General features: G+C 39.1%; 7 protein-coding genes across 8 annotated transcripts; 5 read left to right on the forward strand and 2 right to left on the reverse strand.

Moving 5' to 3' along the window:
* Positions 1–3,448: 3,448 nt before the first annotated feature.
* Positions 3,449–6,263, forward strand: ush1ga (Usher syndrome 1Ga (autosomal recessive); the record flags this gene model as incomplete). 2 transcript variants are annotated; one of them, XM_036148194.1, is given in 3 exon segments in its annotated part: positions 3,449–3,898; positions 4,014–4,801; positions 5,989–6,263. In XM_036148194.1, coding segments are annotated over 3 exon segments (1,242 nt in total), but the record flags the coding sequence as incomplete, so codon positions are not given.
* Positions 6,264–10,976: 4,713 nt separating this feature from the next.
* Positions 10,977–17,194, forward strand: LOC105936183 (tripartite motif-containing protein 16). Its single transcript, XM_012876872.3, has 6 exons — positions 10,977–12,026; positions 12,138–12,233; positions 12,326–12,559; positions 14,623–14,794; positions 16,189–16,266; positions 16,358–17,194. Exons 1-6 carry the CDS (start codon positions 11,604–11,606, stop codon positions 16,891–16,893), a joined length of 1,539 nt encoding a protein of 512 aa, XP_012732326.2. The 5' UTR covers positions 10,977–11,603; the 3' UTR covers positions 16,894–17,194.
* Positions 17,195–17,296: 102 nt separating this feature from the next.
* amn (amnion associated transmembrane protein) lies at positions 17,297–19,480 on the reverse strand. Its single transcript, XM_012876876.3, has one exon. The coding sequence runs from the start codon at positions 18,753–18,755 to the stop codon at positions 17,331–17,333; it is 1,425 nt and encodes a 474-aa protein (XP_012732330.2). The 5' UTR covers positions 18,756–19,480; the 3' UTR covers positions 17,297–17,330.
* Positions 19,481–21,488: 2,008 nt separating this feature from the next.
* Positions 21,489–24,070, forward strand: LOC118566501 (proton channel OTOP2-like). Its single transcript, XM_036148780.1, has 3 exons — positions 21,489–21,552; positions 23,497–23,817; positions 23,892–24,070. Exons 2-3 carry the CDS (start codon positions 23,505–23,507, stop codon positions 24,068–24,070), a joined length of 492 nt encoding a protein of 163 aa, XP_036004673.1. The 5' UTR covers positions 21,489–21,552; positions 23,497–23,504.
* A 66-nt stretch (positions 24,071–24,136) lies between these two features.
* On the forward strand, positions 24,137–25,732 carry LOC105936168 (proton channel OTOP2; the record flags this gene model as incomplete). Its single annotated transcript, XM_012876853.3, has 4 exons — positions 24,137–24,201; positions 24,278–24,402; positions 24,504–25,309; positions 25,391–25,732. Coding segments are annotated over 4 exons (1,167 nt in total), but the record flags the coding sequence as incomplete, so codon positions are not given.
* A 1,694-nt stretch (positions 25,733–27,426) lies between these two features.
* Positions 27,427–40,789, reverse strand: hid1a (HID1 domain containing a). Its single transcript, XM_036148294.1, has 19 exons — positions 40,631–40,789; positions 39,890–40,039; positions 39,120–39,290; positions 36,747–36,863; positions 36,043–36,149; positions 35,836–35,952; positions 33,658–33,865; positions 33,494–33,550; positions 33,255–33,395; positions 33,075–33,165; positions 31,560–31,711; positions 31,400–31,478; positions 31,100–31,264; positions 30,765–30,992; positions 29,951–30,102; positions 29,781–29,867; positions 29,603–29,694; positions 29,348–29,506; positions 27,427–28,097 (listed from the first exon to the last, which is right to left on the reverse strand). The coding sequence occupies exons 1-19, from the start codon at positions 40,694–40,696 to the stop codon at positions 28,034–28,036; spliced, it is 2,403 nt and encodes an 800-aa protein (XP_036004187.1). The 5' UTR covers positions 40,697–40,789; the 3' UTR covers positions 27,427–28,033.
* Positions 40,790–44,197: 3,408 nt separating this feature from the next.
* Positions 44,198–47,777, forward strand: LOC118566392 (protein FAM104A). Its single transcript, XM_036148347.1, has 3 exons — positions 44,198–44,765; positions 46,414–46,531; positions 46,658–47,777. The coding sequence occupies exons 1-3, from the start codon at positions 44,749–44,751 to the stop codon at positions 46,871–46,873; spliced, it is 351 nt and encodes a 116-aa protein (XP_036004240.1). The 5' UTR covers positions 44,198–44,748; the 3' UTR covers positions 46,874–47,777.
* The last annotated feature ends 23,263 nt before the right edge of the window (positions 47,778–71,040 follow it).

Consider the following 71,040-nt stretch of genomic DNA (forward strand, 5'->3'; position numbering starts at 1 on the left):
AAGGGTTGTCTCTAAAAAATAGATATATTTAAACACACAATAATTTGACAAAAGATACAAGAAAATAAATAGAATTTGATACAGTTGCTCAATAGGTTTATCTCGGGACAAAACAACTCAGATATTCATTTAGAAGCTTGGAAACTAATCTTTGCCCAGCATATAGTCCAGCAAGCTTTCGTGTTGCTTGATCTAGAATGAGTAGTTCAGCTGGACATCACCAGTCAGGCAAAACTGTGTCAGATACAATTTATGTGGGCTCCCTTGAAACAGGAGACAGGTAGTAGATGCTGGCAAGGCAGCGGTCATATTACAGACCTGAGGCAACAGTGCCACACACATCGAGGTAACCCGTGGGTCGCGGGCGGTCAGGAAATGGGAGGACAGAAGTGTTGCACACAAGGACATTGATTGATTGTGGACATTTATGAAAAAGGAAACCACATTCAAAATTGCTTATAATTTCATTATTTTCCTATAAAAAGTTATTTTTTGTTTAACTTTTGACTTATTGAGTAACAACTTGCAGACAATGTTGAAAATGGTCAGAAGAGGCTTACACATGAGTGAAGCATATAAGAAAGAAACTTGAGAGCGGTGTACTTTGTTTTGCATAGCTTAATACACACCACAAAGATGAGGGCTGGACAAGCATTGCTGTTGAATTGTTTTTTTTACCCTCTTTTAATTTCTTCTGTTTTTGATTATTTTGTCACTTCTAAATGTATCATATGAGCAAATAAATTGTATTATCATGACAAAGAGTATCTGGGTAAGTACAAAATCCCATTTTCAAACAACTGCCAACTGATCTTTTATGTCGCTTTGGATGAATTTTGACACAATCTTCTTTGGAGAATATTTTTAATTGTGCTTCATTGGATGGTTTTCAAGCATGAATGACCTCTTTAAAGGGGACATAGTGTCCTGTGTCCTACTTGGGCCAATCCAAAGCCTGGATAAAGGCAGAGGGTTAGATCAGGAAGGGCATCCATCCTAAAACTTTTGCCAAATTTACCATGCAAGTCAACAACATGACCTTGATACCGGGTCTGTTGAGGCCCAGGTTATTGAGATGGAAATGTTCTGACAGGTGCAACAAGTGTGATAGGAAAATAGCAGGTTTACTTTGAAGAGCTGATGACAGAGGAAAATATGAGAGAACAAAGAACAGAAGAAGTGAACATTGTGGATCAGGAAGAAGCAAAAATGAATAAGGATGAAGTTAGGCATTGCACAGAATGAAAAGTGGAAAGGCATTTAGTCCAGTTTATATACCTGTGTAGGTAGGAAATGTCTAGGAGAGACAGCAATAGAATCTTTGACTAGGCTGTTCAATTAGATTTTAAAGAGTCCCGAGGAATGGAGTAAAACAAGGGGGTTAAGGGAAATACAGGGTAAAGGCCCATTCATACCCTACGTTTGGCCTACACGTCCGTATTTCTGTCCGTACGTTCTATCCGTTAACTCCTTCATACCTCCGTCCGTTGAGGTGCGCAATAACCAATATTTCCTCTAGGTGGCAGTGCTGGGCGCCAATGATTCGTCACTGATCAAACATGGCGACGGTCCAAGAAGTGATTTTGTTGTATTTGCTCCGTAAGTAAACTTTTTGTTTGTCCCTGTGCCCCGGACACGACACATCATATGTGTGGGTAGTTGCGGACAAGCTCCGCAAGTCGTTCCTCGAATCTCGCCATTGTTTAAAGCCCAGAATTACAACCTTCTTTGTGATTTTGTTGACATTTTGTACTACAAACTCAATAACGCCCCACCGTTTCCGGTAGTATTGCTCCGTATTGATCCATTTCGTCCGTAATCGTAAGCTCACAATTTTCGTGTCAAAGTACGGACGAAATCGACGGTTAGAACATATGAAACACTCCACACGTATCCATATCCGTCTTTTACGTGAGGTATGAATGGGCCTTAAGAAGGTCTGGAGTAGCAGAGAGGTATGACAGGACATCTATGAGAGCAGGTGTGCTGTACGTGTGACAGAGGAGTTCAAGGCGGAAGTGGGACTGCATCAAAGTTCAGCTCAGAACCCCTTCCAGTTTGCTGTGGTGATGGACAGGTTGATAATGAGGTTAGACAGGAATCTCCATGAACTATAATGTCTGCAGATGACATTGCAATCTGCAGTGAGAGCAGGGAACAGGTAGAGGAAAATCTAGAGAGATGGAGGTTGGAGCAAAACAAAGGTTAGCCGTAGCTAGACTGAATCAATGTGTGTGAATAAGAGGGACACAAATTAAGCTATGAGGTTTCATGGAGCAGAGACAAGAACGTGGAGGATTTTAAGTACTTATGATCAACAGTCCAGAGCAATGGCGAGTGTTAAAAAAGATTTGAAGAAACATGCCCCAGCCTGTTGGGATGGGTGGAGAAAAGTGTTACATGTGTTGTGTGATATAAGAGTATCAGCAAGAATAAAAGGAAAGGTGTCCAAGTCGGTAGTGAGACCAGCAATGTTGTCTGGTTCAGAGAGAGTAGCACTGAGAAAGAGACTGGAGGCAGAGCTGGAGGTAGCAGAGATGAATATTTTGAGGTTCTCTTTGGGAGTGACGAGGATGGATTGGACCAGACATGAGTGCATCAGGGGGATGTACTCATTCCTAGATGTTTTGGAAAGAAAGCCAGAGAGGCCAGACTGAGATGGTTTGGTCATGTACAGAGGAGAGACAGTGAGTATATCAGTAGAGGGATGTTGAGGCTGGAACTGCCAGGCAGGAGGCCTGGAGGAAGACCAAAGATGAGACGTATTGATCGAGTTAAAGAGGACATGGAGGTAGTTGGTGTGAGAGTAGAAGTTGCAGAAGATGGGGTTAGATGGAGACAGATGATTCGATGTGGTGACCCCTGAAAGAGAAAAGGTGAAAAAGTGGAAGTATTTTTTTCACTTAGCGCCAACTTGGTTTGGTTTGGACAGTTTGGCAGTTGGTAGCACTGTGGCCTTGCAACAAGAAGGTTCTGGGTCCAAAGCCTGGAGTCTTTCCGCATGGAGTTTGCATGTTCTAACTGTGCATACCTAAGTTATGTCCAGATACTATGGCTTCCTCCCACAGTCCAAAAACAGGACTGTTAAGTTAATATGTCTCTCCAAATTGCCCTTTGGTGTGTTCTTGGTTGTTTGTCCTGTGTATCTCTGTCTTGCTGTGTAATGGTCTGGCAACTTGTCCAGGGGGTACCCTGCTTCTCAATGACTGATGAAGATTGGCACAAGCCACCCCACGACACTGCGTGGTTAAGTGGGTCTAGACAATGGATCTATGGATGAAAACTAGTATGGTAGTAGTAGAATTTTTTACATGATCTAAAACATTGATGTATGACAAAAAAAAACAAAAAAAAACAAAAGCTAAATAATCTGGAAAAAGGTGACACTGTATGTATTCAGTAGAATTTTAGTAAATTGTATAACATCTGTTTTTTGGCCTACAGAGGTAACCCAGACAAGTGTGACATATGGGGAAATACGCCACTCCACTTGGCAGCTGCCAATGGTCACCTCGACTGCCTTTTCTTCCTGGTGTCTTTCGGTGCCAACATATGGTGCCTGGACAATGATTACCACACACCCCTGGACATGGCTGCCACAAAGAGCCACATGGACTGTGTTCGCTACCTGGATTCCATTGCTGCCAAACAGACAAGCCTTAATCCCAAACTGGTCGGTAAACTGAAAGACCGGGCATTTCGTGAAGCTGAGCGACGGATCAAGGAGTGTGTAAAGATGCAGAGGAAGCACCGAAAGCACATGGAGCGAAAGTATCATAAAGAAGCTTCTGAGGCTTCTGCTTCAGATGTCATGAGCTTTTCCAGTTACACTGGTAGCTCTGTTAGCCACAAGCTACGCAACTTCAGCACAGCTACAGTCAGTGTGCCATATTCTCAGGTTGGAACTTTATTTGTTGTTCAAGCTTTCATACACTGATTGACACATTTAAGTGTACTTAGAATATTTCTAATTTTTTGATTGCTTCATTGCGGCATTGTTTCTGTCCTGTTAGGCAACTCTCCATGCCACAAACCGAGGGAAGACAAAGATTCAAAAGAAACTAGAGAAGAGGAAGCAAGGAGAAGGGACTTTTAAAATCTACGAAGATGGAAGAAAGAGTGTACGCTCGCTCTCTGGACTTCAATTGGGTAATGATGTCATGTTTGTCAAACAGGGGACCTACATCAACCCAAAAGACAGAGGGCGACGGAATGTCCGAGATATGTTCCCTAGAGATAACGATGATGCCATTTCTCGTGCCATCAGTGAGCCAGATCTTCATGGACCAGATGTGGACCACTCTGAGATCAGTACAGACTCTGGACATGATTCCCTATTCAATAGACCAGGTCTCGGCACCATGGTCTTTAGAAGGAATTACGTAAGTGGAGGAATGTTCAACCTCAGTGCTCAAGACACAGCAAGTTCAGTTAGCAATGTCCGTTTACGCAGTCGATTGCAGCACTACCCAAGTATAGACGAAGACAGCATTGGAAGTGCACGCAGCCTGCAGGAAAGAAACATGGAAGAGTTGCCGTGGGAAGAAGTGGAATTAGGGCTAGATGATGACGATGAGCCTGACAGAAGCCCTCTTGAGGTCTTCCTTGCCACACTAAGCATGAGCGAGTTTTACTCCATCTTCAAAAGAGAGAAGATTGACTTAGAAGCTCTCCTGCTTTGTTCTGATCACGACCTTAAGAGCATTCATATCCCCTTAGGGCCAAGAAAAAAGATCTTGGAAGCCTGTCAGAGACGACTGGAGACCATAGAGGACCCAGACTCCATTGAAGACACAGAATTGTGAGTATTTGTATTTTACTCTTTCAAAGATCTGAGCAATCAATTATTTCTTTGGTATTTTATCTTCTCATGCAGATAAAATGTAGAACAAGGGTTTTGGAAACATCTTCAGCTACCATTGAAAGATTTGTTTCAATTTCAACCATTTGGAAAAAAAAATGTGTATCACATTCATGGTATGAGGAATTGCAAATAGATTTTGACCAAACTCCAGTGAATCCATAGCTGAAAACAACTCCAAGATGCACCTTCACTGTTAATTAGCAAATTTATTTGTCGGGAGTGTTGTGTACTCTATTTGCGTGCTCTATTGTAATTTTAGGATTCTGTTTATTTATTGTGTTACTTGGACAGAGAATATTAAATGTTTGTGCGAGGTCACATCACAATGTAAGCTGATGTAACATGTGTCATGCAACACCTCTGGAAGTTTAAATCCCCAAAGATCTTGTTGCAAGGGTGCATTCTTCTGACAGTTGTTCTGTTTATGGCGCCTCAAAACTAGACAAAACCCTATTGGTATACCCATATACTGAGGGGACAGTAAATGCTAAACAACATTTACTAAAAAAAACACAATGTAACAAGTGTTTACCTGAGTTTTTCTATGAAAACTCAGATAAGAAACTGGAGCTTTGAAAATTAGGAAATAGCTGCGGGAAAACTACTGCTGTAAGCATTAAAGACACAACCATTTTGATAACAAATTACTTGTTTTGTTTGTTCCAGAAAGGGGAAAAACTGTATACAATTTAAACCCACTACAAGTTGCCCTTTCAGAGTTGTATGTATTTTTACAATGTAGTTGAATTATTGGAGAGATTCGTCTATGGCTGTGGGAAGGTTCCCTGTTTCGAGTATGTAACACTGAGCCAGGTTTAATGCTTTTAAAAGCCCAAACAAGAAAGATTTTGTTTCCCGGAACTTTTTACATGGTTAGAGTATATTGAAAATTCTAATTATTAAATTATTAAACAAAAATAAGAAAATAGACTCAGAGTTCAGAAAAATTAAATAAGATTGTTGTCACTCACTACCTTTTCATAAAGAATCTGAACTCCATTTGGCATTTTGTTTTTTACCTGCAAAATTCAATCAAGCCCCGAGGTTAAATTAACCAACCATCTTTAATCTTGAATCTTAAATTAAAAACATGGCCATTAATGTGTTTTTGGTTTATTCTACAGGTAACGAAAGCTGTGGATGTTAACTCTGCTCCAATGTGGGACATCATGGAGGAAATGTTTAGCAATAAGTAGGAGGGACTCTACAGTTTTTACCGGTGAAAAAGCAGACGCATTACTGTCATGGTGAATATATCAAGCGAAAGGAAACTGGTGAGATGAATTCCTAACATCATTCTTTGTTGTTGTTAAAAGATTACCGTACATAAATTATTTCTCCTCGTTGGATAGTCAAATGGAGCTGTCTTCACGGGGTAGTTTCACAAACTAAAAGACAGTTTTCACCTTTTAGCCTTGGACACCTTTTAGCCATGTCATTCTATACCATGCTGTATAAGCTGAGTTATGGAGTCTAGTGATTAGTCCAACTACTTTATGTGCCTGCATTGTTTGTGCCTGTCCTTTTGCTTAAAAGGGGCAACTTTAATATATTTAGAAATACATAGACACAAATTTAAATGGAAGATTTTTTTACACTAACCACTATTTTAAGCAATGTTTTTGTTCATCTTGATTTATTTTGAACACTATATGTTTACACACAGAATGCCATGTTTGTCTAAATATGCTTTATAAGCAATGAAGATACAATTGTTTGTTGCGATTACTGCTGTAATTTACTGTAGTGTACTGTGGTACAAAGACTTTTTCAAGTCTTTCCATTGTTTTTACCTCAACATTTTTCATAATTTACCTCTGAACAGTAACATATGTCAGTGCTTACTATCGCAACAAAGACTGTATTTCAGTGTAAATAAAAATACTAGCTTTTCCACGGTCCAGCCTTAAAAATTTGGTGGTCTTTTTTTCTTTTCTTTTTTTGTACCTTTGATGATTTTATTCCTGAAGTCACCTTAAGACAGGCATGTCCAAAGTGCAGCCCGGGGGCCATTTGTGGCCCCTGTACTGATTCTGTGTGGCCCCCCAACTGCATTTCAAGAAATATTTGTTCCACCAGCACAGGTGGCTGATGCAGATGGAAGATTTTAGTTTTTAATTAGGCCAAAATTATTGCAGAAAAGTTAAAATCCTACAATTGAAAATGTTAAGTATAACCCAAAGTATTCGTCCTTTAATAAACATACATTTCACATTCTCTTTAATTTCATAGTAACATCTATCCAATGATATTTAATTACTCAAATTTACACTTTGGTGCATTAAAATCTGTGTTGGATTCAATTATTAAAATTGGCTAATTACAGCAAATGTTTTCAAAGAACAACTGACCCAAATACTGTTCTTATATTACTAGACCAAAAAGAGTTCAGTTTGTTATTGTTAAATAGTCAAATTAAATTATTCAAAATAATTTCCAAACTGGATGAATACAACAAATGAGTAAAACCCTTTTTAAATTTTGGATCTACAATAATTTACACATTCATTTCCTACAAAAGACTGACTAATTTATTTATTTAAAATGAGCATATTGTGTAGAGCAGGTAAAAAATTAATATGATTGCTTTGGTTTAAAAAAAATTTTTTGGCCCTCGAGTTCCTTTTGAATTGAAAATTTTGGCCCATGTACCGAAAAGTTTGGACACCCCTGCCTTAAGAGGTTTCTCCACCTCAGCTACAAATATTTGCGTTGCAAGTAAGATGATTATTTTAGAGGGGTGGCTTCAGCCAAACATGACATCTTGCAGAATTATTTGATCTGTGGAAACCATAGCAAGTGCAGTCAGAAGGGATCATGCACCCAGATTACATTCAAAATTGCTAAGTATGACACCCACAATCATGGGTGTCAGCTCTTCACCAACACCCACAAGCATGACCGCATCACTCCTGTTCTTTACTCTCTCCATTGGCTCCTGGTTCGGTTCAAAATTCAGTTCAAAATCATACTGTTTGTTCTCAGTTCAATCCACTGCCTTGCACCATCTTGTCTCAGTGACATTCTGACCCTTCACCAGCTCAGTAGAGTCTTGCACTCTTCTGAACATCTGGTGGTCCAACAGTCAAGGTATAAACAGTGGGGGAATTGTGTTTTTTTCCACTGCAAAGTCACAATTGCCCCCCTTTGGAACACTCTTCCCCTGGAATAACACAATATCACACCCCTTTCCAAGACTGGGCTAAAGACCTATTTGTTCCATTTGGTCTTTGATACATGAGAGTTATGGCCTCTTTTAAAAATGTGAACTGAATTATATGTATATGTATTGTTTATTTTATTGTATTATTATTTATATTTGTGTTTTTATTCTGTACAGCACTTTGATCAATCTGTTGTTGTTCCAAAGCGCATTGGAAATAAAATTTGATTGATTCGATTGAACTAGTGCCCGAAAAACTCACAGTTTCCGTTTCCGTCTGACCAATTGTTCTATGTACAATTTGGAGTTGTAAGAGCTCTGTCTTTTCAGAAGCCTACGGAATACCAATTTTTTACTTGAACGGGTCTTTGTGTCTGTTGTGGATGCAATGTGGTTGGGGCATTTGCATGAAGCAAGCATGGCCAGTCCTGCTACGACAAAACCACACTAATACACGAGGAGGCCATGTTAAGTTGCATATTTGGATCTTGCCAGACTCAAGATCTAAATATGCAGCCACTGAAAAAATGAACCACCTTGATCTCACCAGGGAAATGTATACATGCTTAAAACAGTCGGAGAACTGTAATGCTCCATTACACCTAATGAATAAGTCCAGGGTGCACCATGTCCTTGATGCGCACCAGAACCCCAGGAGTCCATTAGAAATCTGGTCAAGTACAGGTGTGACCTTAATTTGATGTGCAAGGGGTCTAGTTAGAGCATCTTTGGTTAAGATGTGGTTGCAAATGTCCCATCAATCACCCTGTTTAATAAAAAAATTGGGAATTTAACAAACCTTAATATTTTTTTCTATTCTCTCACAGATCAAACATTTACCATTAGCACTGTTTGCAGATGATAAGCTTCCATTGTAAGTTTGCATGTGTTGCAAAAAGTAAAGGAAGACTTAATAACTAGTGTTCATAACAGAAGTATAGTTAAAAAGGCCTAAAGAGCTTTAATGAGGAAACTCATATCTTTTATTACCAGCATGTCTTTCAAAACTCACTTCTGCTCTAGGTTGGTATGTGAACTTAACACTCTCGTTAAAGCTGTTGAACAAAAAAGTACTGGAGTTTGTTTTGCAGATAGCTTGTGTGAGCAAACAAATGTCACACAAACTGTTTAAACCAGATATTCATCACGCAAACAATTTCCAAACGACAAAAGTGTTTTTTATGGAGCTTTGTCTGAATCTCTGACCAGTCACATAATGTCACAAAGTTATAAATACTGCTAGTCTTTCAAAGTACTCGCACAAAAAGTGTATGGGGGAAGTTAACAAGGAAAATTCCTCTTATCAAGGAAAACAAAAAGTCCCATAAGGTATGTTTAAAGAGAGCGGTTCTCAGTCAATAAAAAAGATGGTTGGGGCCTTGTTCAGAGAGTCATTATCTTTTTCTACGTGCCTAAAAACATCTTTGTATAACTGCAGATCTGTGTGCGGTGTATTAATCTTCCCTGTTTCCATCAAAGACATCAACTCATCAAAAAAAATAGTTACAGTCCTTGACAAATATGGTCTCCAGAAAAGGTTAAAAAAAATAACTTAATGAGAGTGGGACTGATTCTGTTCTCTTAAACAAAGATTTAAAGACTCTAAAACAGGTTGTTGGGGTATACCTGTATACAGACCTTGAAAATGAAAAGTACACAAAACAATATTATCTGACAAATTACTAGGGTCTGATATGTTTTCAACGTAATCCATAGAATCTGGAAGGGAACGAGAAGTGCTGGAGTAAAGCGATTCATTTAGACATCAACTAAATCTGTTAGTCTTTGTCACAAAGGATGTGATTCATCAAGATCTAATCTTACTTTTTACCTTCGTTAAGATAAGAATATACGTTTTGTGGAAAGGCACAAAGTGATTCGCCAAATGCATCACATTATATCATTTCAGGAGTATCCTCTCCTGGTCAATGCCGTTCTCACAAATAGCTCCTCTGTCATCAAGGGATTTCATGACAAAATCTAGATTAGTCCTTGAGTTAGATAAGGACGTTCTTTGTTTCATGACAATGAAAAGAATCTGCACAATAAATGCAGCAGCTAAATCTTTTGGCAGGAAATATAAACATAGAAAGGTTGGAAAAATATTAATTAATGTTCAGCTGAGAAGCTGGATCTGCTTCTCTCTTTGTTTCTTGCCTTGCTTGTTCTTAATGCATTGTTAAAAAAAAGTTCAAGCCACATTGGTCTTAAAAGTACTGATAAAGTCAACCAGGTTTTTTTTTTTAAAATGGTGCATTGTCAGATGAATCTCAATTTAAATAGTAACATTCAGACAGAAGTGTCCAAGTTTGATGTAAATAACATGAAACAGATCCATCCTGCCATGGTTCAGAATGGTAGGTGGTTAGTGGTGTAACGGTGTAGGAGATAATTTCTTGGCACATTTTAGACCCTTTAGTACTAGTTGGTACTTATAGTTAGCAACACAGCCTACCTGAGTATTGTTCTTGTCATGTTCTTGAACATAACAATGGGTTCACGTCACACCACTGGCCTCCATAGTGCGCAGATCTCAGGCTATTTTTAAGAGATTCACATCATCAGTGTGCAGTAAGCAAATCAGCAGAAATCGAGCGATGCTTACTTGTCTCAGAGGAATGTTTCCGGCACCTCCTCGATTGTACGCCATGAAGATTTAAGAACGTTAAGAAAGTAAAACAGGATCCAACATGGTACTAGCAAAGTGTACCCAATGAAGTTATACAAAAGTATCTGGCACAACTTCATTGACTCCCAACATGCATGGAGAGAAACAAAGATCTGGTGATGTGATGACTCCACTACTTGAACTTAGAGTACTTGTAATGTTGTTTCCAGGTATCTCCAGTGTTGCTTGAATCTCCACTTCACTGCACTTAATGAAGTAGCTATGGTGTGTAAGTGAATGTGTGATAAAATGCAGTCATTGGTTAGAAGCTGAAAGTCTACTGGGGATATTTGGCCTTTGTGTTATTAAGTCTATTCTTTAATAATGCTCTTTTGTCAGTAAATTCTTCACATTGACTTCTTGAACACATAGTGCAACTCCTATGCCCTCTCACTGGATGTCCACAGACATCAGTGTTGCCTCTGTGCTGCATGATATGAAAGGAAGGAAGCTACTCTGCAGATAAGCACTACAGCCAGGAAGCTGATATAAGTCTGTAATCAAAGGGAGGGCCGGGGGGGTGGTGGACTATACTGTTGTCCTTAGCAGCACCAAACTTTCCTGTGAAAGTGGAAAATTTAGTCGTAGCTTGAAAAAGACCATACTGTATAAAGTGGAAGCAGATGGATGGGCTTTTTAGTAACATTTATGTGTAATGGCTTAATAGAATTATTTAACAGTGATGACGAGTGAAAGATTGGTTTATTCTTCCTCCTTGGAAGCATATTTCCTCTCATCCTGTGTTTATTCTAAACGTAGCAAGAAGTGGAACATGGGTGGGGTGGAAAACAGAGACGGTCAGAGTTGAATACTATAGGCGTGGTTCATAATTCTTTTCTCATGCACTCCAGGGTCTTTGCGTCTTCAATTGTCTTTTCTTTCCTCGTGGAAGTTACAAAGTAGACCTCATGCGAGCAGCTTTGGGTTTAAGGCAACAAGAGGAGCGCTGCAACATGGCGACGAACAGCACTGATACGGAGGAGCACCTGAGGGCAAACGTGGAGGATCAGCCACCAAACGCACGACTGCTTCAAGATGTGCTGTGTGATTCCTGCATGGACACCCCCAGCAGAGCGCTCAAATCCTGCCTGACTTGTCTGGTCTCCTACTGCGAAGCCCACCTCCGACCGCATCTGGAGAAAGCCAAATTTCAGAACCATCATTTGGTGGATCCCCTCCATGACATCGACCGCCAGACTTGTGAGATTCATCAACTTCCCCTCAAGAGCTTCTGCTTTCAGGACAGCTGCTGTGTCTGTGGAGACTGTGAGGACCAGGAGCACGATGGGCACGAAACAATGTCCTTGGAGGAGGCTCGAGGACACGTTGAGGTCCTCCAAAACAAGAATACAAACACAGATATTGTTTTGTACTGATTTCTAATCTGCTCTTGTGTGTAGAACCGACGCAGCATGTGTTGTTTTCTTTGAAACCGTTTGTAGACTGCACTTCTGCAGAAACACAAGGAGATCAAGCAGCACGTCTCAGATGTAGAGAAAGTAGTTGGAAAATTGCAGAGCAACAGTGCTTTCCTTAAGGTAACATTAAAATAAGTTAAAACCTTTATTTTAGACAATATGTTTTAATCTAAGTATAGAGAACTGATTTTATAATTTTTTGATGTCCTCAGTCTTCTGTGCAGGAGGTTTGTGTTGTTGTTGAACAGCAGTTCACCAGGCTGCAGAACGCTGTGAAGGAGGCCAGAACGAAGGTGGAGACACTGCTGGAAGGAGAGCAGAAGCGAGCTCTGAGACAAGCGGAGGGCATCCAGGCACATCTGGAGCAGAGGAAGGTGGAGCTGATGAAAACTGCAGCCAAGATGAATAGGCTGTCCAAGATCAAATCTGATGTTGATTTTCTAAAGGTACAACATCTCTCAGAAGTAGACACACCTCTGTTAAACAATAATAATAATAATAATAATAATAATAATAAAATAATTCTGCATTCAGTATGGTGTATATCCTGCATAATTTAACTGAGAAGCAAACAAATGTATTTGTGGAAAGATGTGATACATTTCCAAAAAGCTGCAAAAGCCTAATACAAGTCTACACAACCTTGATACTATCTTTCTAGCACCTTTTCATTCAAAAAAAGTGTTTAGTCTTATTCTGTAACTTTATCAACATCCCACATCTGGACTTATCAATACTCAACCGGTTTATTTTCAAAAGTTCCACAAATGAAGCAGATTCCAAGGACAAAGTACGTCCACAGCCCTCTTCAGGAGACCCCACAGATATAGTTTTGGATGTTGGCTAAGCCATCCCAAACCTTATTTGCCTCACATGAAGTCATACTTTTGTTGATTTGGATCTGTGCTTGGTCTCACTGTGAGGCTCAGTAAGGAAATTACTCCTCAATTCCAGTTTTCAAGCTGATACTAAACGTTAGATCAAAACTGACAGGTATTTGGAACAAGTAACTATTTAATTTACCTTAAATTACCGTTACCTTAATTCCACCTGGGGAAAATAAACCCCAGATAATGATGCTACTTCCTTAGTGTTACATTGTTGGTATGGTGTTATTTTGAAATGTGCAGGGCTGTGTTTGTGAAAATGTTCCCCAAACATTTGGGGAACATTTCCCCCAAGGCCACTAACCTTGCAACCCGGATTGTTAATGTGTAGCACTCTTGATTTAGTTTCACATTAACAATCTGGGTCTGCTACCATCAAATCCATTCAGGAAAAGGAGGGATATTCAGCAGAACTTTTCGAGCTGATTGGGCGAAGTGACCCCTAGTTCCCACCAAACAAAGTTTATTGTTACTGAAATTCAGCTGCAGTGATATTGGACTCTCTGATATAAGACATTAAGAAATACAGTATGAAGGTTGAGTTTTTCCCCCCTTTTAATTGAAATAATCTGTAATCATTCATCACACAGTTCAATAGTGGATGTCCAAGTTCCGAATATGAAGCTGCTTTCAATCTGTGAAATTATTGCATGTGTGTATAATACCTTGAACCTGCAGAAGAAAATCCTAACAAAACAATATGAGAGCAGAGAAAAGACTTTTGGTAAAGTAAAGAAGTAGGTAAAAAAGTAGGTAAAGAATCTGTAAAACTCTCTGGTGTCACAAAACAAGAACTTTGTTTTTTCACTAAACTTGGGCTCTATTTAGTTCATTGGCTCTATGATGTCACATGGCGCCACTTCTATAAGACTGGACCTCAGAACAAAGTCTCCATCTAAGGAAGAAATCAGACCCGACAAAGTCAACAGGACCAGGCTGCTTATTACAGCTTCACTTGACTTGAATGTTTTAATGTTCTGTCATTTTTCGTTTTAGATTTTTTTTTTTTTGTAAAATCCCATCAAACAACGTTAGCTCTCTGGCCATGTGGATTTGCAGTCAGTAGGCAAGAGGCGGGTAACGCCCTGGACATATCGCCTCTCGACTGGTCTGATCTTAATAACCAATGAGATTAAATGATTGATGGGCCTTAATGTAGCTGAGACTTAGCATGATCATTCATTTTACAACAGTAGTTTAAATCTTTCATTTTATATTTAGTTTTTTATACAGGTGGTAATGCATGAGACTAAACTAATTTAATGATTACACTGACCTCTAGTAGCTTTTTTTGTACCCTCTGGTTCAGATACGCTGGTAGTGCAGAGTTGGTGAAAACAAGCTCTCCATAAACAGGATTGAGCTGAGGAGGGAAGATTACAGAGTCTAATGCCTGTTTGGGGTCAAAGGTGTCATGTCATGTTGAATTAGACCAACATATTCTCCGAGTAAGGGTTTATTTTGAATACAGGCCTGTTGACGGTGTACATAAAGGTTCTCTGTGACTCCATAGAAAAATAAATGAGTTCTAGTTCAGAGAAAAAAAAAATTCTTTTTCTTTTTGTCTGTTTTGTAACCTCGTGACCCTGATTCATTACACTCATGTTGTGTTCACATTGTAGGATTACACAGAGTGGAACAAAGGATCGACAGACGTATGCGTGCCCGCAGTGCACATCAGTCGACCGGATCATCTGCAGCAGTGCGTCCAAGCAGTGACTGATGTTACTCAGGAGTTGTGCGACCTGATTTTGGACTCCTATGGTGAACAAATGAGGCTGATCTGCAGATGTGGTGAGCTAGTTTTAGTAACATAACAATGGAGGTATCAGTGGAGAGGAAGCTGCCTCAGACATGTTTACTTCAACAAATATTTTGATGTTCTATCCAGCCATCAATGACCCTTTGATGTACAGACATTATCCTATTGCTTTGACTCAGACTGATATGACAAATGATCTAAATGGATCACCAACAAACTTCTTCACCGTTTAAAGCCCAGTAACTATAAAGGTCTATATAAATCTCTAACTAAGCCATAAATGTACCAGTGAAGCTCTGACATACACCAAACATGACTTGATAGGTTCTTGTTATTATACATACAGTTTTTTTTTCTCTGTCCAAAATCTATGTATATCTATTTTGTTTTAAACCCCTTGCTGTTTCTTGTCAATTGTTTTACAAAGTTAAATGTGTTTAGAGCATGCCAAGGTTAAAAATGTGTACAAAAAAACTTAAAAAATATTTATTTTATTGGAGTACCATAATCATAGACTTAACATTTTTTGAAAACTGCTTTTAATTTGAGTACATTTATTTTTAGAGAGAAAATCAAATGTTAGAAAATGATCGTTATATACAAAATCTCTAACGACACCTTTATTGTCAGTATGTTGTGCAGTGCCCTTTTGCCAAGGCAGAAGCATGCAGTCTCCTCCTGTGACGTTTCACAAGTTTGGCGCATACAACTTAAGCCATCCCTTTTTTCACGATCCCTATAAATCACCCCGGATCCCGAGTCCTCTCTTACCATCACTTTCCTTGAGCTCTCTCCAGAGATTTTCTCTAGGATTTCAATCCGGCACTGAGCTAGCCATTGAAGAAGGTGTTGGTCTGATGATTTTGTCAAAGGTTTCCATTTCTTATCCTGCTGAAAGGGGCTATAATGTTCTATTGTCAGGTTTCTTGTGGAGTTCTTCAGATTTTTACTAAATATTTTGTGGCATTATGAGGAATTCTCAATGTCAAATAGCCTCACAAGGACCTCATGGTCTTTGTAGGAGAAACACGTCATCACACATCCTCCACCACACTTAAAAGGAGGCATGATGTGCTTTACTGCATTTGACTCCATGATGCCACTATTTACTGCGGTTCTCTAAGAGCTTTGGGCATTTTTTTTTTACCTTACCGTCTCTCATGCTCACAGTTAAGTAGTGACAAGACAAACTTGGATCCTCGTCTAACCTACTGCTGCGCTACCACAACATGGGCCTCTGTGCCATGGCATGTCAATTCTATCAACCAAAGAAAAGCACAGCATCCTCCTCTGAATGCAAATTATCATTTGAGTGGTTGGAGTTGTACCAGGTTCTGCTGCTGCAATAAAAGATGAATTTAGTAGGTGTCAGAAAATGTGGCAAGATTTAACAATCTGTGATTAACCTTTCTGCCAAATCATAAAGCAGATGATAGACGCTTGGTGCCAGAATCTCAGCCATCTTCTCTGCCTGATCCTGAGACCCAGGAAGACTTTTTGACATGTAAACACATTTGAAGACTTTATATCTTGTATTTTCTGCCATAGCTATAAAGCCAAACAGTTTCCCATAAAACTGCAATTTCCGTTTTCAGACGCAACGAGGTTGTCCTTCGACCCCGACACCGCTCATCGTTTCCTACGTCTGACGGTAGACAACAGAAGGTTAACCAACACCAGCCCCTGGCAGCACAGCTACCCGCACCACCCCAGCCGCTTTGACTACTGGCGTCAGGCCATGACATCGGAGAGCCTCTACTTGGGACGGCATTACATTGAAGCAGAGCTGAGTGGGGAGGGCGCACACGTCGGGGTCACTTACAAGAGCATAGATCGTAAGGGAGAAGAAGGCGGCAGCTGCATCACCGGGAATGACTTTTCCTGGTGCGTTGGAAGAAACAGCAAAGGTTTCTCTGCCTGGCATGCTGGGGAGGAGACGCCTCTGGACGTCTCTGACGTCACCAGGGTCGGCATATATCTCGACTTTCAGTGCGGCTCTGTGTCTTTCTATGACATAACAGGCCCTATGACGCCGCTCCACACGTACACCGCTGACTTTATAGAGCCCTTATATGTAACAGCCTGGCTATCAAAGAAAGACAACGCTGTAACTCTGGTTAATGCAAAATGATGCCAACAAATTTTCTGCTGAGTTATAAATGTCCATGGAGGTTTCACGACAGGGGCAAAAAAAATGTGTAATGTACAAATGGCCGATATTTCACATGCATGTCAATGAATGAGAAATTTACTACCATCTAGTGGTAGCTGTGCAACTTACTGTAAACACAGGCTTCGTCTGCATCAGTGGGCGTCAGGAATCTTCTGCAGATTTATTGGTGTTTTACTGCCACTCAATGTAATGTGCATGAGAAAGAGCGGACGACAATAACTCACACTGCCACTTATTCTCTTGATTTGTCTTGCAAGTTTATTTGGTTATTAATCTACTCATTGTCCAACACCATTATATCATCACTTTGATAATATGTAGCTGTTATGACTCTATAATCATCCTGTTTTTTTATGTATCCTAACTATCAGGAAAACTGTGCGTAAAAGTTAACTTTAAACTGTAAAATCAATTTCGTTCTCATCATAAGCTGGATTTACGAAATGCACGCCTGTCTGAGTCATGGAGATGGAATCGGTGCCGTACAGATTAGGCATGTCGGGCAGCATATCAGGCTTGTCAAAGATCGGATTGTCAAATCCGTGGTCAGTTGCTCCGTTGAGGTCACTGACGTTGGTGTTTCTCCTAAAGAGACTCAGAGATGGCATCGAAGGCAGCGAAGGCATCGAAGGCATCGGAGGCATTGGAGGCATCTGTACAACTCCCTTACGGATTAGGGCAACCACAATCACAATAAGCGTAATCACGAGTAAAGCTCCAAAAACAGCTCCAACTACTGTCCCTACACTGCTTTCAGGCTCACTGGCAGTTTGAATGTCTGCTCCCGTTATCCCCAGTTTGGAGCCATGAGATTTAATGTCCTTTAGCATGTCCTGGGCCAGAGCCTGTGACAGTTTCCCTGTCTCTCCATCCAGAATAACTACCTGGATCTCAGGTGATGATCCAAAAGGGATTATTCCCATTAACCGCTGTGGCTTTAGGACTTTGGACATGCCCAGCTGAATGGACTCGTATTGAGGCAATGAAAGAAAAAGGTGACGTATTCGTTCCCTGAAATTCTGCAGCTTGAAGCCATCAGTATAATGAACGGTGACAATGGCACCGCACACCTCGCAGCAGTGTCCGACAGGACGCAGAGGCTTTTTACAGCTCGAGGAGCCGCAGGTTATTGCACTGCAGATGTGTTCGTGGTGGACAGAGTTCCCACAGACGCAGCCAGTAGGATCCGGACAACCTGGGTTTCCAACGGTGACAGCCGATGAGCCGTGAAACTGAAACTGGCCTGAACCTGAGCCGAGATACTCGGAGAACTCGGATCTGCTATCAAATACCTTCCCCAGCACTGACACAGATTTGACGGGGATGGTGGTCTGACTGGAGCTGGTGTCCACACGGAAGGAGGAGAGGACTTTGAAAATGACATCATCCTGCTGACAGGGGACGCTCTCCTCATGCACCGAGAAGAGGAAATGTCCGTCCTGCAGGTCGTTCAGAGTGGCAGCTGCCTGCCACAGAGCCGGATTAAACCAACGCAGGGACTCGGAGTCTTTGAACTTGGTCCTCACTCCTGCGCCACAGCCGGGGTCTTGTCCGCTGAGCACGTAAAACCCGGCTCCCGAATTCAGAATCATCTCTCCATCCATAGGTAGCGTCATCTCTTGCACGGCGTGAGAGGTCTCCACGAAGACGGACACTTTCCTCTGAGATGAAAAGTGAACTCTGTCGTTGCCGCAGGGAACATCTCCTTTATCCCAGTTGGTTTTATTCTCATAGTTGGTATCAGGGATCCACTGCTTGTAAAGGGCATCTGTCGCCCCAGCAAGGCAGAAGATGAGGAGCACTTGTGACATTTTCAGCATCTTGAATGTTTGTGCCAGGGAAAGGCAAAAATGATTTGACCTTTGATTCCAACCTTGTGACAGTCATGAGAGCAGCACCGCTTGCTGCTAAAGTTCATGAGCTCATCCCGTTCATGAGCAGGTGACCTGTAAATATTTAGACCATGCGCTTGGACACTCGTGTAGTAGGAAGACAAGTCAAAACTGTCCTCCCCCTTAAGTTTCTGGGGTTAAAACAACAACTTTTCAGCAGGTTGGAATAATATGGAACACAGGTTAAATTAGATTTTTAGACTCAGCATATTATTTACTTTTTTGCTATGTGGAGAGATAAATACTAGTAGTCAGCCTTAGTGAGGTGAAAGAATATTTCTTAATTGGGGAATTCAGTTTTAACCGTTTTATAAAATATAGGTAGCTGTTGAAGGACGTTTGCATCTGTGGAAAGAACATGACCTTTCATGGATACACGCACCGCAAAATCAGTAATGTAATTAAAAAAAAAATAAAGAGGAATCTGGAAATGAATCAGAGTAATTACTTTAACTGTTTTGACTGATCCAAAGCTCCAGATCCCCCATCTTCTTCAGAATCCTCATCAGGCTCAATCTTCATCCTCATCCACCACGCTCATCACCTGCCTGGAGGAAATAAAAACACGGATGTGTCAAAACACATTTCTCTAATGAAACATTACCAAAACTTAAGACATATTGGTTAGCACTCCTGATCAGGTCCAATCATCTTACATAACCACCATCTCTTTTACAAGTCAAGTCATCCCTCTCGCAACGACAGCGGCAACCCTCGATGTGAGACTGGGCCCTCATTTCTCATTTGATAATCACATCAATCATCTGTTTAAAGCTTGTTTCTTCCAGTTTAAGAATATTTCCAAACTTTGTCATTAATTCAACCTCACTGATACAAAAAAAAAAAAGGCTGGTCCATGCCTCGGTCTCCTCCCGGCTTGATTTCTGTGAAGCCTTGCTAATGGGGATTCAAGGAATATTCAGAAGCTGGAATACATCCAGAACTGTGCTGCAATAATCTGGACGAAAAGGCTGCAGAGTGGAACACATCACTCCATTTCTCCATAAATCCACTGGCTCTCCATTACCTACAGAATCCATTAAAAAATTACTCTCATCACCAACCAGTGGATTCACGGCAATGCTCCAGAATAACTAAAGGACCTCCTCGCACCCCGTTCACATAACACCAACGTCCTCCATCCACCTCACACCTGAGAGCTACACAGACACTTGTTGCTTTTAAAAAGGTCTTAAAGACTTCACTTTTTAAACAAGGATTTCCCACTGCTGAGTTCTAATCTTCATTTTATTTTTGTCTGGTTTTATTGTTTTATTCTTTTGCACCAGATAAAAAAATTTCAATGCAAAAGTGCTTTACCAATAAAATTTTATTTATTATTATTACTCTCTATAATCACATGTTTTCCCAATAAGACACATTGAAGTGGTCGGTGGCAATTCGACTAAATGTTCAAAAGGGCTGTAAAGTTTTGCTAGGTATTGTAGATCCTGTAGATCACCTTTGGGTCCTCCCATTTTATAAATATTTGATGCATGAGAATGATCGCATAATATGTATCTCATATGAAAAGTAAAATTAAGAGCTATTAGAAGTTGCTTCAAGAAGTTCTTTATGGATTGTCTGAAAGCTTGGAGTAAAAAGGAAAACTGTTCCTAAACCTTCAATAAAAATATTGCTGAGAATAAGTATGTGTGTTATTAAAACACATCCAGTCAATAGACCTGTATTTCCCTCTGGTATAATAGCGTTTTGTTTACATTATATCCCATGTAGCTAAGTGGATGGCATAATACACAACAAGTTACTGTTTCAAACAGATTCCCGGAGCTTTAGAAGAAAAAAATGTTTATACTTGAAACAATATCTTGAATTTATAAACGTCTTCAAGGTACCATTCTGTTTTACGCTGAAAACATCCCAAGATGCGCTTCTTGGAAGCGGAAAAATGTGCGTGGTTGAACCTTACCTGCTCAGGCTAATCAAGAAATGAGGGAAACGTGCAGAACCTGGTGAAACATTTTAGGGAGAGGAGGCACTTACAGGAAATCTGTGACAACTGCGTGACTGTAGTGGCATAACTATAAAGAAACAAAAACTATATTCCCCAAAATAAAATAAATACATATAATTTCATATGTATGATTTAATAAAAAATGTGCCAGTGGTGTAATATGTGGTTAAATGTGCAAACCATTCGTTTAAACTTGATTTAGGTAAATGTTTAAATATTCTATAATAATTTCAGTTTTATTTCGCAATGATGCCATGTTTCCCTTGCTAGAATCATTTAAACTACCCCTGTGGTTCGTCAAAACGTCCCCAACATCTAATTAGTTAACCTGCAGAGCAGCTCAACTGCAGACCAATCACATTGTCCTATAATGCGCTGGTCCCGCCCTTTGATGTAGATGAGTGAGGAAGACGGATAAAAATAGATTCATCAAAAAAAAAAAAAAACTGAGATTATTATATGTAATCATAATCATATTAAATAATTTAACACGAAAATTATTTCCCCATTATGTATATATAATATATTATTTATTTTTAGCTTAAGATGGTCTATTTTTGAATTCAGTTAGAAATGTAATTATTTTTTTAATTATCACATATAATAATTTATATGTATTTAAAAAAATCGTCATGTGTTGATTTGTGGGGAGCTGATACGAAGGATAAAGAAGATCGTGATCGCATGCGCGTCTGCTTGGTGAACTGGGGGAGCATAAGCAGAAGAAAACACGTGGAAATGAAGTGCTGGGTGAGACAGCTGACACTAATTGTCCCGGTTTGTTGTCGTTTGTTACACCTTGTGCAGGGCTGTTGCGCAAACTGCGGAGAAAACATGTGACGTTTATTTCACCTTTGAGCACGCTGTGTCAGGTAAACTGCTGTGTCAGAAATACAATGTTCCCTTGGTAAATATGAAAGTATGCTGTCTCGTACACTCTTTGATCATTCTGATTAAAAAAACAAACTTTTCTTGATTCTTCTTTGATGTGGAGAAGTTAGCAATGCTGGGTTTATTTTTAATTTCAGATCTCCATATTTTACTTTTTTTTCACATTTTTGAATTTGTTAAGGTGTCAAAATAACTACAATTTTATTGTAGATGATTGAAAAAAGTGCCAATATATTGGTATTTTGAACAATTAGTGTAGGGTTACACAGATTTCCCTGTGTTATTTTTATAGGAGAGCTTTCAACCACTTTTAAAGCATTGTTTTTGGGTATATTTGATGCCCTATATACGATTTTGTCTTGTATTCCTGTTCGTTTTGTGGTTCTCTTCACAATGTCTTCACATTTAGATCTTCCACTTCTTGTGTATTTACTCTTGCTTCCTCCAAGGTTCTCTGTCCAGAATGTCTTTTCATTTAGAAACCTCAAATGTAAGAAACATCACTTAAAGCACAGAGAGGCTGTACATGCAGATGTTACACCTACATGCAATCACTTGTGTATTTATAGTTAAATTATAGTCAATTTACCATAACACAAAGAACACATTACGTCTTCTGCTTAGGATTTGGAGTGATGTATAAATATATCAATGTATCAGTGTAAAATGTTCTAACTAAACAAAATTGACAGTTGTCAAGTCTTATTCTGCTTAAAAGTTTCATGATTTTAGTTGTGTGTTTTTTTGTTTTTTTTTTTCCAATTTTTAATCGGGTTCTATCTAATTCTTATATATTTTTTTATAGCCTTTAAAAGCCATCTCAAATTACCTGAAACATGAGGCATCCCAATTACCCACACTACATTTGGTCATTTTTACACAAGAAAATGTGCTGATCCAATTTATTTTACATATTTTTTTAATGTTCACTCTATACCAACCTATCCTTACAGGTTTGAAGGAGTGACTTGTGCCTTTCTTCGTCCTCATGCCTAAAGGCAGTTTGGAGTAAACGATAAACCGAACAGTCAGGTCTTTGGAAACTATAAATAAACACGGATAACATGCATATGATTTTCAGAGAGAACCCAGGAGTTTCTTGCTGCAAGGCAACAGTGCTAACAACTTTTCTGTTGTGCAGCCCCATACAAATGTTTATAACCACGTTTTCATGTTGCTTGATGCTTCACTCTTCATGCCTGATTCTTGCCACACACCCCTTTGTAATATAAATGATTCGCTTTTTTCCCCCTCTTTTATCTGTGATATGAACAAACTCGCACCCCTTTGCAGAAGACTCAATAAAAATAAATCTCTTTGTCAGACTTTATCCAGCACTCCCAGCATGGAAAAGTCAGGGCTTGCTGGGAACAATCGGTACTCCCTGGTGGCACAAGCATCTGTTGAAAGTGTGTCAAGCATGTTTGAAGTCTTTGAAGCCAAATCTGGACACAATCAAAGAGTGGGAACGGATAAATGATCCAACCGACTAAAGTTGGTTTAACAAATCATGTCTCATTCCCAGTCTTTCAGTTGTCAACCAAAGATCTACTGAAACCAGTCTGTCAGTGTGAACTAAAATATGGACAGACTGGAATTGTGTGTCCTGTCAGCAGCCGTGGAGCTTTGTCATCTAAGTTTCAGTGCAAGGATGAAATGCTTTTTCCTTAACCTTTCCAAAATTACTGGATGGAGAAAGCTTGTGACTTTAACAACTTATTAATTTGATTGAACGTAATGCTTTGCTTTGTAGAAAAATGTCAAACGATGCAACTGAGCCCTGTTCTTCCTACCTTGTGACAGCAGGACGAATGGAAAACATCCATCACTTACCCGCACCCTCCTGTGACGCATGCATGGAGCCAGTGATGGAGAGGCCCCACCACGGCGGAGGGTGGCTCCTGTCTGGCATAGTCTGCATCAACATTCTGATTTTGGGCAGTGCCATGGTCAGCACCAGTGCTTTCAGTAGCGTGGCTGTCACTGTTGTGCACCGCCAAATCTTCTTGATCTTCCTGCTTGTGCTCACTATGATGTGGATGGTGTTTTACATGGTCTTCACCTCCCGACAAGGCCAAGAAGCTTCAGTCAGAGATGCAAATGCAGGCCCAGTTTGGCTGAAAAGTAAGAAGTCTTTACGATCCTCTGTGTAACTGTTTTAGCTTACCTATTTAAAGTGTTTTTCTTCTGTATTCCAGTTGGACTTGTGCTGTTTGGCCTCCTTAGTCTCCTCATGGACGTCTTCAAGATTGCCCATTATGTCGGCTATCTACACTGCGATTCAGCCGTTAAAGTGGCCATGCCTGCTGTTCAAGCGGCGTATCTGTTCATCCAGGTTCCTGAATTTCTAGGAACATTATTTCGATCTAATGCATGAGACCAGTCTTACCGCTGCATGAAACTTTAACCTAAATTGTGTGTGTTTTTTTTTTGTTTGTTTTTTTTTAAGACTTACTTTCTGTGGACTCATGCAAAGGACTGCGTGCAGCAACACACTAATTTTACAAGGTAGGTCATTTTGCTCTTGCCAATAAAGGGGACTTCTTAAGTTATCGCTGGTTATTGTGTGTGTTTACACATTCAGGTGCGGTCTGACTCTTACGCTTTCAACTAATCTGGTGGTGTGGATGGCAGCTGTGACGGAGGAATCTATTCACCAAACCGCCATTCCAGACTGGAATATTAGTGTCTCAAACAAGCTATACAGAGGTATCAAGATATATATATATATATATATATATATATATATATATATATATATATATATATATATATATTAAATGGCAGTCGGACTTTTCTTTCTGTTTCAGCTAGCTATGGTGAGCAGACGTGTAGATGCAGCCACTCGGCATGTGAGACCTTCAAAGGGGCCTTTTATTACCTGTACCCTTTCAACATAGAGTACAGTCTCTTTGCTGCTGCCATGGCCTACGTCATGTGGAGGAATGTAGGCCGAGTTGTGGGGCATCGAAGCCACCGCAAAGTTAAATTCCAACTTAAGGACATGTATTTTGGACCGGTGCTGGGGTTTCTCCTGGCGATCGCAGGACTCGTTACATTCATATTGTACGAGGTGTACATACAGCAGGGCGGAGGAGAAGAGAGAAATCTGGCCCTGCTCATTCACTTTGTTATGAATGTGGTGATTGTGAGCCTGCTGTCAATTTCCACGGTGATCGGCTGCGTTCTCTACAGACTGGACCATAGAGAACGCGTTTCGGGGGAAAACCCCTCTCGCAGCCTGGATGTGGGGTTGCTAGTGGGATCCTCACTGGGGCAGTTAATCATCAGTTATTTCACGACTGTGGCCATGGTGGCGACAGAGGCCAGAGGCCACCTGAGGGCTCTGAACCTGAGCTGGGCTGTGCTGCTGGTCCTCCAACTTGGCCTGCAGAATTATTTTATCGTCGAAGGCCTCAACCGGGAGCCCTTCCACCTCATTCAGATGGCAGCTATGCACACAAATGCTCAGACTGTCCAAGACCATATAGCGATACAGGTTGCTATTGACCGAAATGGTTCCAACTGTGTTCAAACTCCCGGTTCAGTTGAGCCCAACTGGAAGAGAAGAGCTATGAAGGAGGTCTGTGCCTTTCTCCTGTTGGGTAACATCATTGTAAGTTATATTTCTGGGTTTTTACTTATATTTCACAACACATCAGTTGACCAAAAAGTAATTTCTTGCCTGCATTCGCAGCTCTGGATCATGCCGGCATTCGGCGCTCGTCCTCAGTTTGACTACTCTGTAATGCTGAACTTCTACAGTTACACTGTGTGGACCGCGATAGTGAATACTGGACTTCCATTTGCCATCTTCTACAGGATGCACTCTAGTGCCAGCCTCCTCGAAGTTTACTTGAGCTCCTAAATTTCCAGTTTTTGTTTGTGGATGGGCAGTCAAATAAATGGCATTTTAAAATGTGTTAGTGGTGTTACTTTCTTTGGAAATTTTGTGCATTGTACATAATGCAGTTTATTGTTAGCATTTTGCTCCTTATCAAAGCATTTGTGGTCAGTTGAAAGAACCAATCTGAACCTATTGCAGAACTGAAAATTAACTTAAACTGTACTGGATGATTTTATTATTTGTATTTTAATGTTAGTAGTTATTTTTGAAAATCAAAGGATGGTTACAAGCTTAAAAGTCTTTTGAGCTATGAGTTAAAATATGAAGACCTGTAAAACACTATGTACGTATTGCAATAACAGAGCAATTAAACTACAGAGAAGACTTGCTGATTCAATTTTTTCTTCAGTTTAGGAGGATTTATACAAACAACAAGGTTTGTGCTTTTCCATAGGAAAAGCACAAAGGTCATGTGAGTTTCCAGAGCTTTCAGAGCTGCAGTTTTGACTAATAATACTGCTCCAAACCTTTAAAACTGTCTGCTTTGCACTTTCTTAACAAGAGGAATCTAACAGCAGACAAACAGAACTTTATATACAAAAAAAGAAATCAGTTTTTTTAAAAGTGAACCACTGTAAACTTTACAGGCACTATCCCCATGCTGTAGCTGTTGGCTCTCTTTAGTCAAATTTATTTATTAAAATAGAATATCCAGCTCTCCTCTGTGCAAAATAAGATTACTTTGACTGTTCGAACTTCTCAAAATTCTCACTTAGGTCTGTCTACACCGGTGCATCTCCATAAGTTGGAATATCAGCAAAAACTTAATTTATTTCAGTGATTCTATTCAAAAACTGAAACTTGTGGATTTGTTGCACATAGCGTGTATTTTAAACACTTATAACTTCATTCTGATGTTTGATGTGCAGCTGAAAGCAATCGATATCTGTTTTTGGGAAGTTAGAATATTACATAAAACCAATAAAGATAACATGTTTACAGGTTACATAATCAAAGAAACCTGTTGACAGTGACAGCCAGCAAAGAAGCTGAGTGCTGTATCCAAGTATATTAGAGGAAAGTTGACTATAAAGAAAAGTCTATATAAGTCCAATGATCAAATTTTTTGAGAAAGCAAGTTTTATTAGTTTAATTTTTTTAGCTGTAGGCTATAATCACCATAAAGTAATGAAAGTCAGTTCTTAAAATGGATCATATTGTGTTCATTGACTCCGAGGTAATTCTTTAAGCAGAGGTTTCTAGCAGAACTTCAGGAGAGGGTCTTTTGTATTCAAATGACCAAGATGAAGGTCAAAAGCAAAGCCCGGTACCAAATCTTTAATTACTGAAATAATCATTTATCCTTGTATTAATATATCAGCTAATTTAACAGACTCTGGTACTGCCCTTTGCAATCAAACTATTCTGAGTTATGGGTTATGAGCTGGTCAAATAGTATCTGAACCTTATGGCCAGATGTAACCAACAATGTTTGTGCATCGAGTTTCATTATGCTCGAAAACCCAAGCCCAAATGTTCTCTATATATATATATATATATATATATATATATATATATATATATATATATATATATATATATATATATGTATGTATTTGTGTGTGTGTGTGTGTGTGTGTGTGTGTGTATTTATATTGTTCATCCAACTATAAATTCGTTGTAAAAATCCAGAATTACAGTAGAAATGAGGAAACCTTTGTCAAACTGTATCATGGCGCCCTCTAGTGGCCAACATGTGATGATTTCACGTTCACTTGGTAAAGAATGGCTAATTTCTTGACATTTCTGAGGACACGCAAAACTATTTTTGTGAAAATCTTCTCAACTAAGCATACCAATTTGGCAATACAAGCAACACAGGGGTCTCGGATTCATAGTAATATATATTTTCAGGACAATTCAAGAAAATACAGTTTTAAAGTCAAGCACTGCAAGGATCGCAAATCAAAGCAAGTTAAAACAGAAAAAGTCTAAAACCCTGGTCTTTTACATAAAACATCTCCATATCTGAAACGTCACAATAAACCACAACCTCAGAAAACAGGTAAGAAAAGTTCAAGTTCACTTTAAAGCATGGAAATTACAATAAATAATTAGAAATACGAAACACAGTGCCATCCAAGATAACATACATGCCTTTGCTGGAAAGCACCACATCCTCTATAATAAATATGACAAAAGTTAAATATTTCTGCTTCACTTCTTTGCTTTTTGAAAGCATTTCATTCTTCTCAGCACTTTAACCTACATTCTTCTGTCTCGAGGTTTTAAAGAAATGTTCAAACACAGTTGCTTATGGACATTGATGATACTTCATACATCTTTAATCTTTTCTGGTCAAAAAGGTGTTTGGTGCAAGCATAATGATTAGAAGACAGGTCTAACACAGTGATTTTTTTTTCTTCTTCAGGAAACCAGTGGATACTTCTAGAATGAGAATAGTCAGTGTTTGTCAGTCATCAAGTGATCAGTTTACATCCTCTGGATCTCGAAAAGGCGCACATCAGTGTCATACCAGATGGGAGGATCTACATTGCTATAATAAAAAAAAGAAATAACTCAAATTAAATGGTGTTTAGTTGACAACGATAACAAATGGCGATAGAAAATTCTTTATACAATCATGAAATCCTTCATCGGCGTGATATAACCAAATCCAAGGAGTACCACGTGGCTCAATTTTTGGTTCCACAAATCCGTATATATACATGCCAACCATTGTGTTATCAAGATACAAGGCAATATATGTCACAGCTATGTGTCTCCTGATGACCCAAAGCTAATCTATATATCTTTAAATTTAATTTACATGTTAAGTCATGGACGGCAGATTTTTTTTTTCAGCTAAGACCTATAGTTTGTGTTTAGTGCAGACCCCCAGAGAGAAAACCTAACAGCGTAACTTCAAACACTGCCAGCATACCCTTCGAACAGAGTCAAAAGCATCTACTTCATAGTCGATTCACAAGGGCCACATCGACCCTTCAAAGTCCAATACAAGGAATAATTGTCAAATAATTGTCAGATAAAATAAATAAAAAAAATTCAAAGCTAATTGGATGCTTTTAAGTAAACATTTTTAATTATTGCCTAGTTATCTCCGTGTTCTTTGTATAATAACCAATTTGAAGTCATGTAATTATCATAACCAAAATATATATATTTTCTATGCACTTTGCGTTTTAGACGTGTCAAATTTAATTCAGAAAATATTTACTCGAAACAGCAAGTTTATTCAGGAAGGCAGTAATTTAGTGAAACAGGTAGAGGTCTCAGCGATCCTTGTATCAAACAAATTATTATGTACGCGTTTTATTGATAAATCATCATTTACAAGTATTTTGCTGGGATTATAAACAAACGTTAGGACACCACAGTTATACAGACATTTGGACGCCACAGTTTGACCATTTCTATCTCACCCCCCTATTCATTTTCTTCAGTTCCTCATCATTTGTAATTGTACAATTTATCTTTGTTTTATCATTTACGGTAATTAGTTTGATCACCTCTTATGTGTTTTGCGGTTGTTCTTCTGTTTTTTAATCTCTGTGAAGAACTTTGTTTTGTACCTATTTGCACAGGTGTCTAAGCAATAAAGTAGATCCCCCATTTTTACAAGAAGAGGTGCAAAATCAAGCCCTAAACTAACCTTTAGTTCCACCCACAGCTTAGAGTTTAGGGAGGGAGGGAGGGAGGATGTCAATTTTCCTTCCTAATTTTTACAAGATAATCAGTTACCCATGCTTATGTGTATTCGAAACATGCTGTGTTTGCTTGACTTACCGCAAGTAAACAACACCCCACATGTAGGTGCGAAACCACATAGCAGTGCCGGCATTGGCCTGATACTTTCTGATGAGGATGGGGTGAGGAACCGGCAACAGGCCCACTAACGTGCCATGCTGAAGAAACTTCAGGATCTCCGATTCATCTGTCAGGCCTCTGGAACGACACATAAAGCACACTTCTGCATTATTCCTGGCCATATTTATCAAGGGGTTCATTTGAAACTTTAACAATTCAGGGAATGGAACAGACTTGTCGATGCAGATCTTCTCCACCTGGGGAACTAGTACTTGTAGAAGACGCATGATAGTCTGCAGGGGCAGTTTGCACTTCCAAGAGAGGATCTGGGACAGTAGAGGAAATATTGAATTGTTGACTCTGTTAAATATCCAAAAATGTATCTACAAATAACGTTTCACAGTTCGCTCACCCATTCTGGTGTGGGAGTCCATAATGAAGTTGAAGAGGCACTTGACAAACGCCTTCTTTCCATTTCTGCTTCAGTGTAGAAAACATCCTGATAATAAAATGAAGAACCAGATTGAAAAATGCGCCGTAACGTTTATGGAAAACACCCGGAGACAATAACAACACACATACTTCATTGTCTCTGCCTGAGTTTGACTCTGTATCGCTGGTCCCAGCGGCTGCACTTTGGTCTGAGCGGACTGTCCGTGGAGAGTCTGACTTTGGGACGGACACCATGGTCCCGTCCTCGGATACCTGTGACTTTTCAGTCAGCTTATCGATGCCTGGAAGAAGTCCGGGACAGGACAACAGTCAACGGGGTGAGAGCGGTGACAGCTCAACGTTAATAAAAAGATTGGCCTCAAAAGTTGGAGAACCAGTTGGACTTGCTTACTGCTGTGGCGCTAGCTACGAAAGTGCTAGCTTTCTCTTCATTATAAACATTAAAGGAGTGTCTTCACAAGTATAGACGGTACTATTATGCCAATGGTTTAATGAGATAAAGACTGTAAAAAGAGTGGATAAATAGCTTATTTTTCAACCTTAATTATTTCATATGCATGGCAGCCATCTTGGAAATTTAAAACAAAGCAGCTTTCAGGAGCTCCAGCGCTCCTAGTATGATATTGTAAAAATTCAAGAGGCTAAAGTTGCATTTCCAAATATCCAAATATTTTATCTAGTTAAAAGTTGTTAAAAATTATCTAATACAACGGATGAGTGAGGCCTCTATTGAGCAGCTGCTATCCTAGCACAGCAGGGAATCTATTTAGCTTTCAAAACAGGAACTTTTTTTTTTTCAATTTCCAAAGAGAGCTGTTATAAAAAGAGGCTCATAAAACATTCAGCTGTTTTAGATGCTAACGGAGTGTCTGTACCCCATAAAACCGTTCTATATTAATTATGTAAAGGTCGGATGAAAAGTACTCAGCTGAAATGAGGGTACCTGGTATAGCTACTAGGCTGGTCTTCAGTGTGCCCGGCTCTGCTGGCACCGCGGGGTGGGAGCCTTCCATGGACACCGTCTCCTGGGAGCTTGTGCGCGAAATCACGTCCGGGGACTTTTTCTTCCTCTGCAGAGCCTTTTGGATACTAGCGGGGTCAGAGGGCAGGTTGGCCAGCTGGTGGAACACGTTGCGCTTGCGGATGATGGCATAGACAAGATTGCAGTTTCCTGGAAGTGAGATAAAAAAATTAAAATTAAAAAAAAAAAAGTTAGAAAAATAAACATGCAGAATTAAAAAAACAATTGGACATCACATTGCAACAGATGCTGCTTACCATCAAACTGGTACTGGATAATATTGTTGAAAGCCTCGAGAAGGAAGAAGACAAGGTGATGGTTCTGGGCAGCAGAGAACAGGAACCAGCTGGTGGAGAAGGCCTCCAGCAGGTGGAGCAGTTTGTTGGCAGCTACCATGGACAAGCTCTTTAGATAGGGGGAAACTGCAACACGGAGAATAAGAAGAAAATGTTATTTTGTTCAGTTATATGCGAGATATCCTTCATGACATGTGGCATTAAACATTTAAATGTTAAGGGATTTTAGAGAATTTTAAAACGAGGTCGATGGCAATTCACCGTTTACTATAATGGTAAGCAGGCAGTCAAAAAGGGGTTGGAGGCGCTGGTGTCCTGCAGTAATGATCTTGTGAAAAACCTAGAAAACAAACAGAGAAATAGCAGCGAGGCTTCACGTCACCCCAATGATGAATAATTACCATGAAGTATTTGGTCTCACCACTATGAGCAGGTCTGCGTGCGTCCCCGTGAATACCGGGATGTCCATCGGGACGTGGAGAGAATACGGCTTATTCAAGCGCACGCCAAAGTTCCTCTCTCCGCTCAGCAGGAGCAAAATAAACACGCCGATGTGCATGAGTCCGACGCGAGCTGCAAGCAAAGCACATCACATTGTGTGGCCGGTAAAATTGGCTGATAGAGCTTCCCGTTCCGTGACTTCGCAAAAATATTCAGATGCCTTAGACGTTCTCATATTTGTTTACGTTTCTTGATCATAATGCAGTCCGTCACAAGCAGCGAGGGTTCCACCCCTTCACGGTTTAAGGGTTGGATAGAAAGAAGCTTTTAGTCAAAGACTAATCAGCATAAACACCACATAAAACCCTTTCAGGCATCAGATCTGTTAACTGCTCCCACTGCTGCCCACCCACATTAAACTGTTTCATTCCATCATGCAGCACATTTACCTTTGGTTAAGATTGCCAGTTCAACTGGTGCAGTAAATACTGCTTTTGTACAGAAATTTCTAGAGAACCATAGATGGAAAAATAAAGTACAAATGTACTTTACTTTCGCACCTCACTTTTAATACCATTTTTGCAAGTTTGATTTAAATATAATAATTTCCCCCTGGTATCAATGAGGTTTTCTGGATATTTTTTTCTAGTGATAGAGCAACATCCAGTACTGTATAATTGGGGAGTGGAAGGAAATAAGTCATGGTTTCAAGCATTTAAATAAAAATCTGTGACATGCATTTGTATTCAGCTCACTTGAGCAAACACTGTGTAGAACTAGTCATTTTCCTAAATTTCTCGTTTCGAATTGTATCTGCACAAAGACTTGAACGTAAACATGTATTGATCTAAACCAGAGGTCATCAACTACATTTGTCTGAGGGCCAGAATTTTTTACAGCAGTTATGGCATATTTAGATCAATGTAAATTTTTTTCAATATAGGCTATTGCATTTTGGATGTAGGCCAAAAAGTTAAATTTTTGTCTGCCCTGATCAGAAAATGCATGCACACATGTTTTCTGGGCCCCCTAGATGGTTTCAACACCTACTGGTCTTCTTACAATAAAGTTGTTGTTTTTTTTTCTGCCCAATCTTCAATAAAATCCTGACTTGTTTTAAATGCACAACAAATAGTCGTCTTGTCCACAGATTCCCTCACCCGAGCTGTGTGTATTTGTAGCTCCTCTAAAGTGATTGGAAGCTTTTCTGATTAGTGCTCACCTTGCTGGGCCTTGCTTTTTGTGGACAGCCATGTCTCGGCCCCGTGTCCTTTCCATTTTCAGATTATGGATTGAAAAGAGCTCCATGAGAGTTTAAAGCTTGGTAAATTATTTTACAACCAAACCCTGCCTTAAACTTCTTCACATCTTTATTCCTAACCTGTCTACACGACCAACGGATAAGTTTGTTCACTGATTTTCCCTTCTTAGGATCTGGGGCTTCTAGTGGCCTTAGGTTGCACAGTATCATATTTGGGAGGTTTCAAGGACTCACACTGATCAGCCCTGGCATCATTCAGGTAATAGAGTATGGGAACAAGAACATCCAGCACGTCACTGCTCTTCAGGACAAAAAACAAGAACTTCTGTCGGAGGGAAGCATAAAACAAAACTGTGTTACTTAATGAAAGCGCAAACTCCTCTGATGCCTCAGTTTGTTTTAGGATTCTTCGACCTTATTGAAGTCGCAGAGTTTCCAGAAAAGCACCAGCAGCTCTTGGTGGAACTGGATCTTCTTGGTGGAATGGGGCAGGTACGTCTGAGTCAGAGGATTGGTCAGCAGACGAGCGAGGCCCTTCAGCACGAAGTCAAAGTCCTACAAATGGAGACGCATCAAGACAACTTTAAATAACAGAAGGAATGTGACCCAACATTTGGACTATTTTCTTTTTAAAAAAAGACTAGTAAACATACCTCTTCCCTGTGAATTCTTGACAAGTAATTGACAAAGAGATTCTCTGGGCCAGCGTTCTGCATACAGATCAAGAGTTGTTTTTGTCTTTTTTTTTTCTTCAGATAATGATGTAAAAAGCAACACTGTCAACAGGTTGACTGTCTCTGTCGTTCTCTAGTCGTACCTCTAACTCCTCGATGCTGGATGAAGAAGCAGCGGGTCGGGGAACCCCTCCATCGTGCTCCAACGTCACGATGAGGATCTGTACAGCCTGCTCCACCAGCTGCTCCCGGTAGTCCGCGAACAGCAGGTGGTTGTAGGGGATACCGTAGCCCACCGGATCGTAAGCACAGACCACATTAAGCAGAGATGTGAACAAAGGCAGAGCATGTCTGTGGGGGGGAAAAACATTGAAGAGACTGTTAGAGAATCACCCAAAAAACTTTATCTCAGTAAACATTTACCTGCGTGTTAGTACAAGTAGTCTGAAGTAAACATAAAAAGCTTCACTTTGAACCTGATTCAAATCTCAGCACAAAAAAAGGAGCACACCTCCATTAAAAACACAGAAATTTAGATTTTCAGCTGAAGAACGCGAGACTCTACCCAAGAGCTACAAACTGGAAGTGTTTGCAGGCTGAATGTTTTCTGTTACGAAGAGCATTCAGTTTGGTCTTTGAATCTGCAAAGACACGTCAAATCATCTGAGTTGATATTGCTTATAGAACTGAATCTTATTCATTCTCCTGCTGCAGGAAACAATAGCTTTTTACTCAAGTTTAGCAAAATTTCTATATTTCTTTTTATCTGCAAGACAGAGTAAAGAAGCAGAATTAACTAGTTTTCTGTTATTGGTTATGGATAATCAGGAATTGGCAGAGTTTCGTCAACAATAACAAAGCAGAGATTGCCCACACACACAATTTAGTCCAGAAATCTACCCGTCATGTAATTTTTGTCAAGTCCATCAAATATTATTTTCCTGTCATGCTTACTCTGTGTCTTAATCATACCCATAATACCAGAAATATGGCAATTTTATTTTCACAGGCTTTTCTTTTGAGCTACACATTGCAGATAACTCACTGCTACCTTCAGCCTGTTCAATGAAAACATTTTACACATTAGACTCAAACAGTTGCAAAGCAATTAAAAAATGTTTTTATATGTTTTTGAAGGAAACTTACTGGCTGTATCTGTGATCAAGGTCATTTGAAACCTTTTGGTATAAAAGAGGCAATATAGACCAGGATTCCAATAAGTTACAATATTGATAAAATATTTTAGACATTTTAGAAATGTAATTAAAAATTGTAACTGTAATAAATAAATTTGCTACACACAGATAGTTATAGTTCAAAAGTTGCTTCTGTTAACTTTAATGATTATGGCTAACAACTAATGAAAACCCAATATTATTTTTTTCAAAAGTTTTAAAATTATATACACATTGTGGCCTACAAAATCATAAGAAAGATTGCCGATTTAACAGTTGTCCTGATGACAATCGTTGACACCGTTCGTAAGCAGGGTAAACCCCAAAAGGTCCTTTCTAAAGAAGCTGCCTTATATTATATCTGAAGATATAAAGGGAAAGTTGAGAGGAAGGAAAAAATTGGGGACTGAATAAACCTGAAAACTCTCATCTGTTCATCAGAATAAATTATTTCAAATAATTAACAATAGAAAAGTGTTTCTAGAATTTTAACAAATAAAAGTTATTTCCATGCCGTTCTGGGCAGAAAAGAAGCACACACAGCGACCTCAAACTGAAATGCGGAAACAATGAACTGAACAACGGTTAAAGCAAATGGAAACAACTCTGCCTCACAACCTTAGTGCATCCTTTAGATTTAATGGTACAGAATTGCTAGAAAGAAGCAACGTGAAAGCTTCAAGAGCTTAAAATAGGCACATTAGATACTTGCCACTGGCGCCCCTCTTCTGTTTGGCTCTCCAGAAATTGGCAGATCAAAAAGAAACATAGCCAGTCCCTTACAGGCATTTTTATTGACTTTATTTAACATTTAAACATTTAGAGAAACTAAATTTGGGTTTTCATCAGCTGTATGTCACAAATACTTAAATTAGAAGTCAACACTTGAAATATATCATTGACCATATTGATGTAGATTTATCATGAGTTTCTCCTTTTGAATAAAAATAAATGAATTCAATTCAATTAAATTTTAGTTATGTAGTGCCAATTCAAGACACGTGTCATCTCTACAAAGTCAAATTCAATCAAACCAAACAGACAGATTGATCAAAAAGTCATAGATGACATTTTCATTTAAAATGATCAAATTATATGCAGCCATGTTTATTCTGACTGTGGGACGACCATATAAGGACCTGTTACCTGTTCTCCGTGGAGCAGAAGAACGTGACCCATGGGTTGAGGACGCTGTTGTCAGGTGAAGGAGGGAGGTACATGGCCTCTGAGAAGCATGTTAGTAACAATCTCAGCAGCTCTGCCCTGAAGGGAAAAAAAAAAGGATTATGTGACAGAAAGGGCGGGAAAAAAAATCCCTTTTTGTGGTTTAGATGAGGTCAGCTGCAAACTGACCTGTTGAGGTCGTGGATGTAGTTTAGAGGGGGGGACTGTGCAAATCCCACCCCAGCCTCCCAGATGTACTCACAGCTGTCTAAAGACTGCATGTTCTCCACTGAGTCCTTCAAAAGGTCACAATAAACAATTTCGACTTCATTTATTTAATTTAACCAATTCTATACACTTTAAACAGTGCCTAAATGAATAAAATGGCCACTTTTTTAACACTACTGACATTAAAAGGTGCCTGCCAGGAGACAAACGTAGTTCACCCTAAGGAAGAAATATAATGTGTTTTTCTTTATTGAAAAGGAAAAGCCTCACAAGATTATTGTTCCATAATTCAGTTTAGAGTCAAAAGTTGGAAAATAAAAAAGGAACACTTTAAATTTAGGGTTGCTTCTTTGCTAGACATTCTTTACATTCTGAAAGAGGAAAGTTTACTTCTTTCTGGTTTGACCAACGGAGCATTGCGCGTCACTAACTCTGCATTCAGCAAAACTAGAGTGACAGGTTAGTGAGGCAACTTCCGATCAGGAAGAAGGAAACAGTGCTGAGAAAAAAGGTTTGACCTTTCAATCGTGAAACTAAAAAAAAAGTGAGACTGGGATGAGCGAGAAACTATTCCAGACAACCGTCTCAACCACAGTTAATTTTAGTGCTGGGAAGACGACAGCTGAATGATGTGTTAAATTAGGTTGCACAGCGTTGGTACTCACTGGGCCTCTTCTGTGACTGTGCACTGTGAAGTCAGGGCAGAAGAGCAGGTCAGCGATCGCCAGGAGCAGCGACTCGGCCAGAGGTCGGGCTCCATCATCGTCATCCAGCTCATCTGTCTAAAAAAATATATATAAAAAATTTGTCTCAAAAAGCTTTATCTACATGTCAACATTCTCTTCTATTCATCAAAATGATGTATTTGCTATAGTCAAAAACAGACATAAGGTCCTATAACTTTGATGCCTTATTACTGTACTTTTCTGTACAGAGGAGACAAAAATGTGGAAACAATAAACTGAAGGTTAACATGAAGGAAAAAGGTCTGAAATACCACCATGCATACTTTAAATGTACAGAATTGTACAAAATCATTGGAAAGAAGCAGCTGTCGAGGCTTCAAGGTCTTAAAAAGAGTGCATCAGGCACTTTCCATGACATTTGCAGACCATGACCAAAAAGGAGATACAAAAAGACCACCATGGCGCCATTCCGAAGGTGCACTGGTATCTTTCCTGGGTGAATGGATCACACCTGGACAGCACTAAGTACAAGTGTGAAATGCACTCTGAACTGTCTAAGAGTGGTCTCACCTCAGGAGGGGTTCTGGGACAGAACCAAACCGAAGGACAACCCTCTGACCTGACAGGAATCCCTGCAAGCAGCAGAGTTACTGCCTGAACGTCTCTCTGTCTAAATCAACTTATATTTGGAACATTTATCATATCCAGGTTTGGTGGCATTATTTCCTTTCTTCATACAGTGCTGAAAACAAAACAAATTTCCTTGTAGGTTGTACTGATCATTGGATTACCTGGATGTTTTACTATTACGTGAGTTTTCTCTGAAGTGTGATCTGCTAAAGAACTTCTATGGAGCCACCATATAGAGTGTGTTAAGTATCAGCATAACTGTACGGTATGGGAACTGCACAGTCCAGAAAGAGAAAGGACTTAGCACGGGTGGTGAGAACAGCGCAGGGGATTGTGGCATATCGTCTGCAAGATCTAGACTCAATTTATGCAGAACAAGTCCAAGGAAGGGCCAGACGCTTCTCCACTGAGCCCACCCACCCAGGCAATGCGCTGTTTGCCCCTCTCCCATCACGCTTCAGAAGCCTCAAATCCAAAACAAATAAACTTAGAAACAGCTTCTTCCTAAGAGCTGTGAGGGCAATCGCCCCCTGATGGGAGACTGCAGTCCAACACTTTAAAATCACCTCCACAGTTACTAGCCCGTCATACGTTACAATTACCTTAATGTTACTGCCGACTTGCACACTATCATCTCAGAATATCTAAATGCACATTGCTGTAAACAAATCATCATTGTTCAATAAGCACCTTACTACTTCATTATCTGTTATCTGTGACTCTCCTGAACGCTAAAACAAACACACAAAAAAAACACTGTAACCCTTGTTCATTGCCTGTTTGTTTGTCAGTTTTTGCCTTTATTATGTGTAATGTGAACCAAAGTGGCCAAAGAGAAATTTTGCTACGGTGACAAATAAAATATTCTGATTCTCTCTTTTGACTGAAACAAATACATCCATCAAAAATGGCAAATGATCACACTCAGAGGTAAAAATGGCAACAGTCAGAAAATAAATGACCAAGGCACGCATAGAATAGAGACTGATCGACGCATCACAAAGAAAAATAGATTGAGAGTGGGGACAAAAAAGATGTTTCAGACAAAATGTTAAATTGTAATAAGATGGCAACCATAAAAAGACTCACAAGGAGCACAAAGACATTAGATTTGACGAAGAGATGCGAGTAACAACAATGACAAAGAGATGCAAAATGTTGCCTCAGGAGGTGAAGAAGAAAACAGCCTTAAGTCCATTTACCCATTCACAAATTAATATTCCTTCATTTTACTCCATGTCTCCATTTCATCACTCCCCACCTCCATTTTGTACTCATAAACAAACCTAAACTATTGCACATCAGTTTGCTTTTCTCTGTATTTAAGCATTACCACGGAGAAAGCCTTACAAATGCTCAAATCTAACATACAACTTAATTTCTCTGGATTTAATTTTAAGAAAAGCTTGAAATTTAACCGCATATCCATTCATGTTGGTTCTAATCCTAGTTTGGGGCAGCTGAGCCTCAAGAAATGTCCCACACTATCACTACTGATTAAAGTCAAATACCGTTAGGCATCCTTCTGCTGCAGATATTTACTGGAACCACATAAATACATTTTCTTAGAACAGATTGTTGGTAGATTATTTAAAAAAAAAGACTAACCACATGGGATCTACCAATAATGACCTCAATAGATGGGAAACGTTATCGAGACTATTCTTGTATTGATCTATTGATTCAAACATTGTTTTCACTCCATGCCCCGTCGCCACTCACCCCAGCGTGTCCAGCACCAGGCACCGTTGACCAGAAGAACCCTCTCCAGTCTTGGTCCTCGAAGATGTAGGGTAGGATGCGGGTGAGGATGTGAGTGCAGTTCAGGACCACCTGCTTCTCCCTCTCAGTGGGGCAGCCAGACTCTGCTCCCTGCACTAGTTTTTCCACCGCCTGGAAGCACGTAAGAAATTAAACAGATTTAATGCCTTGTTTTTTCTTGTAGTGTCACCGTTGCTTGACATGCATTTTGGAATTTAAATTTGTAAAGTATGCTGCAAACCTAGAACATGTTGTCTATATATTTAATGTTGTTGTTGCTTTTTTGTTTTTTTGTTGTTGTATTTTTTATTTTATTTTTTTTTTTGCAAACCGTCACTGAATAATCAGCACTTCAACAACAGCATCCATGAGCCTTTGTCTAAAACTGATAACAAACCCTGGCAACAAGCTTTGCTTCGAGGGCTCTTGTCTGCCTGCTTTTTATTTAATTATGCTGCGTGCCTGCGTGCGTCTGTTTTGTTTTAGATAGGCAGCTTCAAACGGAAGCTGGGAATAAGAGAGACAGGAAGCAGAGAAAAAGGAAAGGGAGTTGACTCATTATTCCCACATCTGAGGAGCTCCCAAAACAAAACAAAAATCCGTCATCATTTCATATATATATATATATATATATATATATATATATATATATATATATATATATATATATATATATATATATATATATATATATATTTAAAAGCAGTTATGTAAGGTGTTTCAGAGTGTACCTTATAGCAGAGAGTTGCCAGGTTTGACGGGGACTCCTCTCGGACAGCTCTTATCTCTGCAGCTGGCACCAGAGCAAAAACATCCTGGACTGTGATGGTGGTGTCTGCCCAGAACTGGTCCCAGAACACATCCTCTGTGGCTTCCACCGGCTGAGGAAAACACGGATACATTCATTCCACAGATTTTAAACATAAAAGTCAAATATAATGTCCACCCCTCTTTTTATTTGGCTGGAACGCATACTTCTTTTGTCTTATGGTACACACATATCCATTACCTTAATGACAATGTAAACACTGGTTGTTCTAGCAACAGTGGATGCTTTATCCTGCGCACCACCCTCAGCGTCCACCTGCCGCATCTGCAAACGCGTTTATCCCCGGAATGACGTCATCAGCTATGATTTATTTTCTTTTCTTTTTTTTTTTGCTGAACGCCGCTGGTTATTACCGTCAAACACAGAAAATATAGGCTTATGCCAGGATACACGGTTATAGTCAGTTGTCTCCCAATTCAATTGATGGCATGTGGCTATACCACACTTTGTTGACATATCTGTACAATTATGAAAATCGGCACTCTGCAAAATAAAAGGCTGTGTTTAGAAACGTCTGTATGCAGACGGAGGTTCTAATTTGGTTTTGCTGCTATTTCGGAGCTGCTCATGTCCGTGATGCTCCTCGGTGCGCTCTAGACGCTGATGGCAATGATTTGTTCCGACCACTGACGCTCATATCTACCTGCGTTTTGGTCGTGAGCTGGATCACCGCTTTCCTGAAATTGAGCTTTGAATCGCTGCTGCCCATTGCGGTCGATTCCCTTCAGACACGCAATCTGCTGCCGCTGAGAATCCCTGTTAATCTCACCTCCGTCCTACGCTTGAGTCATTGGCGGAGGCGTGTTTTTTTTTTTTTTTTTTTTCGTCTGTATGGAACGCCCGAAGTGCCGGAAATAAGTTAACATATAAAATGATTGCCATACATGCTATGAGTAGAATCAAACTTGAAATAATACATTTACATTGTTCTTGATTAGTTCTTAATTAGTTTAATTTGTCAATAGTTATATAATATTTCAAATAACAAAAGTAGTGATTAATAAAATATCACACGTAAATATGGAAGTGATTTCCACATTGTCATAATAATTGCACAGTTCCTTTGTTGTAGTGGGTCACTTCATCCACCACTGCAGTTCATCAAAAAGACCATGACGTTTGATTAGTTAATCAGCACGCCAAAAAATATGCTTCATATTGATAATAATAATAATAATAATAATAATAATAATAATAATAATAATAATAATAATAATAATAATAATAATAATAATAATACATCAAACTTATATAGTGCTTTTTTTGGACACTCAAAGATGCTTTACAAAACATTTATTTTTTTTTAAACGACTATGGAAAAGCAAGTTTAATGAGTGGGGTTTGAGATGCGATTTAAAGTTCTGTAATTAGTCTGAGTTCCTGATGGTTTGGGGCATAGATTAGAAGCATTGTTAGTCCTGCACCTGTGGCCCGTTCTTCGTACGTTGCTTAAAACATCCGAGATCAAATGACACATCCAAGATGATTTCATCCGGCTAATCATGATCCGGCTAATTGGGTTCTCCGAACACACCTGTTGTTTATGATTAGTATGGCTGGATTGAGTTATATGAGATAACTGCGCGTTCATGCGGTGCTTTAAAAGGGGAAATGTGTCGATTGTAGAAACAATGATCTGCAACGCTGCTATTTGCTGTTCAGTATGGCCAAAGAACACCCACAGTTTTTCTCACAAGCAGAACACGAGCTTTTAATGGAAGGTTATGCCGAATTTGAGTCATTCACAAGTACAAGTGAAAAAACAGAGGATATTCTACAAAATGGTAGCCTTTAATTATTATACTTTATTTTAAAAAGGCACTTCTTGTCAAGAGATCCAAATGTCGGTGTCATTCCTTAGACACTGGAAGTAAAGGACACGTGCAAACTGGGAATTTTAACAGAAACATTCTTTATCTATAAAGAATGAAATTCTTCCTTTCCCAAGTCATCCACAGTTTACATGGTAAAACTGTATTGCTCCGTGTCTAGATAACCCATCCATCGTTTTTTCTGATACAACATACGGCTCGACAGGAAGCAAGCCTTTCAAAGTAAAACTAAACTTCACAATAAAATGGCCTGAACAAATCTTCTTACTGAATATTATAAAACTAAAAAGCAAACCATCATACAAATAACTTAACTTCTATTTATGGCTCTAACACCACTTTTTCCTCTTTAAAAGCCACTGTTAAATGATGTGTTTGTCTGTTTATAACAGCCACCAAGAAAAATCTCTCTACAATCACACTGTCGCGCTGCGCTAAAGGATCCTGTCTATTGCGCAATACGGGATTAATTCGAAAAACTCTGCAAATTATTCTTGCACCTTCCGCAAAACAGGTTGCAGTCGTAAAAATGGACATGGCTACGGCAGACTTCCCTATCTCCTCCGCTTATACAGCTGCGATCTAATCCTGTTTACATGAAATAAGCCTGCTCGATAGCAGGCTTTAGCTGGCGCACATGTTGCTATGACAGCAAGTCCAAGATTAGTTTCGAAGAACCGAACGATCCAAGATCATGCCAAATCGTCAACGATCAAATCCAGCTAACTGAGTTAGCGACATAAGAAGAACGGGCCCCTTGGACTTTGATCCTGGTCATAAAAAACACATGTCTTCCCGCCCATAACCATCACATGGGTTAAAAAAGGTTAAAGGTACATGTTATTTAAGATTTTTAATTTATATGTCAGTAACTCACTCTGGTTGCATACAAGGTTTCTATGAAATATTACCACGTCCTGCTGGTGTATTGGTTGTTATTTTGGTCTTTTATGCTTTGTTTTTGCTCAATTTGTTCGTACATAAAGCCCTTTGTGTATATTCATAATAACAACAGAAGTACGCACTGTGCCTGTGCAGCCGGGTCTAAACAAGGAAGCAACTAATGGCTATTAAGATGTGCTCACCTTAATACAAATCGCTCCACATTGTAGCCTCTTTTGCTTCATTATCACCGCCATTTCCACAGCAGGCACAAGACAGAAATACAGTAGTACAATGGCGCCATCTAGTGACGATTTTACTTAACTGCCACTCCAGCCTTCTTACTCACATTTCTCCAGGCTTGGTTCTTTCTGGAATTGTCTCGGTAGTAATAGTTGGTTAAGTTATACAACTCAGGCCGACTGAGCTTGTCTTCCATGCTGAATAAAAACTGCTTCGTCTCAGCTGTAATCCTTCACCCAGCTATGACTTGCAGAGTTGATTGACGTGAGTAAATGTCATTATTGACACTGTCATAATAATGATAGCAATGCTCTGCTTAGCCTGTACAGTCTTAAGTACAAACAATATTATAGATAAATTGATAGATTGGTTCTTACCTTGACGCTATGTCCCTGCTTCCATATATGAACAGGAATTTTCCTTCTCCTTGTTGTTCTGATATGAGGCTGTATAGATTTATTTGATTAATAATGGTTGGTCTTCAATCCCGCTGAGCCACCGCTTTACCATGAGGCATTGCAGAGGGGTCGGGCTCCGTCCGGCATCATTTACCAGTCATTTTGTAGTCAGGCATTTCTGATAGTTTTGCTGTACTCACTGTGGTGCCACGTCTGTTTATATCTACTCATCGTGCCCGTTGAGGGGGTTATTTAGGCTCAAAAGGACTATCAAAACACTATCAGAATGGACTCCTTGTCATGATCAAACGGTTTTTGGCCTTTTTATAAGCATATGATGTGCCTATGTACCTTGGAATAATTAGATGTGCTCTTTGTAAATTGAAGGGATATTAAATTGATTATTTAATTTATAACTTATTAGGTTAATTCATCTTACTTAATTTATGAGATATAGGTAATACTTTTGATGATTTATTTGTAAATTTGTAAATTAATTGTTTGATTGTGAAGTAATATTGCAAATAAATAGATAAATAATAATTCTAGCAAAAACTAGGAAGAAAACCAGACAGTAAAAGCACCATGATCAAAGGATGTTTTGTGCTCTTTTTTGGATCCTACAGTTTTGGCTCATCATATTAATGAGAGCTGTTCAAATGAGCCAACTGTTAAAGAAATAGAAAACAAGAGAAAGCTACCCTAATATCCTGTTATTTATGTAGAAATAAGCATATCATTAAAACATCAAAATAAACTAACCAGCTCTCACACGGGGATCCGGCTCTTCTCGTTCATGCAAACGAGTTGACAGACCGAACATGCTCGGACACGGACGTCACACAGGCGAGTCTTTGCGCAGCCGCAGTGAGTTGTAAACACAGCAGTTGCGGTTGTACGCCTGAGAGCTAGTCTGAGCTAAAGTCCAGGGCAGTCTTTCGCCTCGGATCGTTTATCGACATTTTGATTTAAGTTGGCAGGACCCTGGGGGAATTCGGCATTATATAATGCTGTCATGAAACGTCATGAGAAGATTCCTGATATAGAAAAATACGTTAGCTCGCTATGACGTTAGCGTTAGCTCGTAACCAATGACAAAGCGCCTGCGAGGAATTGTTAACCAGCTAGCAAAAAACGTCTTGTTGTGTTGTTGCCATTTAACGTCGCTTGTAGTTGCCCGCATTGCTTAAAGTAGTAGTTTATTAACGTGGCAGCGTTGCCAACATGGGCTACAGTATAGCCCCGTTTATTCAGCGCAATTAATTAGTTAGTTGGGAAAGTTAGCTTAAGCAAAGCAATAGGCCATCAACAGACATCTTGGGACGATAAAGAAAAAGCCGAACAATTCTTTCGGGTCTGAACAACGACAGAAGCTCCTCCGGGTGGGGAAAAAAAAGTGTTATCATATGTTGACTGAAAACAGGTGAGTTAATCCTGCTGCTCGGCTTTTTAATAATTATGTAAGGGGTTTGAAACATTGTTCGCTGATCCATCACACCTCGCAGTAGCCATTTTAAAATCGTAGATTATGCTAAAAAAAAAAAAAAGAGTAGCGGTTGTCTATGCGCTGGGTGTGCCTATCATAACGGTGTTGGTTTGACGATAATCCGGTTAATATGTAATGTTCTGGTAGAGTTACTGCTTTGGACCACTAACATTAACTTGCCTAAATACATCTGCAACAGCCCGATCCATGTCTCTTTGCCGCAGTGTTTAAACATTCTACTCGTTTTTAAAATGACATTTTTTTTTTAGAAACAGCTATTGTGTTTCGCTAACACCGATCTTTTTTTCTTTTTAGTCGTTTTATGTTACAATTCCCAGTGGGTTTCGCGTAAAGGAGCGACGCAGAGTGGAGTATAATGGTGTGGCGTAACCGAATGTATCCCTGTTTTTTCTTTTTTTTCTTTTTTCAGAAGATGGTTTTACTTATGTAAATGTGAAGTGGGGTGGGTTTGTATTAACCTCACACTCCAGAGCAAATGCGTGTTTTAGGCAACCACAGCTGGAGGTCTTTTGTAGTAGGTTGTTGTTTTTGCACATGTATAGATTGTAATTTCCACCTTTTTTCTTTGGAAAACATCTCCAGCTTTTTCAGACTGGAAGGACGGCGTCTGCCAACGTCCCTCCACAGATGCTCAGTTGACCTTATCTCAGAACCTGAGTATCATTTTAACATAAGCCATTCTAAAACAGGTTTGGCTGCGTTTTAATTCCCCTAGAAGTACTGGCCATCTGTATGGATCATTTTCTTTGACCTTTTGAAGCCGGTCGGCCTTTTTGTCTTTGTTTCCCGTTGAAAATGTGACTTTTAAGCCCACTTCTCCCATCCAAATTTAGCCTAAAACAAAGGTTCGCCTGCAAGGGCCTTCTTGGCTTCATCCATTTTCAGCTGTGACCAGCTCCTCTGTGCCTGATGAAGAACTGTGTCCCCCCCCCCCCCCACAACATGATGCGGCCGCCACCGTGTTTCACCATCGGTTTCCACCTGCTGTGATGTTTGGGATCTCGGCCAAACAGTTAGGCGGTGTTTTCTCGCATGACCCGAGCAGCACCCTCGTCATCTTTCCCCTCCATGGCTTGTTGCAAATGACACTTCTTACAGCTTCCTTTCAGCAGTGACTTTGGTTCTTTTTACTCTTTATATTTAAAAAACAAAACAAAAACGATACCTGTTGAGTGCATGACTAGTAATTGTCCTGTCGACGAACGCCACATGAGCGTTGGAGTTCTGCAGCTCCTTCCGAGTGACGTAGATGTCGACATCTTTGTTCTGGTCAGGTGACTTCCAAAGGTTGTCGCTTGCTCTGGGTTATGTTTAGGGGAGTGTTGTTTTTATTTGTAGACCATTTTTGAAAGCCACGCGGCGATTTTCTTCCACGTTACAGCCGCACGCTACCTGGTGTCGGACCGTCGTGTAAAATCTGCAAAAAAATAAATAAAATAATGTACATTGAAATGTGGGACCGTAGCGAAATGCACCGTTGAATCACTGCGGAGAAAAGCCCGTTGCTATGCCTTTACCCCGATTTTTCAGGGATCTTGCTTGTGTTTCTGCTTTCCTGACGCAGGAAACGACAGCACAGCGGTGGTGATGAGGAGAGTAGCCACCTGGTGCCTCAAGCCAAAAGGCAGAGCAGGGCTCATCCTCTCTCCCCTGAGCCAGGTCGAGATGCTTGGGACTCGGAGGTACTCTTTCGTTATGACTCTCTTTCCAAAAGCATATGAAGCCTTTTGTGGTTTCTCCTTTCGGGGGAGCTTCCAGTTTAACTGTAAAAGGTGTCAACTAGAGGCATTTTTTTTTTTATCCAACAGACATCCAACAGCGAGAGCAGCAGCAACATCAGCAGTCCTGAACATGCAGCCGGGAGTCGGTGCGCTCTGGGCCCCTGCAGTCCCTTCAGCTCAGGCCTCTCGTCAGAGCTGGGCTGCCCAGCGAATCAGCTGTCGTACCTGCAGATCAACCGCATCCTCAGGGAGGCCCACTTCTATAGCCTGCAAAGCCGAGGTCAGCTCAGAGACCCAAGATGAGATGACGCTCTCCTCTGAGACGCCAAAGGACTGAAAGTGTGTCGCGGCATCGTTTGCCGATGGTTTCTTTCAGCTCTTCCTCCCCTCTCTTCAGTCATTGCAACATATCACAGCTCCGCGCATCCGTGTGTGGAGGGCAGTATCTAGGAGCAGTTCATCTATCACATAAATCACAGTGATTTTTATTTTGTGTTTTTTTTTTTTTCAGGCGAGCAATAACAACTTTGATTCCTGTGATGTACTCGAAACATTCTATAATCCACTTATTTTCTGACCAATCAGGTTTACCAACTGCTCTGAGAGCCTTACTGTGTACACGACTGATTGTGGGTTCGTGTGTGTCCTCATTAAATTGTACATGGAAACAGTAGAGATGCTGAAGTGGTACCAAACGTGAGTTTTGGCCCAGTCGGTGTGAAGTGTTTAGTCTTACAGTAGAGTACTTGCAGAATCTGTCGAGTGTGAGTACATGGACCAGTCTCAGGGAGGATATGTCTTAGACTGCTCTCTTGCTTTCATTTGGGGGGGGGGGGGGGGGGGGGTTATTTGGGTAAGACTATTTCAATGTTATCTTCTAGAATTCAATTTAGTGAAGTCAGACCTAGAACTTAGGGTTACTACAGCACTCCAAAATGCTTGGAGATCTACTCGGATCATATTTTAGACTAACCCTGTGTGGGTTTAAAGTTTTCTCACCCACTATGTAGTTTGTGAACAGACTTGAAGATTAGATGACGTTATTTTCTTTCAGCCTTCATCGTCCCCTGGGTTCATTCATTTATTTGATTTTGCTTTCTCCTGATCTGAACAAGACTTAGTCTGATAGGCTGGTTGTAAGAATCGCTTTACTGCCTTATAATAGCTACATTTTCTGATCACAGACATAAACTTTCTTTCAAAAATATTCATACCTGTTGGAACTTCTTTGACATTTTGTCACATCACAGCCACACATTTCTGTGCTTTTTTTATGTATGTATATATATATATATATATATATATATATATATATATATATATATATATATATATATATATATATATATATATATATATAATTAGTAATAGAACAACAAAAAGTACTCCATGAGTGTAATGATGAAAAATCACATAATTTAATTTATTTTGCAAACAAGAAATCTGCAAAGTGTGCTGTGCTTTAAGGATGGGTGATATGGACTTAAACTTTTAGCACAACATTTTCTGAAATTTATGATGACGATAAAAAAAAAAAACATAAGGTTTCATCACATTCTTTTTTTCCTGTAGATATGTCCCAGTATATACTGATCTAAAATGACTCTATTATTTAAAAAAAAAAAAAAAGGCAACTTTACACTGGTTCAATTAAGTAGTACTAAACAACACAAATGAATTGCATTCAGCTACATATTTCAAATATATAGACTTTTCTTTGTGTTATTCTCTTCGAACCAGCGGTGGAGCAAATAGTTCATAAAGGTAACAATCAATGGTCCTTCTGGAGGCCCATGGAAGCTCCTCCAGAGTAATAGACCATCTGGCTGCTTCTCTGAGTGATGCTGTTCTTTTCCAACCCGTCGGTCTGGGTGGAAAACAATGCGTTTTTTGGTGTCTCTCCATTTAGTGGCAGGCGATTAAAAATAACAATTCATTGCTAGTTGAGATAATTTTAAATAATTTTTAAATGTTTTTTTTTATTCATTAGTTATAGTATTTACGTTTATTGTTGCTGTGTTTCTCGGCCGTCATGATGCTGTTTGCTCACGAGTGTTTAAGACTTCTGACACCTTCTCAGAACAGCTGGATTTATACCAAAATCCCATTTTTTTGTTTGTTTAAAAAGAAGAAAATCCCGTCTTTCCCATCCACTTCATAAATATGCACTAATTTGTGTAGGTTTAAAAGTTTAAGGGTATGAATACTTTTGCAAAGCACCATAGACACACTGCAGGCTAAGGGTCTGCAACCAGAACCGCAAGTAGCTCTTTGAACCATACAAATTGGCTCTTTATAACCCCGTCTAAAAATGATGAAGAAGCAACTATTTTTTTAAATGATAGATATAACAAATGCAGCATTTTTTTTTTTTTTACAATAATTGCATCCAGTCCCAACAACAGAATTACAAAAATTCCCAGTATTTTTTTTAAATCCATTTTCATGTCATTAAGTTGGAAATTGCTTTTCTTTCCATCATTTTCCACAAATAACATATCAGCATGATCCTGTAGGAGGAAAACGTATCCATCCTGTTTTTGATTTATTTTTTTTTTATCTAAAAATGGAAATAAAATGATGGTTCTTTAAAAATTATAACACATTTCCATAGTAAACATCAAAAAATTATAGTTATTTTTTTTAAAGGTAATGTTATATTTTTGGCTCTAAATGAGGTTTTTGAAGCTGGACTGAGGGCAACGATTGCTTTTTGGATTGTAAAGGTTGCAGACCCCTGCTTTTGGATTGTTTCTTTGGAAAGCCAGGTTACGAAGTTAAAAATTACCACGACTACAACCAAAAGAAGAGCCCATTTAAGATGGCTGTATTGTGTATCAAAGGAATGATTGAGACACTCATGATCTGGTAGATTTGTTTCGTTTCCAGAGTGTCATCTTCCAACAATCAGAAGAGCCACAGCGATTAACAGCGATCAACATTTAAAGTGTTTCCATCTGCCGTGACGATTTGGGGTCATTTCTTTTTATTGTGGTTATAACTGAAATCTTATAAGCACAATTGTACTTTTGTTTCCTCGTGATCATAAAGAGAAGTGTTCATTTTTCTAAGAGCTGAAGTAGGAGGAAATGGTATGTCTTTGGACCGTGCTCCCCTGCATCTCACCAAAAGTGCAAAGGAATGTTCAGCAATGCTTTGACAATATGTACACATGCTTTAATACATTTTAAGCCTTTATGTGTTTTTCTGTTGCTTTCTTTTTTTTTTTTTTTATTGTGGACAGGATCTACTGATGCTGGTAAAGACATACACCTCAATTTGTAGAACAGCTGCAAAAAGCCCAAGATCTCATGTCTGGGGCTTGATTATCTAAAGCCTGGTAAAAGGGTTTTTTACATGATCTTCCTTGCTTTATACCAGATTTCCAAGAGTGATCGGCCAGTTGTTAAGTTAATGGAATAAAGTTTGGTATGGTGCGTTGTGTGCAAAGTAGAAGTAATGCGTTTCTTTTTTTTGGCCGTTTGCTTGCGTGTTTCCAAATCTCGGGTCATTATCCAGATAACGACCCTAAAAAAAAAAGTCAATCAAATCAGTTTTTTTCATGCATATTTCATGGGCGATTCAGATCACAAGTTTTCATCCTGACTAGTCGATAATCAAAACACAAATTTTTCTTTAAAGATTTTTTTTTTTTCGGCTGATTTTGCCAAAAGAAAATATTTTTTTTGTTTTATTTGGAGAGATTTATCATCACAAGCCTTCCTGCCCTATTCAAAGGTTGCTTAGCCTGAGTCTCCGTGCACCGGATGCCAGCTGAGCATCCCAACCTATCCTGATTTAAGGGGGACCGCATCACTCCTAAAGTGGGATCCGTTTCTTGATGATTTGTTGTCCTTAAGCAACACATTTGAAACCTATGTGTCGAAAATGAAAGCATTTTGGAGCTATGGTTCATATTTATTTTTTGGGATTATATATTTTTTGTATTTAGAAATCTAAAGTGACATTATAGATGTTTGTTTTTTTTCTGCTCCGGTGTATATTCTCTCATTTAAGAAAATAAAATTCGATTTCAAAGCGAAATACTCTCAGATGTTTGCATCAAGTGTATATATATATATATATATATATATATATATATATATATATATATATAAATGTGTGTGTGTGTGTGTGTGTATATGTTGTTTTTTTTACAAAATGTCTGAAGTGTGCTTTACTGATGACCACTTACGGAGGAGCTTTTACCTCTTGCTTGTTAATGCTATCAGCATATACCTGCCAGGTTGGCATGTATTATATCCTTTGAGCACGCCCCACTGCAACCCCCACCAGCACAAATGCCTGGTAATGAATGGTTTCCCATGAACTGACCCTTTTTAATGAGACATGACCTAAGTCTCAAGGAGGAGCTTAGAAAGGTTTCTTTAATTAGCACAGTGCGTGTCCTTGTCACAGACACAGTAACAGATTACATACATTAATGCACCGCTCGTAACCACAGTTACCGTGGTGGAGGCGCCGAGTTCTCATTACTGGCCTGCTTCGATTCCCCCACTCAACTTCTGCTAAATTTGAGATGACAAATGGGCCAATGATACATGAGAGGCCTCCTACGCAGCAGCGACACCACTCTTTAATCAGTACCTTGTTATCAGAGAAATAAAGAAAATGTCAATAAGCAAACATGCACATGAGGATTTAATCTTACAAAAGTGTAATTGCAGTTATGTTTGTTTGGGTAAATAAGTACTGGAACCTCACACTATGTTAGTAAGGGGCTGAAAATGCAAAAAAAAAAAAACAAAAAAAAAAAACTGATGCATATTGTGTACCAACAGTGCAGTATATTTGGAAAGTTGATTAATTTCAATAATTCAAAAAGTAAAATCTATATCATTCAGGCATTTATTTTTGTTAGTGTTATGAATTATTTGACCCTGCTTTCCAAGTGAAATGCCAAATTTGCTTTAAGCTTTAAAGAGAAGCATGGACACCTGAGCAACAACTCGGCCTTTTTACTTATGACTGTTGATGCCCCCACTTTTTCCTTCCACTCAACTTTTCCATAATATGCTTACATACAACTTTCTGTGAACAGCCACCTTCCTTAGCAGTGACCTGTCAATGAGTGTCTGCAGAACAATTAGTATCAAGTCAGCAACCTTCCCCATGATGGTTTGTTTAAAATGCATCAATATTTTTGTTGCCCGTGTGTTATATTTTAGATTTTTTTAGAATCAAAATTTGGGGGTTCCATTAGATCTATCATTCAATTAAACATAAACCCATGAAATGCATCGCTCTGTGTGTAATAAATCTATGCAACTTTTTTTCGTATTGAGTTGAATTACTAAAAACATTTGATCACATATGTACATAGAATAAGTCATCAATTTATATTTTAAAGATATGAAAAGGAAACATAAATATCTAACCGAGTGTTTTGCAACTAACTACGTACATAAGTAAGTTTTAAGTGATTTTTGCAAATGTCTGGTTTGTCTGGCAGATGTTCTTAAAAAGACCAACAGAGGGCAGCAGAGCCCTTGACTTTGCTGCCATCCTAACAGCCAAAACTCATACATGCTGGGTCATTCTACTGTGGGATCAAGAAATGTGGGCTTTGTGAAAGATTGTTTATCTTTAATCTGTTTTCTCATACAGAAACGCGCCCAGATTGTCCTTTTCCGTGCAGTAAACAGATACGAGGCTGGGTGATGATGAATGGCTCGTTTCAGCTGAGTCCAGGGGCAAGAGAAAGTTAAATGGACTGTCCTTGTTCTTGGGTCTCTGTATGCGCATATTCTGTTATATTTTTACCATGGCCAGTGAAACAGATCTGGGTTGGCCTATGGTTTGTATTCTTGGGTCTACTCTGCTATTTCCCCATCTTCCTGTGAAGATAAATGGACAGTTAAAACCAGAAACACCCAAGACTACACATGAGCAAACGTGTATATGTTTTTCTTTTACGTGATTATTGCCAACAGTGGTAGCATTATTCCACATTCAAAATTTTAGAATAATTCTAAATTCAATTTCAAACAATTGATCTGTGTAAAAAAAACAACAATAAAACCTACCACTGTAAGAGATTGGTTTGACCAGGGGCACAATTATTTGCATCATTGACAGTTCTTATGAAATAAATGAACCTGGACCATTTTTGCTATTCATACAGTCTTGAGAAATCTGGTCAAGTATTGAATTTCCTCTAATCCTCTTTATGCTCTGGACATGTATGGGGAAGAAATGAATATAGAAAAATGTTTGGCTTTCAACCCTTTTTTCTTGTTTTATACTCTCAAGGACAAAAAAAAAAAAAAACGTACTAATGTTTAATAAATCAAGAATCAAAAATTCTCTATTGTTATCATGCAACAATATTAAAATTTTGGTTGGACACCAGCTCATTATTCACCTATAATACAGAGACACAAATCAAAGTAAAATGTTCATGTTGCATGTACTGAAAACACACGGTAAATGCAAATGATTTAGCATTTATCATTGATTTGCCACCAACTTGGTTTGAACATTTTATTCATCAGTATTTCTTTTTTAATTATCATTAAAGGTAATAACCCCCCCAACACAAATCCCTGCCATTCGAACCAAATGGCAGGGATTGGTTAGATTTTTTGCAGGCCAGCGGCTCCCACAGAAATATAATATTTTAACCTCCTTTTTCTTTATACAATATGTATTGACTACTGTCAGGATGGAAGAAGCATTTTACCTGGTATAACAAAAAGTGTTGCTGAACAGGATTACCAACTATAGCTTTAACTGACTAAATACACATTAATTTAAAACTGAATAGTAGCTTTGTTTTTTATACAAAGCAACTTTATATTCCGTTTCAACCTCAATTTAAAGTTTTCTGGTTTAGCTGACAAAATATTCTTTCTGGGAATTTTTTTTTTTTTTTTTACAAATAAAGTGGAATAAAGGTGCCAATGTAACCTAAGCTATCCTTTAAATAATCAGCATTTAGAGTAGAATCCTTTAGTCCTTATTTAAGAGTCACACTATACAGTCCAAAGATGTTTTTTAAAGATGGAGCAGATTTATTTTGGTCTAAATGTAAAAAAAAAAAAAAAAGAAAAGGCAGGGAAAATAGCACTAAACTATAGTCTGAAAAAGATTTTCTTTTTTTTTTTAATACTGTCTTTTTAAAGTTAATCAGTCGTTATTAATAATCCATAACTTTCATGTTTCCCTTTGGTAAAAATATTGCATGACACAATAAAAAAAAAATCTTAACCATTCTTTTAAACAGTAAAGATAAGAGAAGTTGTTCAGCTAAGTCAAAAAAAAAATAGCTACAAGAAAACAAGTTTAATCAACATTCAACACAATAATAAAATATTTTAAAAAATCTGTTAAAGAGGCAAATAAAGCTAGATGAGCACCAAAGTTTTTATTTGTACACAGCTTTTTACAAAGAGTTTACAATTTAGGGTGCTGTATATATCCAGTTTTCCTTCAGCTTCAAGATTCCAAACTACAAAATTAAAACCAGAAACTAAGTGTTCAAAGTTTGTCAAGTGAAGCGGTTTCATAAGAAGAAGTCAGGGATTCAAAACTGTTGCAATAAAAGTTAAATGATCTGGTCAACCTTGCCATTTTTTTTGTAAAACTTTGGCAGAAAGCTATTTGAACAGCTGTTGCCTGGCTTGAAATGGTGATTGAGTTGGCATCAGGTAAGCAACTTCCTTATCCCAGCCAACACAAACATCTGCTTTGCCCTGTTCGATATCTGACGACAAACCCCGCCTGCTCTGCTGGCCCCCATGGCCTCCCTTGAATGAAAATACGCCTTTTTCACATTAACCTGACTGGAGCCAGTCCATCATACTAAAATCTGTCATACCACGGACAGCAAGTTTTTCATTAATTTTAATCTGAGGCTAATTTTCTAATTCTTTATGCGATATTGCACAAAGTTCATTTGATCATCCTAGCTGTTGCTGGCTGCTCTGACGCAGAACAAGAACAGTCCAGTTACTCTCCTTCCAGCTGTCTGCAGCTTTAGTGCTTTGAACAGGCTAAGCCACACAGCCAGCAGGCCCAACATCCATAGGTCACTGTCTCCAGTTCCACTTTATGGCCTTCCTTATTCAGTTTCACACAATGCATTCCAGCGGCAATTTGCAGTTTTTATTGCAGACCAAAATTACTGTCATGTCAATGCTCCAGTCAGTCATCATACCCAAAAAAAAGTACAAAAACAAGCTTAAAAGTAGTTTTGAGAGCTTTATCTAGATGTATTTTTTTTTATTTGCATATACTGTTCCCCATGTTTCTTTAAATGGAAAGAATGTCCAAAATATGCTCAAGTTATTTATTCAAAAAGCACAATTCATGGTCTAAAAAGTCTTAAAGTATGTCCATGTCTTAATGCACTTGCAAACTGTCAAACGCACAAAAATTGAAAAATCAAACTTTTATATCGTCTACATTTATTCATTGGAAGGAAACCATCACATGTTAAGAAATTATTGTTTTTAATCAAATGACCCATGCCGCAGTTATTGGCCCCTTCTACAATTCCAATAAACAGATGCAGTGGAAGAATCTTTAATTATAGCTTTACCTTTTTTAATTTCAACAATTAAGTAGTAATACATGACTTCCTCTTTATCTGGGACAAAACTATGACATGACACAGAGGCCAATTTTTCCCACTCTTTTTTTTTTTTAAAAAGAGAACATGACAATAATATAAGGGTAAAGTCTGTTGATTTTCATAGGTCGGGGCATGGCTGGAAACGCATTGGTACCTACATCTACACTCAGTAATTTCAAAGTTTTCCCCATGGGTACTTTGGTCTAGAAAATAGGTTAAAAGGGCTCAAAGTTGTGTGAAATACACATAGGTATATAAGATAAGATGGATACAATTAGAACATGATTACTTGAGGAGGTTTCATGTGTTTAAAGCACAAATATTTTGTTTTAGGGGTTCCTGACCGTTGAGAGAGAATATCATTATAAGATCAGAAGAGCTGAATCTGATGTCTTCAGAAAGAATTTCCTGCAGTCTGTGTCTGGTAAAGAGGCTTTAAAGGTATATAGCCACATTATATGCTTAAAGAAAAGACCAAAACCCACTTGATTATGATAAAATAAGGTTATACACACCAAGCCTCCATTGTGATAACGTTTTGATGTCCTTTTTGTGTATAAATATAGCCCCAGCACCGGGCGCAACTAGCAGATACATTCAGACGTGCTGCCATCTAGCGACAATATCGCAGAACTATCATAATATCGGTTTGCTTAATTGATAAATCAAAGTTAAATAATGCCGGACCGAGCCTGACCCTCTGAAATGCCTCGCAGTAAAGCGGCAGCTCAGCGTGATCGAAGACCAACCATTATTAATTAAATCAAATGATCTAACAGCGCTGCAATAGACTGGCGACCTATCCAGGGTGTACCCTGCCTCTCTCCCTTTGACAGCTGGAGATAGGCACCAGCATGGATGGATGGATGGATGGATAGATGGATGGATGGATGGATGGATGGATGGATGGATGGATGGATGGATGGATGGATGGATGGATGGATGGATGGATGGATGGATGGATGGATGGATGGATGGATGGATGGATGGATGGATGGATGGATGGATGGATGGATCCTCTGGTGGGGCCCAGTATATGTTGAAAAAATGTGACTCACACCCTAACAAATGTTAGAACACACACACACACACACCAGACACACCCTGGACCTCTTTGTTACAGAAACTGGTGATATTTACATGGTTCAGTTTTGCTCCACTGAACCATTAACACACAGCTTTTACCTCAAATCCGAAGAAGCGCATAAGTTTAGAGAGAGTCGTGCTAACTGGGGCTGTTTAGGCTTCACTGGGTCGAGTTTGGCACTCAGAGCTCCACAGCATAGACTGCTGTTTTCCAAATGGCCTTTCTTACTGAATGGGAAATGGTTAAACGGCAGGAGTGTGTTCTTGGCACCGGGGACAGGGTACTCGGCTCTCGCTACCCGGTGTTGTCTCCATAGCAGCTGACCCGCCACGCTGCCATGTTTCATCACCACCAGACTAATATGGCGCCGTTCACAGCCACTAAGGTGCAATTTGTTGCATTTGGACTATAACTGTCAGGAAGAGATATACTGTACCCTCACTTAAATCGCAGCGCATAATCTGCCCCTCTCCCTGTATTATCCTAATTGAACCCATGGGCGGCCAACGCCATCAAAAGCTGAGCTCATCTGCAAATTAATAAAACATGGGCCTTCACCAGCTCCATGTCTGGTATACAGCTAGGAGCTACTCAGACACACTTAAAGGGAAGAGAGTTTGCGATTGTTATGGAGGCACAATAAAACCGTTTTATTTTGTTTTCAGCCCTGATGGATCCCACAATCTTACATGTATTCCCAGCGAGCTCTTTTACGTTCTTCTCGCTTCCTGGCCGTAATGGAAAATGCTTATTAAAGCCATCAAACACCATTTACCAAAACAGGCTTCTGGAGTTCCTTCTAATGCATTGTTGTTAGGTCAGTGGCCATAGTGCTTTGAGAGGCAGATTCCCACCCATTCAACAGGTGATCAGCCACCAAAATGTTATTTTTTTTTCTCTCTACATTGCTGGTTAATGTGAGGCCATATTTTCCTTAGTCAGGACGGAGACATGCTGGCACCATTAACAAGTGCCACATCAGCACTAGTAGAGGGGGAGAGATGTTGGCTTTGTGTTTATTTTGACGCCCTGCTAGACGTGGGAGAGGATAGAAGATGTGGTCATCATAATGAGATCTTGGTCCTGATAACAACACATCCCGCAGGACACTGAAAAAAGGAGCCAAAGGTTATTAAAGGAATCTATCACATGTGTGGAGCAAGCAGTTGTTTGCTCACCATCCCTACATTCTTTTTTTGTCACCTTTGATGACTCCTTTGAATAGAGAACTAAGGCCACAGTGCCAAATATTTAATTTCAGCATCAAGTTACAATTTCACAAAATTCAAGGGACTTTATGTGACAGAGAACAGTGCATCATTACTTCATTAATTCATTCGTTCTCTTTTTTCTTTACAAAAAAAAATCTGAGAAATGAATTTGTATTTAGCCCTTCTGAAAAACTATTGTGTATTATATATATATATATATATATATATATATATATATATATATATATATATATATATATATATATATATATATATATATATATTACATTACAGGTGCAGGTATTGCTGCTTTGCATGTCTTGTTTGGCATTTCTTGCCCCCTTTCTTTTCAAAATCACTCAAGATCATTCTAATTTGATGGCGAGTGGTGATAATAATTTTAAGATATTCCCACAGATTCCCAACCAAGATCTAGATATTGATTAATGTGCTTTCATGTAAACTAGTTTATTGTAGTTCTTGCTGGGTGTTTATGATATTATCTCTGAAAGGTGACCCTCTGACCCAGCGATGACTCTTTTGCGGTGTTAAACAGCTTTTTTTCCCAGTATTTTTGCTGTGACTAGCTCCACCCATCTTCCAATCAACTCTGGCTAGCTTTCCTGTCCCTGCTGGGGGAAAAACGCCCAGCATGCTTCCACCACAATGTTTCAAGATAGACATGGTGTGCTCAGGCTTGAAGTTCTGTATTAGTTTTCACGCATATTGACTAAAGAGTTTAATTTTTGTCTTGCCTCACCAACGCACCATCTTCCACTTATTTGCGGAGTCCCTTACATGGCCTGTGGTTAATACTTCTTACGGCTTTCTTCCAACAATACAGTTCTCCTTACCGCCTCTCTTTAAATAGGCCAGATCTGTGGAGTGCATAACTGTTAGTCGTCCTTTTCATTAATTCTTCCACCTGAGAAGTGGATCTCTGCAGCTCCTCTAAAGTTAGAGTGAGCCTTTTGGCTGCCTCTCTTGTTATTGTTCTCTTTTCCCAGCCAGCGATTGATGCTCTCCTTTCCCTGCTAGCCAGATTAGGGGAACAACCTTGTCTTGGCTGTTTTGCACTTGTGCTATTTTCCATTTTCAGATGATGGATAAACAGTGCTTTGTGAAATATCCCTACTGAGCCTCAAACTTCTCTATAACCTTGTCCCAGACGTGTGTGGTGTGTTTCTTGCCCCTTGTGAAATACAAATAGAATACAGTAAAGTTTGTGATTGCATCACATTAGAAGACGAAAATGTTCAAGGGGCATGATTACGGTATATGGCGTTTAAACCAGACATTTAAAGGGTGTGACCACACACTCTTTCCCCAAAAGGTGGGCCAAGTCCAAACAGACACCAACCTCTGCAGGAAGTCATAAGTCCTCCAACACCAACACAACGTTTAACACCAGATTTAGCAAGGATAGGGAAAAATAAGCATCCCACTAACATGAAGAAAAGGAATACTTCGAGTGTTGGACGGTCAAGACGACTTGATGAGCGTCAAGACATACTGTGAACAAGCACCAATAGGCAGAGAGAAAGCTGACATTAGATAGGTTGGATGTGGATTCATTGATATATGGATATAATGGAAAGAAAACAAGCTCCCCACTCCAAGGAAAACACAAGGTAATCCTTGGATGGAGTATTGTTTGAGCATGCACAGGATTGCTGAACCCTTTGAAGCCGCGGTGAATAATGCTTGTCTATGCAGGAGCACATACAAAGTGGAGACTGTGAAAATATGAGCAGAAATGAAATCACAGGGGTTCCCATGTACAGCAAATTAAAAGAGTTTGTTTTTCCCACAGTTATCATGGGGAAAAAATGCTAATTCAATTTTGCAAAAAAGGGTGAACTTTGAAACTGAGTTTTTTATTATGTGTTTGTTGTGATGTAAGTTTTAACAAAGATTGACCAAGCACAGCAAAGTACTTCACAAATGTCAGACACACTTAAAAAAGCTACCAAAAGTCGGAGGCTCAACAGTTACAGGTTGCGTTGGGTCGTTAACTTTGCAGCAATACCTCATACTGAGCTTATATGTGGCGAAAAGGACGAGGAAAACTCCCCTTTAACAGGAATAAAGTTCCGGCAGAAACAAGCAAAGCGTGAGCGGCCATCGCCAGCTCCTTTAGCGGCCTCCTCTAAGAGAGCAACGCTACCAGACGTATCAGATCTGAGCTAATTGTGAAATTTAACAATTTGTGGCATCAAAATCTCCTTAATCGCTTTGTCTACGAGAGAGACATGGTACAAAGACAGAGTCAAAGGCATCACCCATAGAATGAGAACAATAATCTCAAATCTTATAAACCACCTCCTTGCACTCTTTGCTTCAGACGACAATGGCGGTTAAAACTCCCCAAGAGCGCAAAAAGTAGTTTGTGGCAACTGTATTAAAATACTCCCCGCTGCTTTGTGCATGAATAATTTACCTCTCTGAATGGGGTTGTTCCCCACAAAGAAGACTGTTCCTTTTGATCCCCCCCCCCCTCCACTCCTCCCATGTAAAAAAAAAAAAAAAGGCTGGCTTTCCTTTCCTTTAGCTTCTGTTGTAAGGTTGTACATAGCACTAAATGTGACGTTTTGGATCTAAGAAAGCTGGACAGAGTGCCAAAAAAAGAATTGTAACACAGATTCTATTCATCTAGTGCGGTCTTTGCATCGTTTAGGACTGTTTTCTCTGTCATGATTTACTAATTCTAGATTTCAGTGGAAACATATTATGCGTCCCTTTTGAAAGCCTTGTGTTCGGCAACGGAGCATTACATTGACTTTTATTATTGGTTTGGGAATTCATTAATTTAAAGAGTAAAATCTTGAGTTGCTATAGGCAGCCTTGTTGAAATTTGCTGTGTTGACTAACATTTCCTAAACGCAAGTCAATCAATGTCATTGTCACTGACCGTAAAAACTGAGCCAAAAGGACATTAAGTGGTGGATTTACGGCCCCTATATATCTGAGTGCTAAAACCTTGTGAAGTCCCTCCTGGCGCTGTAAGGTTTTGCTTTCTCTGCCTCGCTCCGTTGGGTTTCCCCCCCCCCCCCCCCCTGTTTCTTCGGAGTGCCTACATTTTCTCTTTCCTTTATTTTCATTGGCATTTAAAGAGCACGGTGCACTGCTCAATGTACTCATTCAATACTGAACTTTTCAACACGGACACATTAGAACACTGGGGCATGTACACACACAGAGAGAGAAAGAAACACAGCCGTGGACATGCAGAGAGCGGACCCTGACTCTGCTGCTCTGGGCCGCAGGATGCTGGAAGGACCAGCAAGTTGCAGACGTGCACAGAGGCTCTGAAAGCGTTTTCTCCCTCCGTCTGCGCCCGTTATTGTAGCAGGGCATTAATTGATCGAGCTGGGTTTTATCCCCCTTTGTGAAGGGCGTTTAGGCCTGGTTTTTATGGAGGTTGGTGAAATCTGTCGAGATTGTCCTCCTTGGCTGGAGCGCAGCAGTAAAACAATCACTGTCTCCACCTTTATTGGTCTAAATTGTGCTTGTACGTTTTAATCGGTCATTTCCTGGGTTTTCATGCCATTTCATTTACTACTTTATGTGTGATTGTTTATGTGCTTTTTAAATTGGATCTTGTTTTTGCCTTTCCGTTTTTTCTAGTTATTTCAGACACTTTCCATTCCATTGCACATTACGGCAAGTTTCTTATATAATTAGTATAGATTAAAAAATAGTTACGCTGCAATCAATTTTTGAGGAATTTCAGAGGTTTTCTTTCATCCCACTAATTAAACACCCCTGGTTCTAACTTTAAATCTACAAAAGCTTATTGGGATTGTATGAGATAGACCATCACAGAGTATTGCAGAAATGTTAAGTGAAGAGTAAAGTATACAAAAGTTATGCCAAAAAAGAGAAAAAAATTCTGATATCATCTAATAGTAAGGACAGTCTTGACAGTGTGTAATTCATTCAGAACTTTTCTGTGAAGGCTTCAAAAGAGAACATTGGCGAATAAACTACATGACTAACACCAAAAATACGATACGGTACTTTCTTCCATTACTTTCAGGACAAGTCTGAAATTTCTCTTAAATCGTAACAGTTGTTCACAGACATATGTAAACAATTATATAACACAATTTCAATATTCACTGACGTACAAAAGCATTTTTGTTTCAGTCTAACTTTATCAAACTATGGATCCCTGTATCTTCGACCTGATGGTAACAGTCTTTGTTTATGATTTAGACTAGAGCGTGTTCAGGATTAGAGGCCGTGTTACTAGCTAATCTCACCATATTATGATGGTGGGAGGATCCCTACAGTTTGTCAAGTGGGTGGCTTGCAATGTTAGAGCAAAGTTTTGATTTTTCAGCAATGCAAAGACTTTTTATATCACATGCTAGTACAGTGTTGCAAACCACTCATTATCACTGAGGTATAAAATAAAATAAGAACTTTTTTGCTTGTGCCAAAGGACCTCAGGCGTCGAAGGAAATATATCCTTCATTTCACACGTCTCTGGGGACGGCAGATGGTAACTTTAACCATCTAGACTCTGTTTGTCCAAAAAGAGGCATACCAGTGAATCAAAAATAGATGTAATCCCTTTTGGATAATTTGTATTGCAAATATATCCACTTTTACTGAGTGAAATACAGATCAGGGTGGCAACAGCACCCTCTGTTCCTAGTCCATCTTTGTAAGAAAATGAACACAAGGGAACAGACAAGACAAGTTACTTTTTGACTTACTTAATTGTCATTCAGAATATACACTACATGTGAATGCATAACGGCAATTTTGTCGCAGATGGCTCAGATAATAACCCTTAGCATTTAAAATTGAAAAAATTAAAAAAAACTTTTAAAACCAGAAAGTAAGCAAGGAAAACCTATAAAAGTTGCTGTATATATATGTATATATATATATATATATATATATATATATATATATATATATATATATATATATATATATATATATACGTATATATATATATATATATATATACGTATATATATATATATATATATATATATATATATCTCTCTATATATATATCTATATATATATATATATATATATATATATATATATATATATATATGTATATATACAGTCAACAGGAGACAGTAAAGTGACGGTGTCCACAGAGTGAGAATACAGCAGGCATACATCTCTAAGTTCAGAATAAAATTGTGGAGACGTTAAAAGCATGGCTAGGTGGAAAAACAATATACCAAGAGGTGAACATCTCATGTACGGGTCCATCCTCTGAAAATGAAACGATATTGGCACAACAGCAAACACAACACAACTGCAAACCTGCCAACAAATGTCCTTTTATCCACACTTACATCTAAGGCAAGGGGGAAATGAATCAAGCAGCCGCGAGGGTCATGCTAACTTTGGAGGAGCTGCAGAGATCCAGAGATCCTCAGCTGAAGAGGAAAAATCTGTTGACAGATCAACTATTAGCCATGCACCCCACAAATCTAGCTGGTATGTAAGATTGGCAAGAAAACAAGGTGGTGGCAGTATCATGCTGTTGGGATACTTTTCTTCAGCAGCAACAGGCAAAATGGTGAAAGGTCATGGGAAAATGGAGGGACTACATACAGGTCAGTCCTGGAGCAAGGCCTGTTAAACGCTGCAGATGTCTTGAGGTTCCCTTTACAGCAGGACATTGACCGTAAGCACACAGCCAAGGCTACGATGGAATGGCTTAATTATACCCATGTGTCAGGATGGCCCAGTCAAAGTCCAGATCCAAAAGTATTCTTTCATATTTTTGACCAACCGTATTTGAAGGATAAATGGAGGCAGTTGTGCTGTGCAGCTCAAGGTTATGTTCTGCAGTTTAATTGGATTAAACTGTGACAAGATCATGAAAGTTTATGTGCACACATGAAGCTACGTTCCACTAATTAAACCTTTAGTAGATTTTCCCCTTATAAAACAGTCAGCGTTGAACAGTGGAGCTATCTGGATCTTCAGTAACCCCACAGTGTCAGGATCAAATAATCAAAAAAAAAAAAAAAAAAAAAAAAGAAAACAGGAATGTTACTCGATTTGACACAGATCTCGACTCTGGCTTGCTTCTTTCTTTCTTTTTTTTTTTTTTCTTTCTAACACGCACACATGAGCAAACAGAGCAACAGCTTACACAGATGGTTTTGTATCCACATCTGGCAACAGCTGGGAGTTGCGAGCACATCTGTTCCTTTGTAGGTGGAAACAGGGTGGGTTGTTGCTCCTTTAATATTGACCTTCTTGTACATATTTTCACTCTTGAATGTACTTTGGGACAGCAGAGTTTCAGGGAGGAAATCTTTTCAAAAATCTAATTCGGTTACATGGTAATGCTTTGCTTTTTTTATTGTTTTCTGATGCTTTGTATTTATTTAATTTTTACAACCACATCTGCTTTTGATGAGCATGGACGGCGAATGGCACCATGTGCAGGCCAATGTCGATAAATTAAAAAATAAACGAGGAAAATATATTTCCTTTTTTCCAATTCAAATAGTGAAATGCTTATTTTACACAACTTAAATACACAGTGATATATTTGAAGCGTTTTTTTCCTAAATGTGGTTTCTTAGAAACATATTTTTTTTACAAAAGTGTGTTGAGGGTAAGGCACAATTGGTAAAAGTTAAAGACATTAACTGTTCACAAATACCAAGCATATTAATGGAAAGTTAAGTGGAAGGAGTGTGATAGACGTTTTCACAGCCAATGAAGATTTGGGGAGTTGCATCCTCTGCTGTTGTTTATCTGCTGTTTCTTTTTTTCCTTTTTCTTTTTTCAAGAGGACGACATTAGATACCACACCAAACAATGCAAATAAGCCAAAGGCTTCTAATAAATTAACTTGGGCTCCTTTACCGCGTCACTAGTGCCACAGGCTGATTGCCTCCTTAAAAAAAAAGACATTTGTTCCATAATTTGTGCAAAAGAAACCCTGATCAAGTATTGCCTGCATATTCTTTCCAGTGCCTAAATGGACATTTCAATAATTAACATTTTAAAATTTAATTTTTAGTTAAATTCAAATCTAACTTTTCAATGATATTCTAATGTCTTCAGATGCACCTTGGCATATACATGTACGTAACCCAAGACAGACCAGACCACTCCCAAAATAGACTAAAGACAACCCAAATAATTAAACTTAAAAAAAGCTCTCACTCTGCTTCTTCCTTCTGATGAGATACATGAGATCTATTTCCTTTCTCCTCCATCACCTTCTACTTCTCTACATCTTGCTTTTCACTTGCTCCATTTTGCGATCAATCTGATGTTCATTTTATCTAATGAGCTCATTAGGATGTCTTAAGCAACAGTGATGGATTATAATGGCTTTGAAATATCCCACTGATTCACTTCTGTAGCAGGCCCGTAAAAGTTTAGGCCCTCCGCTGGACCTGGTCTCTTGTGAAACGTCCTCTCTCGTGCGCAAAATCTTTGCTCGCAGCTGCCTCTCCCCTCGTTTTATCCGTGTAAATCCATTTTTAAAGCTTTCTTTAGAACAGTGTGAAAAGGCATAACCCTTTATTCACTCCTCTGTAGTGCCTTTCTACCTTCAGCACTGTTACATTAAGTCATATTTTTTGCACAATTACGGAGATGAATGTGTGAAACCGAATGTTAAATTTAGAAATCCCATTATCCCACTCTATCAAAACAAAGGAAATGTGTTTCAGTTGGTCAGTCTGCTGAAAGTCTTTAATTTTTATGGCTCGCCTTTTTTTTTTAACAGCCATGGCTGAGGGAACCGTGTGAGTTTAAAGCTGTGAGAGTCCCTGTTTGTAACGCAGGCATGCTCACGGCTCCACTGACTGAGGCTACGATACAGCGTTGTGCATACTGTTTGTGTGTTTGCATTTGCATATATGATTGCATGTGCATGACTGCGGTAGATAGTGTCGGGGAAAAAGAAATGCACACGCTTTGCATCCACATAGATAATGCAGAGCCAGCATTCAAGCTTGAATACCTTCAACACTTTTAATGGCGCAATCGTCTGCCGGTGGAGTTTTTATTTTAAATCCTGTCCATAATCTAATGGCCTTTGAAAGTCCGCCACTTCCTCCTGGCTGACAGGTTGTGCATTTGGATCTAATTGAATCCATTTACATCCTGCACAAATGGAAAGCACATGGGGGCCTTGCCCACCTGGTTCTGATCAGCTACCGAGTTGAGGGGAGCGCACTCTTTGGAGTACGCCTCGTGCCAGCAGGGATACACTACACAGTGAGGACTGAAAGGAAAACGAAGAAAGGGCACGTTTTGATATAACACTTGGCTCTAATTTGACTTCAGCTGTCCTTTCTGAAGCGTGGCTTGTCCCTGTGCTTAAAAGACCCTGCTCTGTTACAGTTGCTCTGTCATACCACTAGGGGGAGTCTGGCAGTAATTTTGGGAGCGTGCGTGCTCAAGACGTGGCCAGTCTGCTTTGAGTTCATCATTCCTAAATTGCTGCTCTGTTAATGAACACATATACGTGTGCATGCCGATCATGAATGGAGCCATAGGTTTATGTGCAGGACATGTAACAGTTTGCATTCCTTGTTTGGCCTATTTGCTTCTATGTGCAGAACAAATGTATTCCGATTTCTGAACTTTCTCTCCATGGGAAGTTAGTAAAAGATGGCCTGACGCTAAATTAATTACAAGTCTAGATTGCTGTTCAAAGAAGTCTTTAATGTTCAGACTTGGCGTAATATGATCAATGACGACAAATAATGGAACGGATTCTGTGCCGTCTAACTTAAAACATAATTTTCACTCACTAGCAACATAGTGTATCAATCAACTAACCGCAGAATAGGTTATTTAAAACCCAAGCCCCAATTTAAACAACTACAGTTGCTCTCAGTGCTGTTCTTGGCAAGCTCTGGGAGGGTTATCTTGTTTACCTAAAGTGTGATTTTATAACAGGAATATATTAACAGCTGAAAAAAGATATAACTGAGTAAAAACATTTTAATCGAAACGTTTATAGTGTTGTACCTGGTTCTACCTCTGTAAATATAATAACTGACATCGATTGTGAAACTCTATTTAATTGATTCAACAAGTCATTTGAAATTCCAAAAAAACCAAATATGCTCAGGCATTCATGTTTTTGTTCAACAAAAGAAGAAGAATATGACTCGAAACTCGTGTTTAGGGAAATATGTACATTTTAACCAAAAAAATATCGGATAGGTTTTTGGACAGGGTTACATCTCTGAACTCACTCAAAAATAAAAATGTGATTACAAGCCAGGTTAGCCTCCAATGTCAGTACAATAGAGAGGTGATGCTTAATGGTCGTGATGGAGGAGGGTCTGGTTTGTTGTGTTGATTTATTAGCCAACTGAGCCGTTCAGCTGATTAACATTTATTGGCGTTGATTCATATCGCAGGAAAATGGCGCCGACAGAACCCTATCATTGGGCTGTTCATACCTGTGAAGCTAATATTATAACAGATAGCGGTAGCTAATGTCGTGCGGGAGGTTTACTACTTCACTGTTTCTGGTCCAGGCGTTTTACTGCTCTTTTTAAGTTGCTTTAGAGCAGCTAACATGTGGTTGTTCAGAATTTAGTTTTTCTTGACCATCTGCTTTATAGTATACGAATGTTCCTACAAACAACACTTTTGTGTTTCTCTTGTCGATTTAGAAGGTTGTGTATATTTTATCTGGTTGTAAACGACATGTTAGCGGAATTTAAACCCCCAGTTGCAGATTATTGGTGAGATTGCAGCGCTGTGGTCAGAGGAAGTGCAACAATTTAGACATATGGGAATGGGTCAGTTTGTATGAATTTCAACACAAATGAGTATCTTTAAAAAGTAATTTCTTTGTATCGATTATATTGAGTTATCGATTGTTTTGACACCCCTAGAATATAGTCGTGTTCAATTAGAATGTATTCGAAAAGCCCATTTATTTCAGTAAATGATAAATGGCTCGTACTTGCATAGCGGTTTATCAAGTCCGAAGACTCCAAAGCACTTTACACTGCAGTCATTCATTCACCCATTCACACCCTGACAGTGGTGAGCTATGTCAGTAGCCACAGCTGCCCCGGGGCAGACAGACAGAAGTGAGGCTGCCATAGGTCTCAAATATCCAAATAAAGTCTGCTTCATATGCAGAAAGTTTTTATCCTACCAGTAACTCAAATCACCAAGTGAAACGCATTATATAGACTGATTACAAAAACTTGTTTTTCAGCCTTTATTTCTGCTAATTGTGATGATTTTCTGCTTACAGCCAATGAAAACACAACATTTAAGATTAGAATAGTAAATCAAACCAATAAAAATCATGTTCTATTCAGATATGTGCATTTATGGAAAAGTATATTTATTAAAGTCTTAAAAGGTTATTTAGATTTAAGTTTATATATATATATATATATATATATATATATATATATATATATATATATATATATATATATAAAGTGGCTAAGCCTTTTACTTCTAAAATTCAATGAGACAGACAAGCATTAATTTACATATATAAACAATTACAGCTGGAAAATGTAAAAATATTTTTTCTTTCAGATGTTATGGTGCACCAATATTACAAACTCATATATTCCTCATGAAGAACTTGTCACTCTTTTTTCTGATAGTAAACTGTTTTCTCTTATGTTAAGGCTAAATATGACTTAAATATAGATACCTGAATGCTTTGTCAACAGGAATCCACCATGAGAGTGAGAGAAGCTGGGTGGAGTCAGTTTAACTACCTGGAAAAAGAGGATAATTTAAAAAGAACGGTAAAGAAAGAGCTTAGAGAGGGCAGTGGTTAATGTAATCTTGTGATGTTTTAGCCTAAGCATGTCACAGATTTCTCCGTATGACATCAGAAACTGGTTGACAAATGGGATTATGTGAAACACGCACAACTAAACAAATTCAGTCCCAAACTGTAACTGCACTCCGGGACACTCCTAATACACATGAACAGAAAATAATACTGACAGGAACAGAGCCCTTCAGACATTTTAATCTGTCCATACACTGCGAGTGACTAGTAAAAACACAAAGAAAAGCAGACTCTACTTTTAAATGACTGCATGCTGAAGTAGGGTTTCACCCAGGGAATCATTGAGACAAGAGCTCTGCAGTCAAATTCAGTCAAACTGTCAGAATTTTTTTGTCATTTTGCCATTAGTGCTTTTAACCTTTTGCATCATTAAAATATAAAGTTTGTGTTTCTTTTCACTTTTACTTTATCTCTTCCTTTTAGGTGTTGGTAGTTCACATAATCAGGTATTAGGCATTATATAATTACTTCAGTGAATATCCTAAATATTACCTTTAACAGATGCTCTGCATAGAAATGTAAGGCAGTCGGTAAATATTTATTTAAAATAAAATATAAATTACTGATCATTGGCATTACAGCATCAGACTTTCTGATAACAAGCTTATGTCTATCAATTTTCTGTTAAATTACCCAGTCCTCTGTTTACCAATAGCTATATTACACAAAAAATAACAGGAACAATGTGGATTTGGTCAAAAAGTTCACGTATTACTTCATGACACAACAAGTCCAGGCATTTGAACATTTATTTGAGTCCGATGAGGAAATTTGCAAGCCGCTGCCAGTTATTTTGGCACAAACATTTCATTCCCTTCAGGTTATAATTTCATTGTAAAGCTTATAAAGGTACTTGGAGTTATAATGAAACCAGTCTCCAAAGCCCAACTCCAGCCGACTGCCAGCCGTAACCTCATCGATGTTTGACTCATATTCATTTTTTTATCCTTCTCCCGGCAGCACAATCCCCCTATTCATTTTAATTTTAGCATTATTTCAGTGCGGCATTTTGTCTTGGTAATGCTGTTGTAGTGTAATGAAGTTTTGCTGGCCAGTGTCTACATTGTGGCTAAAGCTGCTCTGTGAAGGGTAACAGCATGTGGAAGGTAGTGTTTATGTGTCTGCGTGAGTATACAATCTGGTCATTGTAAATGGCCTACATTCGCGCCCGCGTGTGTGTGTGTGTGTGTGTGTGTGTGTGTGTGTGTGTGTGTGTGTGTGTGTGTGTGTGTGTAAATGGAACGGGGGCAGTGAGTAACACCATGACCTTCATCGAGTTCCCCTCAGTCCATCCCCAGCCCCACTTACGCCACATCTGGTTTGACCATCTCCACCTCAAAACCCCTACTAGCCACCCCCACCTGCACCTCATCAATCCTCCGTGTCATCATTGCCACATTTCTGGCTATTGCCAAAGTAAGCCGTGACACTAAGACGTGAAAATGATGAATAGACTTTTTCCGGACAGGAAGCTGCCTGCGATGGTTGAAGAGACACCCCACCCTCACTCATCTTTCCCATCCATTTGGCACTTTCAGCTCAGCCCCCCCACCCCCCTCCTGCTGTGCCTCGCTGTTGTCTACCATCGTTGCATGGAGCAAATGTACAAAACTACGGTGTGCTGAATAAAGCCGATGTTTGAAGGATTTTGTTTTCAGCTTGAGACTTTTCTTTTATAACGTATGGTTGAGAAATGTTTTTCAGTTGTCGCAATATAAAGCGTTTTCCTTAGAGCACGCACAAAATACAGCTGGAATTAGGTGCATTATACTGCGGTAGAATGGTGCCTGCGTTGTAGATGCTGTATGTGCTGCAGAATCAGTGTAAAGCACCCCACTGGCTATGAGATAGCTGCGCTACACACATGCAGTGTCCCTGAATGTGATACAGTTTCCTACAATTGCTCATGAGTGAGATATTCCTCCTAAACTTTGATCAGACATGGTTATTAGCTTCACAAATGGCAGTAACTTTTTTCCCCTCATATGATTTTGAATGCTTGTGGCAGGGGCATGCGTTAAAGGCCTCGGCCACATGTTTTCTCGAACAGAGCCCGCTCATAAAACCCCTCTATGGTCAGTCCTATGAACTTAAGCTTGCAGTGTCAGATCGAAGAATCACTCCCTTGTTTCTTTTCTCCCCCCCCCCAGGCCAAAGTGGCACTGATAGATGTTTAGGAGATTTAAGCCTTCTTTGTCGAGGGACTGAAACCGCCGTTTCTGCATGCCCGAAATTGCGGTTCACCAGCTTCAGTACAATATCTTCAACATCTCTGTTTCACACTAAGAAAGTATTTTGGAGCTAGAAAAAGTTTTGCCAAAGTTATATATACTTTTATGAGATGAGTTGTTTCCCAAGCCATTCAAAATAATTCTCGGTGGAATTTCATAGTTTGTTTCTCATCAGATATTTCAAGCAAGAGCAAGTGGCCTTGTTCGGTCCCCTATGAGCAGCAAACCAGATGCAATAAAAAAAAAAGATGCAATAAATCCATGTAATTACTCCAAATATAAGTTTTCACATCAAAAGACTTAATTTTTTACCGTGTCAAAGTTAATGATTGGAAAAATTATCTTTTTGTAATTTGATTGGTGGACCTAGATTATAGCCATTTATTATTTCTGAGCAGCAAAGGATGTTTTTAATAGGCTGATATGGACAGGGCTCGCTGCTCTGGGTACTACTCTGTGAAGGATGGAATCTTTTTTTTTTTTTTTTTTGCATGTTTATTCAATGGGGACTGAAAGTCTTCACAAAGTGTAACCCATG

This window comes from Fundulus heteroclitus, chromosome 16 (genome assembly GCF_011125445.2).
Source record: "Fundulus heteroclitus isolate FHET01 chromosome 16, MU-UCD_Fhet_4.1, whole genome shotgun sequence".
Taxonomy (NCBI): Eukaryota; Metazoa; Chordata; class Actinopteri; order Cyprinodontiformes; family Fundulidae; genus Fundulus; species Fundulus heteroclitus.

Excerpts from the sequence above, each read along its gene's own strand:
- LOC105936183 (XM_012876872.3), top strand. The coding sequence starts at position 11,604 with ATGCGAGCAGCTTTGGGTTTAAGGCAACAAGAGGAGCGCTGCAACATG. Across the intron at positions 12,560-14,622 it reads CTGATGTTGATTTTCTAAAG|GATTACACAGAGTGGAACAA; the intron begins GTACAACATCTC and ends TTCACATTGTAG. Across the intron at positions 16,267-16,357 it reads CCAGGAAGACTTTTTGACAT|ACGCAACGAGGTTGTCCTTC; the intron begins GTAAACACATTT and ends TTCCGTTTTCAG.
- amn (XM_012876876.3), bottom strand. The coding sequence starts at position 18,755 with ATGCTGAAAATGTCACAAGTGCTCCTCATCTTCTGCCTTGCTGGGGCG.
- LOC118566501 (XM_036148780.1), top strand. The coding sequence starts at position 23,505 with ATGGAAAACATCCATCACTTACCCGCACCCTCCTGTGACGCATGCATG. Across the intron at positions 23,818-23,891 it reads AGGCCCAGTTTGGCTGAAAA|TTGGACTTGTGCTGTTTGGC; the intron begins GTAAGAAGTCTT and ends TCTGTATTCCAG.
- hid1a (XM_036148294.1), bottom strand. The coding sequence starts at position 40,696 with ATGGGCAGCAGCGATTCAAAGCTCAATTTCAGGAAAGCGGTGATCCAG. Across the intron at positions 31,479-31,559 it reads ACGCAGACCTGCTCATAGTG|GTTTTTCACAAGATCATTAC; the intron begins GTGAGACCAAAT and ends TTTGTTTTCTAG. Across the intron at positions 30,993-31,099 it reads TATCCAGTACCAGTTTGATG|GAAACTGCAATCTTGTCTAT; the intron begins GTAAGCAGCATC and ends TCTCACTTCCAG.
- LOC118566392 (XM_036148347.1), top strand. Across the intron at positions 46,532-46,657 it reads GAGATGCTTGGGACTCGGAG|ACATCCAACAGCGAGAGCAG; the intron begins GTACTCTTTCGT and ends TTTATCCAACAG.